Source organism: Chiloscyllium punctatum, chromosome 29 (assembly GCF_047496795.1).
Source record: "Chiloscyllium punctatum isolate Juve2018m chromosome 29, sChiPun1.3, whole genome shotgun sequence".
NCBI classification, from domain to species: Eukaryota; Metazoa; Chordata; class Chondrichthyes; order Orectolobiformes; family Hemiscylliidae; genus Chiloscyllium; species Chiloscyllium punctatum.
In genome coordinates, this window is record NC_092767.1 from 45,012,112 (window position 1) to 45,084,200 (window position 72,089).

The 72,089-nt window shown below is 45.9% G+C and overlaps 1 pseudogene; it reads right to left on the bottom strand.

Annotated features, from left to right (window-relative positions):
- Positions 1–27,706: 27,706 nt before the first annotated feature.
- LOC140454377 (beta-1,3-galactosyl-O-glycosyl-glycoprotein beta-1,6-N-acetylglucosaminyltransferase 3-like) lies at positions 27,707–37,979 on the bottom strand (annotated as a pseudogene).
- Positions 37,980–72,089: the final 34,110 nt, after the last annotated feature.

The window sequence follows — 72,089 nt, forward strand, 5'->3', positions numbered from 1 at the left end:
TGTCATATTGGAGACGACATCAGCGAGATCAACCCAGAGGCAAAAGATCGTGCCTGAGGTTTGGCAACTTTATTGTTGGTTGGGTCCAGCACTAGCACCAGTGCAGTGGTGGAAAGGCACGATGGCAACATTGACGAGGTGGGTCTTCCGGTGAGTTATACAGCTCTGACGTTGGTAGGTTTGGCACAGCCATTGGCTCGCAATGGTCAAGCAGTACATGTCTAAGGATCAGCAACTTCAATGTTGGTTGGGTCCACTGCAGATGATGGTGAAGTGGTGGTGGAAAAAGGATGATGGCATAGGCATTGATTACCGTGTTTAGCTGGCTCATCTTCAGCCATATCTTTCCATTTTTTCTTATTCTTAAATTATTCAAAATAGTGCTATGTCATGGTGACAAATGAAATGTTTTCACTGTATTTTATTGTATTTTTTACGTAAAATGCACATGACAATAAAATAATAATCAAAATCAAATCACACCAAAATTGGTGGTGTAGTGGACAGTACAGATGGTTATGTCAGAGTACAATGGAATCGTCATCATATGGGCCAATGTGCCAAGGAGTGGCAGATGGAGTTTAATTTAGATAAGTGTGTGGTGTTGCATTTTGGTATGGCAAATCAGGAAAGGACCAATACACGTAATGGGAAGTGTTGTCAAATAAAGAGACCTTGGGGTGCAGGTTCATTGTTCCTTGAAAGTGAAGTCGCAGGTAGACAGGGTAGTGAAGTAGGGTTTTGGTGTGCTTGCCTTTATTGTTCAGCGTGTTGAGTATGAGAGTTAGAAAGTCATGTTGCGGCTATACAGGACATTGGTTAGACCTTTTAGAACATAGAACATAGAAGAATACAGCGCAGTACAGGCCCTTCAGCCCTCGATGTTGCGCCGATCAAAGCCCACCTAACCTACACTAACCCACTATCCTCCATATACCTATCCAATGCCCGCTTAAATACCCATAAAGAGGGAGAGTCCACTACTGCTACTGGCAGGGCATTCCATGAACTTACGACTCGCTGAGTGAAGAACCTACCCCTAACATCAGTCCTATATCTACCCCCACTTAATTTAAAGCTATGCCCCCTTGTAATAGCTGACTCCATACGTGGAAAAAGGTTCTCACTGTCAACCCTATCTAACCCCCTAATCATCTTGTACACCTCTATCAAATCACCCCTAAACCTTCTTTTCTCCAATGAAAACAACCCCAAGTGCCTCAGCCTTTCCTCATAGGATTTTCCTACCATACCAGGCAACATCCTGGTAAACTTCCTCTGCACCCGTTCCAGTGCCTCCACATCCTTCCTATAGTATGGCGACCAAAACTGCACACAATATTCCAGATGCGGCCGCACCAGAGTCTTATACAACTGCAGCATGACCTCAGGACTCCGGAACTCAATTCCTCTACCAATAAAAGCCAGTACGCCATATGCCTTCTTCGCTGCACTATTTACCTGGGTGGCAACTTTCAGAGATCTGTGTACATGGACACCAAGATCCCTCTGCTCTTCCACACTACCAAGTAGTCTACCATTAGCCCAGTAATCCATCTTTTTATTACTCTTACCAAAGTGAATCACTTCACACTTAGCTACATTGAACTCCATTTGCCACCTTTCTGCCCAGCTCTGCAGCTTCTCTATATCCCGCTGTAACCTGCCATATCCTTCCTCACTGTCTACAACTCCTCCGACTTTCGTATCATCCGCAAACTTGCTCACCCAACCTTCTAACCCTTCCTCCAGGTCATTTATAAAAATGACAAACAGCAATGGTCCCAAAACAGATCCTTGCGGAACACCGCTAGTGACGGCACTCCAAGATGAACCTTTGCCATCAACTACTACCCTCTGTCTTCTTCCAGAGAGCCAATTCCTAATCCAAACCTCCAACTCACCCTCAATGCCATATCTCTGTATTTTCTGCAGTAGCCTACCATGGGGGACCTTATCAAATGCCTTACTAAAATCCATATATACCACATCTACCGCTTTCCCCTCATCTACCTCCTTAGTCACCTTCTCAAAGAATTCAATAAGGTTTGTGAGGCACGACCTGCCCTTCACAAAACCATGCTGACTATCCTTGATCACATCATTCTTATCCAGATGTGCATAAATCCTATACCTTACAATTCTCTCTAAGACTTTGCCCACAACAGAAGTGAGACTCACTGGCCTATAGTTACTAGGATTATCCCTACTCCCCTTCTTGAACAAGGGAACCACGTTTGCTAGCCTCCAGTCCTCTGGCACTACTCCTGTCGACAAAGAGGACACAAAAATCAAGGCCAATGGCTCTGCAATCTCCTCCCTTGCTTCCCAGAGAATCCTAGGATAAATGCCATCAGGCCCAGGGGACTTATCTATTTTCACCCTTGCCAGAATTTCCAACACCTCTAGGTGTTTTGGAATGCTGTGCGCAATTCTGGTCTCCCTATTGTAGGAAAGATGTTGTTAAACTTGAAAAGTTTCAGGAAAGATTTATGAGGATGTTGCCAGGGTTGGAAGGCTTGAGCGGTAGGTGGAAGTTGAATAGGATGAGGCTATTTTTCCTGGAGTATTGGAGGCTGAGGGGTGACCTTATAGAGGTTAATAAAATCATGAGGGGCATGGATTGGGTGAATCACCAAGGTTTTTTCCCCAGGGGAGAGGAATGCAAACCTAGAGGGTATAGGTTTAGGAGACAGAGTTGGATAATCAGAAGGACTTAGAGAGGAATCGAGAAGTTTGGGCAGCGCAGTGACACAGGATTGTTCCCAATTGTCAAACTTACTGTTGTTTCTGGCATTCTTACCTGCATTTCATTTCACTTAATTCTATGAAATCGGTCATTTCTTTCACAATCACACCAGCTGGTAACATTTACATCACAACAGAACAGCTAACACTTTCATAGAGATTTTACAAAATGTGATTCACACCTATCCAAGAAAGCAAATAAATTAATGATGAACATGGAAGATTTTGAATACAGGTAAACAGGTGAGAATTGGGTGGCACGGTGGCACAGTGGTTAGCACTGCTGCCTCATAGCGCCGGAGACCTGGGTTCAATTCCCGCCTCAGGCGCATGACTGTGTGGAGTTTGCACGTTCTCCCTGTGTCTGCGTGGGTTTCCTCCGGATGCTCTGGTTTCCTCCCACAGTCCAAAGATGTGCAGGTCAGGTGAATTGGCCATGCTAAATTGCCTGTAGTGTTTGGTAAGGGGTAAATGTAGGGGTATGGGTGGGTTGCGCTTCGGTGGGTCGGTGTGGACTTGTTGGGCCGAAGGGCCTGTTTCCACACTGTAATGTAATCTGACTTTGAGAATTTAGAGGACAACATGCTCCATTATAAAGATTAAATCACATACTTTTTTTAAAATCTGTGTCTTTTGATTGCAAATGTATTTTCATCAATACTTTACTTGGTCTGTTTCCATTCAGTTCATCCTGGCCTGATGCCGATGTCACCCACTTTTATCATGACAAATTAAATTAAGTTAATTTTGACCCATCAAGCATGCAGGTACAGCAGGCAGTGAAGAAAGCTAATAGCTTGCTGGCCTTCATAACAAGAGGAATTGAGTATAGAAGCAAAGAGGTTCTTCTGCAGCTGTGCAGGGCCCTGGTGAGACCGCAAATGGAATATTGTGTGCAGTTTTGGTCTCCAAATTTGAGGAAGGACATTCTGGCTATTGAGGGGGTGCAGCTTGGATTCACGAGGTCAATTCCCGGAATGGCGGGACTATCTTACTTGAAAGATTGGAGCGACTGGGCTTGTATACCCTTGAGTTTAGAAGGCTGAGAGGGGATCTGATTGAGCCGCATAAGATTATGAAAGGATTGGACACTCTGGAGGCAGGAAGCATGTTTCCGCTGATGGGTGAGTCCCAAACCAGAGGACACAGTTTGAAAATAAGGGGTTGGACATTTAGAAAAGAGTTGAGGAGAAACGTCTTCACCCTGAGAGTGGTGGGTGTGTGGAATGCTCTGCCCCAGAAGGCTATGGAGGCCAAGTCTCTGGATACTTTCAAGAAAGAGTTGGATAGAGCTCTTAAGGATAGTGAAATCAACGGTTTTGGGGATAAGGCAGGAACAGGATACCGATTGAGGATCATCAGCCATGATCATAATGAATGGTGGCGCTGGCTTGAAGGACAGAATGGCGTACTCCTGCACCTATTGTCTATATTATGTAAGATGACAATAACTCATTCAAGGACATGAATTTTAAGGGGTATCTTAAACAGGGGAAGGACCTGTTTACTCAGAATTATGAGGCTGGCCGAAGGAAAGTGCAGCCTCTCAATCTGCACCAGCCGTTACCTCATGGCTGTGGTGACAGCAGATCTATTTATTATAATCCCAGAGGTTATTCTGTGGCAGATTAAATGTATTAATTTCCCCTGTCTTTCCTGGATCTCACCACTGTGTAGTGTTCACAATGTTCTGATTCATTCAGCCAAAAATTGTTCTGTCTGGTTGACAGTTACCTCCTCCTTTGATCGATGTAATTGTCATCTGTTTCCAGAACGTGGATACACAGTAATGCACCAAGAAAAATGCAGCTGTCGTCCTCTGGATAACATGCATTCTGGTCTATTTTTAAAAACACCCCCTTCTACTATAAATATGAACCGACAGAGGTAATTGCCAATTGTTTCTGTTATCCAAAGCAGAATTATTTTTCTGTGCCGATTGGGTGGGATTTGACTGTTTTGGTTGGGTTTTAATGCCCTTGGTTCCATACACTTTAATTCTGTCGCTCAGTACTGAGAGTGAGACATATTTCTGTGACAAGTCGGGCCCATCAGAGACTGAAGGGCCAGAGCAAGGAGAGAATCCCAGTGACCCAGAGATGGAAAGCAGAAGAAAGTCTGTGATTTTACTTTTGTCGTTATCCGACACTTTCATCATTCTGTGGTCGGTGCAAGGGAATTATAGAATTCTTTTATTATAACATTCAGGGAACATACCTGAGATATTACAACATTTCAGAATTTATATTTGCAATGGTTGGCGTTTCACTGGTGAATTTAAATTGCTGCATAAACACTCAGTTCAAGTTCAGACTGCAAGTCAAAGAAATGATGAAGTATCCTGTCATATTAATTATCCAATTAATAAATAAACAACATATCTGAGAGTAGTCTCGAGAACCCAGTATATACATCGCATGAATGAAAAAAAAACTCACGAAGGCTATTGCGAATAACTGGAACCCAAGCATTGATCTTTATCCTACCCAGTGTCATTACCTTCCACTCCAAACAATACATATTCTGTTTGCTATGAATTCTCAGTTCAAGTCAGTATATTATCCTGATCCCATTTGCTTTGATGTTGCAAACTAACTTTTTATGTGGGACTTTGTCAAAAGATTTCTGAAAATCCAAATACCCACGTCCACTAGATCTCCCTTATCTGTTCTCTGAGATAATACCAACTTAATAGAATTATTTGAGGAAGTGACAAAGTTGATTGATGAGAGAAGGGCTGTAGATGTCATTTACTTGGACTTCAATAAGGCGTTTGATAAGGTTCCCCAAGGCAGGCTGATGGAGAAAGTGAAGTTGCATGGGATCCAGGCTGGACGAGCTAGATGACTAGAGAATTGGCTGGACAGCAGGAGACTGTGAGTAATAGTGGAACGGAGTTTCTCAAAATGAAGAACTGTGACCAGTGGTGGAGTAGCAGTTAGTGAAATGGACTGTCCGAGAATGCAGCAGAATATGGATAGATTGGAGAGTTGGGCAGAGAAATGGCAGATGGAGTTCAGTCTAGGCAAATGCGAGGTGATGCATTTTGGAAGACCCAGTTCTCAAGCAAACTATACAGTAAATTAGAATCCCAACAGTGTAGAAACAGGCCATTTGGCCCAACAAGTCCACATCAACCCAGTCCCCTACACCAATTAGTCTAGACTTCCCCTATCTAATGCACCTTGCTTACATATTCCCGAACGCAATGGATAATTTAGAAAGGTAAATTCACCTAATCTGTATATCTTTGGACTTAAGCCCTGGGGAAATTGACATACGGAGAGATCTGCGTGTTCAGGCTCATATTTCCCTGAAGGTGGCAATGCAGGTCAATAGAGTGGTCAAGAAGGCATATAACATGCTTTCCAACGTCGGACGGGGGATTGAGTACACGATTTGTCAGGTCATGTTACAGTTGTATAGGACTTTGGTTTGGCCACATTTGGAATACAGCAGACAGTTTTGGTTGCTACATTACCAGAAGGATGTAGATGCTTTGGAGAGGGTGCAGAGGAGATTCACCAGGATGTTGCCTGGTATGGAGGGTGCTAACCATTAAGAGAGGTTGAGTAGAATAAGATTATTTTCATTAAAAAGGTGGAGTTTGAGCGGGGTTTCCTGACTGAGGTCAAAACCATGAGAGGTATAGACAGGGTGGATAGCAAGAAGCTTTTTTTTTTACCAGGGTGGGGGACTTAATTACTAGGTGTCACAAGTTCAAGGTGAGATGGGAAAGGGTTAAGTGAAATATGCGTGGAAAGTTCTTTACACAGGGAGGAGGTAGAGATGGATATGATAGCGTTGCTTAAGATGTATCTAGACAGCTACATGAATGGCCAGGGGACAGAGGGATACAGATCATTGGAAAATAGGCAACGGGTTTTAATTGAGGATCCGGATCAACAGAGGCATGGAGGGCTGAAAGGCCTGTTCCTGTGCTGTAATTTTCTTTGTTCTTTTTTGTAAGCGTGGTTTTGTCAGAGGGACAAAATGCATCACAAGTGTGGTGAAATTTTTCGAGGAAGTGACCAGGTCTTTGAATGAGAGTAGGGCAATTGTTGTAGTTTATATAGATTTTAGCAAAGCCTTTGACAAGATTATATTCAATTCCCTACAGTATAGAAACAGGCCATGCAGGCCAACAAGTCCACACTCACCCTCCAAAGGTTAATCCATCCGGACCCATTCCCCTACCTTAACCCCTGCCGAATGCACCTATCTCTATGGGCAATTTAGCACGGCCAATTGACCTAACCTGCACACCTTCGGACTGTGGGAGTAAAACAAGCACCCAGAGGAAACCTGCACAGACACAGGGAGAATGTGTAAACTCCACACAGACAGTCACCCAAGTCTGGAATCGAACCCAGGGCCCTGGTGCTGTGAGGCAGCAGTGCTAAGCACTGAGTCACTGAACTGTCCCAAAGCCACATTGAGGAGATTAACAACAAATGTAAAAACACATGGAATTCTGAATAAATTAGCAAATTGACTCAGTCAGAGGAAGCAGAGGCAAAGCTGAAAGAAGGCTGTTAGTGTAATTGGAGACTGGTATCCAGTGGGATCAATTTTGGAGCGTTTATTGTTTGTGATATTCGTAAATGATAATAAAGAGTGTATATGTGTGGTGTATGTGAGTGAGTGTGTGTATGTCTGCATATGTGTGTTCATGTATGTGGGTGAATGTGTGTGTCGTTGGGGGGTGGGAGTGGGGGTGGTTGGGGATACTAAGTAAGTTAGTGATGACACAAATATTGACTGGGTGGTTGGCAAGTGCTGGAAAGTGGGACTGTTGTAGATTTAGTGTCATTTTGGTGGGATAAACATGATGGTCCAAAGGGTCTCTTCTGTTCGATGTGATTCTGTCATTTGAGAATTCCGAGGATAGGGATCTGAATTTGTTCCTGTTTTGCTTTGTATTTGTTTTCAGAAAGTATTACCTAGTGTGAGTTCAAGCAGTTGTTGTGGTCCGCATCAGCTTTTGGTTCTAAACCAGAGTGCTCATTCACAGATAGAATTTCCTAAATGGGTTGCAAAACTGAATTTAAAAATGTGTTGCTGGAAAAGCACAGTAGGTCAGGCAGCATCAAAGGAGAAGAAGATTCGACGTTTCGGGCATAAGCACTTCTTCAGGAATGAGGAGGGTGTGCCAAGCAGGCTAAGATAAAAGGTAGGGAGGAGGGAATTGGGGGAGGGAGCGTTTGGGAATGCGATAGGTGGAAGGAGGTTAAGGTGAGGGTGATAGGCTGGAGAGGGGGTGTGGGCGAAGAGGTTGGGAAGAAGATTGCAGGTCAAGAAGGCGGTGCTGAGTCTGAGGGTTGGGACTGAGAAAAGGTGGGGGGGAGGGGAAATGAGGAAGCTGGAGAAATCTGCATTCATCCCTGGTGGTTGGAGGGTTTCTCCAGCTTCCTCATTTCCCCTCCCCCTTTTCTCACCGTGGGGCGGCATGGTGGCACAGTGGTTAGCACTGCTGCCTCACAGCGCCAGAGACCCGGGTTCAATTCCAGCCTCGGGCGACTGACTGTGTGGAGATTGCACGTTCTCCCTGTGTCTGCGTGGGTTTCCTCCGGGTGCTCTGGTTTCCTCCCACAGTCCAAAGATGTGCAGGTCAGGTGAATTGGCTATGCTAAATTGCCCGTAGTGTTACGTAAGGGGCAAATGTATGGGTGGGTTGTGCTTCGGCGGGTCGGTGTGGACATGTTGGGCCGAAGGGCCTGTTTCCACACTGTAATCTAATCTTATGCCCGAAACGTCGATTCTCCTTCTCCTTTTGATGCTGCCTGACCTGCTGCGCTTTTCCAGCAACACGTTTTTAAGCTCTGATCTCCAGCACCTGCAGTCCTCACTTTCTCCTAGTGCAAAATTGAATTAACAAGAAAAGCAGTGGGATAACAGTACTTAGTAAAACAGCTTTCAGGATGTTCTACAACATGAGGTATTGATTGCCTGACTAGCCTCAGCAAAATGAAGGTCATTGCTGAAAAGAATATTGAAAGATATTTCAATATTGATGGGACTGAGAATGCGTGACATCTGCAACTCTTATTGTTTGAATACAAGTTGGAATTAGCATTTGAGACCTAATAGGATCAGATTAATCCAGTCTTTGGAGTATTGAAGTACAAACAAAAATCTCAATGATATCACATCATTGTGGGTTTCTCTATCCTGTACAGAATGTGTATACATTGAGGCTACATTGATGGAATTTGGCTGAGCACTGACCCGATCTGGTTCAGAAAGTGTTCAGCAAGACAGTCTTTCCTGTAGTAGTTTAAAGCCTGCTATTTCTCAGATGGGTTTTGTAATGACCCACTTCTCAGTGACACCTGGTGTTTCCCATTCCTTGATGGAAAGAGATGTTGTGAGTGGATCTTGCTCAGGCAGCTTGCTCCAAATGGGAGCCCAGCTACAATATTAGCAAAAGGTGAGTTGAGCAAGTCATTATGGAGTGATAACTGATGGTGAGCACGGATGGCATTGACTATCTGCATGTTTTCATCAATCAATGGATGTGTGGGGACATAATATTTGTGAGGACAGCTCACTGGGAGCGGTGTTAAGCACAGGTTTCTATTTATGATGTGTATTGTTGAATTATTTGTTTGTCAAAAGACATGTGAGTTATGCTATTTGTAGAAAGAGGCATAGTGCTGTGGTGCACAGTTTAACAGGACAAACACTGAGATCTGGAGTGTTGTGGTAGAAGCTGTCCCACAGAGGATCAAAAAACTTTGTCAAACAGGACGTTTCCCATCTTGCCCTTTGTTGCTGTTATCCTTTGATGTTCCCCAAACGATAATTGTCTATGTGAAGATACTCCCCATGTACATTTGCTTGGGATTGTTATTTCATTTTAGGCTATTAATTTGCATAAGTATTTATTATTGCTTTTATTATTTTGTTGGTACTGACATTTTAGAGATAAATGCCCGGATATATTTTTAGACCAATTCATTGTGAGGCCAAAGTGTTCCACCTTGATGCAGTACTCCATCAACTTTGTGAAATCTCAGTTATTGGACCTGGTCCAGAGGCCTCACCACTGTGGAAATTGGTTGGCCCAAAAGGATTTTTCACAGATGAAAGCCAAGTTGGTTTGTGGTGACTGACGTGTGATTTAGGATATTTGATATTTTTGTGCTGCTCCAAGGCTCCAATTAGGATCAAGAACATTTGGCCAGACAGAGTGAAAGTAGGTGCTACTATTGTGTATTCCTGATGAAGAGCTTATGCTCAAAATGTCGATTCTCCTGCTCCTCGGATGCTGCCTGATTTGCTGTGCTTTTCCAGCACCACACTCTCTTTCATTTTAATCTCCAGCATCTGCAGTGCTTTCTGTCTGTTGTGCCCTCCAGTTGAACTGAAATTCAACATTGAGAGACTCGTGGGTTGAAAACTGTAAATGAATCACCAGTTGATTCATAGTCCATCAGCAGCACACTGCTAAAAGAATATGAATCATCTGTCAACTGTGATTTACAAGATGCTCTTTGCATCATGGTGTGGGACATTGTTGCACCGATTGTCACATGGGATGTCTGTCCAAGCAGTGATGGTGATTCACACCACAGAGGCAGATTTATATAGATATATAAATTCCAACCGTATTAATTGCCGTATTACAAGTCAGTTCAAGATCTTGCTGGGCAATTTTAGCCAATCTGCTTCTTAGAATTTTTATTGCATCTTTCTTGCATTCTGGATGATTGGAAAGGAGGTGAGTGGGAATGACTACTCGCCTGTGTTCACTTTATGGGTAGTTGTACGTGAGGAGAACTTTTGCTGGTTGGGGATGGCTATTCAGGGAACTGACCTCACATAGGGCAGTTTAGTATGTTCAGCTCCTGTTTGGATGACAGTTCTGAGGTAGGGCCACGTAAATTGAAATATTACCTCTGATTTCTCTCTGCCAATGCTGCCAGACCTGCTGAGCTTCTCCAGCAACTTTTGTTTTTGTTTTTGATTTACAACATCCGCAGTTCTTCCAGTTTTTATTTGTCATTTTTTCATGTTGTTTGAATCATTGTGTGAAAGTGAGGTGATTTATTGAAGATCACATTTAGGTGCTGAATCACCCCAGACTGCTTTGTGGTTATTGATGGTTGGAAAGTATATCAGGGTGGGAGTAAGGTAATATTGAAGGGACTTGTTGTTGCCAGCTAACAATTGAAAGTTTATAAATGTTTGCAGTAACAACAACACTGAGCTGAACATTCCCCCAGTACATTGTATATGTCAGGGTAGCTGCTGGCACAGCATGTTTTACATCAAGGGAGTAATGCAGTGGATCAGACTTTTTGATGGAATAACAACCTGTTACTTCAATTCCAAAAAAGTTCACTTGAAGGAAATGCTGTTGATGCTTGTGCAGTGGCACGGGGTGTTCAGCAGAGGGGATCATTTTAAACACAAGAGAGAGAGGGAATTAACCCCCAAAACAAAAGACATTCCATTGGACAGAGACACAGACACCGAGATTACTCACAAATATACAACACACTGATACATTCCCAGGCTGAAGCAAACCCCATGGGAGAGAGGGAATATGAGACACCACCAAGAGAGCTGGGACTAACTGGAATATGAGTATCACCACTTCAGTCTGTCCATGTCTTAACTTCTGTTTGTCCCTGTCTGATCTTTTCTCTTCTCTCTCTGTCTGTCCTTTTGTCTGCCTCCCTCTTTCTATCTTTCTCTCTGTCTCCATCTTTCTCTTTCTCTCTCTCTTCCCTATCTCTCCCTCTGCCCTTCTCTCTCACCCTCTCTGAGATTCTCTAGCTCTCTCTGTCTCTGTTCTTCGCTTGCTTTCCTCCTCCTCGATCTCTCTGTTCTCTCTCTGTTCCTGTTTCTTCATCCCCACTCTTCCTCTCTTCTCTCTGTCACTTACTCCCTCTGTCTCTTTCTCTCATTTTCTCTTTCACCCTGTCTTTTTCTCTTCGATCTGAAAGTGCCCACACAATATTGCATCCCCCTATTCTGTTCCCATTTTACTCCCCTCCCAAATGTTTGCCCTTCCCCAATTATTTTGCCCTCACAAATATATTTCTAACCAAATGTGTACCCTCACAAATATTTTGCTGTCCCCCATATCATGCTGAGCCCCACTCCCTGGCGCAGAGATTAATGAGTTTGCCTGGACTAACTGGCCTGTAGCTGACTGCTTTCGTGCACAGCAAGATCCCAGTTCCAGAATTATGGGAGCTTCACATCACACAGATAATCCTTTCAGCCCATTATGCCTCCCTACCAACACAACCACCAACAACCCCCCATTCTCCTCCCACACCCCCCATTAAATGATCCTGGTGCTGTCCAGCTACTCAGGCATTGCCCCGAATGGCATTGTTACTCCCCTACGTGGGGAGACCACTCTTCCACCCTGTCTCATAATCTGCCTCTTTGTCCTCTCACCCCTCCATCTCTCTTTCTCCTAAAACAGCCCCTCCCCCCCCCCCCCCTCAAGCCCCATCAAACACTCCCCCTCTCCCTGGCTCTCTCCCACCACCTCCTTGCTTCCCATTCCTCCGCTAAAGAACTCAGGGGCATGGCTACTCCGCCTCCCCTCACAGACTCACAACCCCTGGGCTGAAGGACATGGTGAGTATGTTCAGAGACTAACTGGTCTTTTGACTGACTGACTGCTGTAATGCACAGCAAGATTCCAGTCTGCAGCCAACCGATCACACACTCAATGAGAAAGGTACTTTATGCCCCTTCCTCTCATCCTTCCACCCCCTGGCCCAGTTTGGACAGCTGTGAGGGTAAAACCAGGGAGAGACAGGGGAAATGTGTATCCTACTGCATTAACTGTACAGCAACTTTTGGCACTAAGTCCAAACCTTCCCAATCCCCCTTCCCCGCCGCTGGGACAGAGCAGAGGGCCCAGGGAGAAAGAGGGAGAGAAAATGCATTGAGAGAAAAAGAGAAGAACCAACAGACAGAGAATGAGATAGTGACAGTCAGAGGGAGGGAATGAGAGAAAGAGAGTTCAAGAGAGGAAGAGATCGCAAGTGAAAATCCCAAGGACAGAAACAAGATGTCAGGCTAATAAAAGCAAGTAATCTCCATTCTTTATCTACCTTCAGAGACTGGTGTACATTCCCCCCAAATCTCTCTAATTGCCAATGCTTCCCAGGGTCCTATTGTTCATCGTGTATTTCCTTGTCTTGTTTGTCCTGCACATGTGCATTACATCACCTCACCTCATTACTGCTCTTTCCTCGACATGAAGGATTACTTTCTGTATAGAGACTTATTGTTAAGTTTCACCATTTTATCATGAAATTCAGTGGCATTGCTATTACTGAGTCCCCTTTATCCATATTCTCTGGGGGTGAGGGACAACTGGGGGGGTGGGGGGGGTGGGGTGGGGTGGGGGGAGGGTATATGGGCCAAACACAGCCAAATGGGACTATTTAACAGTGAAAACTGAGTGGCATCGTCAAATTGGGCTGAAAAGCCTGTTTCCATGCTGTAGACCTCTAGGATTCTATAAAACCTTCACAATCACAGCTCCATGTCCCTCTGCTTGAGGCTGTCACCCACACCCCAACGCTTACCAGCTGCTACTGAAATTTTCCACTGAGTCTTGTTGAAACAAGGAAGACTCAACATCGCTCCCATTTTATTTCAGAATTCCAGGAGTTGCTTTTCTTGAGTCAATGTAATGTCTCATGTGTTTTGCTTTATCCTTTATAGAGGTGAGAGAAATGCACCACACTGTAATATAGAGTCCAAATAGTTGGCAACTTCTTGATCCTTTGATCACACAAATACTCAGATGCCAGCCCTGCATTATCTCAGTGATCTTTCCATCTGAAATGAACTGATTAATCCATAATCTAAGAATGAAATAAATGATTAATAACCAACCAATTAATAAAGTTAAAATTACAGAATCATTTGTATTTTTCCAACTGAAATGCACACATTTTGAAATCAAACTGTCGCAGCTACACAGTAATAAATGGGTGTAAGTGGTGGGGAAGAAGAATCAAATGAGCTGCTGCACAGACAGTGCTGTAGGAAACTAAGGTGTTGATATTTGGGGAATAATGTAAATTGTGATGTAGTTGGACTGGAGGAACCTCATTGGACTTGTGCTGCAGTGACCCAGGATATAAATACCAGCAATTGGCAGAATTTAATCTCAAATAATTAATCCATCTGGAATTGAAAGTTAGTTTCATAGTCCCATTGCAGAACCAAACACCAATTGCTGTAAATACACATCTACTTCACTCATGTCCTTCACCAAAGGGAATCTGGGAATCTTATCTGGTCTGGCCCAGAAGTGTTTTCATAAGACATTAAATAGTTCTGACTGATATATAATGTAGGGTTAAAGATGTATGTTTCAGACATGAGTGAGGAATGAAAACAGGAATACTATTCAGTTTCAGCTTCGACATTGAAATTGGCAACACAGTAAAGTACTTCTTCCTAACAACTGGTAGCAAGACAGACATGGTCTAGGTTGTTTTTGCTGATTATTACATCACTTCACTCCTAAATGTTGATTGCCCTTTAAACACCACCTCAAAGACGTGCTTCAAATGGCAAGGATGGAGAACAGATTCTGACTGGGGAGCATCAGATTTGCAGTAGCAGCACTAGGGACCAAATTCGTCACTTCGTGAAGGACATTGTCAACCAGATTAGACCTGAAACTCGCATGAAGGGAACCAGTAAGAGAGAACAACTTACTTGTGTCCAGTCCTCCAATAGATGGAGCCCAGAAAGAGAGAGAGAAGAGCAATCTGGCAGACAAAGGGATGAATAATTGTGAGGGAGGGAGAAAGACAAGCTGAAAATGGAGTTGGCTGTGCCTGAAGCAGCCCGTGTCATGACCAGGGCCTGGGTTGTGGAGGGTCGATGCAAACTCAATGGGACAAATGGTCTCTTTCTGCAGTGTAGGGATTCTATGATCTTCGACAAGTTGAGTGACGATCACAGATAAGTACCTAATGCAATTAATCATTAAAGCAAACATTAAAATTAGAGCTACACAAACCCTGTTAGTTGAGCTAAACGTTGAACTGGGAACTGAACTGAACTGAACTGCATTGCCAAAGAATTCATCAATTTTGGAGAGTTGGCACAGGAGGGTACCAGAGCTGGAGAACTTTATTTAAATTTGTTCACAAATGGGAACATAATTGGTTGGGCCGGCATTATTTTCCATCCCCAATTGCCTAGAAGGTAGTTAAAGGTCAAGCACATTGCTGTGGGTCTGGAGTCACATATACACCAGACCAGGTCAAATGGCAAATTTCCTTACCTAAAGCACGTTCATGTATCAGACGGGTTTTCACAACAATGTTTTAATGGGAGACTCTATCCTTTTCCCCTGAAATTGAATTCAATTCCCACCATCTGCCACGATAGGATTCAAACTCATGTCCCCAGAACATTGACTCGATTTTTTCTGCCCTTGCCCATTCCCTTCCCACTTCCATCTGTGATTCCTCTGATGCCTTACTTTGGTTCTGGATGCTGCCAGGTTTATAGTGTTGTCAATCACAGGGACCCTGTTTCCAAAACTCATTCACCTTCCACGACAGAATAATCATCTCAATCCTTGTGCTCCTCATGTTGTGGCTCAGACTGGGAACACTTCACAGTTCCCATCTTCATATCCCGCAGTTTGACCTACACTGCTGTCCCACAGGGACAAATCACCTTTGGGTGTAGAAGGATGGACTGGGCAAGGAATGGGAATTTTAATCAGTCACTAGGTTAGCTTGGAAATATCTGCTGCACATTATATTCCATCTGCTAATTCCTTCCTCACTCAATGAAGTTGCCCATATCTTTGGTCGTCCCCACAGATTTCTCTCCCACCCACTGTAAGTCTTTTCAGTGAACCTGGAAACATTGTTCCCTTCAGCTACTCATTGCTGTCAATTGAAAGTGTCTGTGTCTTTAGCAGTGACCCTTCAGGCAGCCCCACTGGGTACTAACTCGGAGAAAGTGAGGACTGCAGATGCTGGAGACCAGAGTTGAAAAGTGTGGTGTTGGAAAAGCGCAGCAGGCCAAGCAGCATCTGAGGAGCAGAAGAATCGACGTTTTGGTCATAAGCCCTTCTTCAGGAATGAGGCTAGTGTGCCAAGCGGGCTGAGATAAAAGGTGGGGGGGAATTTGGTGGAAGGGCGCTGGGAATACGACAGGTGGAAGGAGGTGAGGGTGAGGGTGATAGGCCGGAGAGGGGGTGGGGGCGGAGAGGTCGGGAAGAAGATTGCAGGTCAAGAGGGCGGTGCTGAATCCGGGGGTTGGGACTGAGATAAGGTGCGGGGAGGGAAATGAAGAAGCTGGAGAAATCTACATTCATCCCATGTGGTTGGAGGGTTCCTAGGTGGAAGATGAGGCGCTCTTCCTCCAGGCATCGTGTGGCCAAGGTCTGGCGATGGAGGAGGCCAAGAACCTGCATGAACTTCGTGGAGTGGGAGGGGGTGTCAAAGTGTTCAGTCACGGGGTGGTTGGGTTGGTTGGTGCGGGTGTCCCAGAGGTGTTCTCTGAAACGTTCCACAAGTAGGCGGCCTATCTCCCCAATGTAGAGGAGACCACATCGGGTGCAGCGGATACAGTAAATGATGTGTGTGGAGGTGCAGGTGAAATTGCAATGGATATGGAAGGATCCATTGAGGTCTTGGAGGGAAGTGAGGGGGCAGATATGGGCGCAAGTTTTGCACTTCTTGCGGTTGCAGGGGAAAGTGCCGGGAGTGGAGGTTGGGTTTGTGGGGGGTGTGGACCTGACGAGGGAGTTGTGGAGGGAGTGATCTCTCCAGAACGCTGATAGGGGTGGGAGGGAAATATATCCCTGGTGGTGGGGTCTGTTTGGAGGTGGCGGAAATGACGATGTATCCGGAGGTTGTTGGGGTGGAAGGTGAGGACCAGTGGGGTTCTGTCTTGGTGGCGATTGGAGGGACAGGGTTCAAGGGTGGAGGTGCGGGAAGTGGAGGAGATGCGATGTAGAGCATCGTCGACCACGTCGGAGGGGAAATTGCGGCCTTTGAAGAAGGAGGCCATTTGGGCTGTTCGGTAGTGGAATTGGTCCTCCTGGGAGCAGATGAAGCGGAGGCGAAGGAATTGGGAATATGGGATGGCGTTTTTACAGGGGGCAGGGTGGGAGGAGGTGTAGTCTAGGTAGCTGTGGGAGTCAGTCGGTTTGTAGTAAATGTCTGTGTTGAGTCGGTCCCCCGAGATAGAAATGGAGAGGTCGAGGAAGGGGAGGAAGGATTCTGAGACGGTCCAGGTAAATTTGAGGCTGGGGTGGTACTAGCTCACCAAGCTGGAAATGACCTTGTTTACTGCCCACCAGCTAGTCCTCCACCCTCCAGGGCACAGCAAACACTGTGACATTCATAGTACAGTCTCTCTTAACATCGCAATGGTGTCACGAACCCACTGAAAAACCACAGAAAGCAGAGATGAGGGAGGGAGGCAGAGAAGTGAGAGGCAAAGAGAGAGAGAGACACACACAGGGAGAGAAATAGGGAGACAGAAGAGGAGAGACAGACACACTGTCTATGCCTATGAGGGAGAGGGAGCTGTGAGGGCTCACCTGGCTGAATAAATCTTAAATGATGAAACAAAATTCAGAGACAGATCTATAGTCATTGACAGTGTGGGGATGGCATTTCAAACCCATAGCCAAAGGAACAATGATGGGAACAATGTCATGGTGAGTTCTTCCTCTGTACCTAACACCATTCTGTCCCTGTCCTGGGAGTGTTTGATGAGGATGGAGTGGAGGGAGATTTACTCTTATCAATCCCAGGATTGTTCCTGCCCTGGATGTATACAGATGGCATTACATGTGGCATTACAGAGACAACATTTCTCTTTGTATAGCTTCTGCTGTCATTGCCCTGTCAATTTTGGTGGGAGACGGATAAAATGGAGATGTCTGAGTCCTTGAAGTATGAAGCAAGCTCCATTAAACAATCCCTGGATGTTCGACTAACTCAGGACATTCACACACATAGGTCAGCTTCCATCATTTGTACAGAAACCACCCTGAACCCCTCGATTAGATTCCAGTCTGAAACGCACTCCTCCATATCTGATATTCTTTATACAATCCACCCCGAGACCCTCAATTAAATGTGGACATCATTGCAGTGTTCTGATTTCTGTTCATTAAACAGCCATAATCATTCTCACTCAGTCCCATTTAGTTCCCATTTCTCCAAGTAGATTCTATCTCATTTGTTTTCTTTTTGACTGTTTTCCTTTTTTATCTGCATCCAAATGATATCCAGTGTCACTATTTCCAGTGTTAGTGTCTATAGTTAAAACATCTGACATCGCAATGTCCAGCATTACACTGTCCAATGTCACAGTCTGATCTCAAAGTATCCAGTGATAGTGTCCAGAGTGACAGTGTTGTAACCAGAGTGACAGTGTCCAGAGTTATTGTGCCTGGAGGTATGGTGTCCGGAGTGATACAGAAAAATGAAGCTGAACCAAAACCAACCTCCCGATCACTGCATTTGCAACACAGTGACATTCAACCATTCAATGACCCACAAAATCGTTCAATTGTTCCTAACCAGAATTTACAAATAACAGATCTTGGATGTCAAGTTTATAACTTAATAAATTGTTAATTTCTATTTATGTCACTATGCAGAACACAGATGATCATAAACCCATGCACCCCCCCCCCCCCAATTCGCACACCAGCAGACAGTTAAGAGATAAACTTGTTTAAAATTTTAATTTGCCAGTTGATAACAGTTTCAATGAGAAATAATAGGCCATCATGAAATCCTTTGATGCTGGGTTGTATTACAGGCACAAGAACTGTACACCATGTTTGAACTTAAAGTCACCAGTCAATGCGAACAAATTCTGCAGACCTGTGGAGACTAATACTCATTCCCAAAGACTCACATTCTCATCTCAGATCTTTTAACAAGTTAACAACTGGGGAAATAACTAGACAAAGTCAAACCAAAAAGAAGACCAGACCAGTCCAGCAACTTCCAAAGAAGCACTTCCTCGAAGCCCAAAATCCAGTCAGAGCGAGGTCACTCATGGTTTTTTCTTTCTTTCTCACCATTCTCTGTGATTACCTGCCTGGCAGCATTCCTCTTACTGACTGACCCATTCAATATCCATCCAGCTGTCAGTCCCTGAGCAGAACTACATCTCGGTGCTGAAGCGTCTGCTGTGTTCAGAGAGCAGTAATTCACCTGCATTATCTTTCCTGGCCAGATCCTCACAGCAAACATCAGTCTTTTGTCTGTCCAGTTTTTTTTTAAAGAAGAACTAGTCACTGTTCAAATTTCAATTCTCAATTTGGACTCAGTTCCAAACCAAAATGAGAAAAATAAAAAAAATAGTGATGGTCACAACACTGGTCTTGCAGTGTCCAGCTGTACAGTGCCCACTCGTGCAGTGTTCCAGTAATGCAGTGTCCACTCGTGCAGTGTTCCAGTAATGCAGTGCCCACTAGTACAGTGTTCCAGTAATGCAGTGTCCACTCGTGCAGTGTTCCAGTAATGCAGTGTCCACTCGTGCAGTGTTGAGTATTATTGGTGGATGTGTCCCTGTGAGACTGGGCACAACTAACCCCATCGACCTGTGGCCAACCACTTCAACTCCCCCTCCCACTCCACAATGACACTTCCTGCACCACCAAATCCAAGTTATCTGACGACTGGAGGAAGAACACCTCATCTTCTGCCTTGGGACCCTCAACCACATGGCATCAACATTGACATCACTAGTTTACAAATCTCTCCTCTCCCCCAACCTCATCCCAGATCCAACCCTCCAAGTCGGCTCTCCCCTTTTGACCTGTCCATCTTCCTTCCAAACTATATGTTCGCCCTCCCCCACCGACCAATCACAATCACCCCCCCCAGCTGGATTTACTGAGCACCTTCCCAGCTAGCTTCCCCAAAAGCCACACCCTCACTCTATTTATCTCTCAACCCCCTTACTCCCCCACATTCCTGATGAAGGGCTTATACCTGAAATATCGGTTCTCCTGCTCCTCGGATGCTGCCTAACCTGCCGTGCTTTTCCAGCACCACACATTTTGACTCTTACAGTGACTAATGTTACAGTGCTAAGTCTCACAGCACCCAGTGTTACAGTGGATAGTATTAAGGTATCCAATCTCCACAGTGCCCAACACTATCGTGCCCAGCCTCACACTGTCTCGTGTTCCAGTGGCCATGTTATAGCATGCAGTCTCACTGTGCCTGGCCTCCACAGCAGCCAGTGTTATACTATACAGTCTCAGAGTGCCCAGTTTCACAGTGCCCAGTCTCTCAGTGTTTCCAATGTCTCACCCACCACCCCTACCACCATCACCGAGGTTTACTCTGTCCCAACCTCTAACCCAGCCCCAGTTTTACCAAGTGTCCTGTTTCGGAGATATTCCTCCATGCACTGTACTGCCGTGTTGTCCATGTTGGGGTCAAACTTATTTGCAAAGAAACATCTCTGACGGACCACCCAATGTAGATCTCCTGCCCCATACACACAGACTAAGTGGCGATACCTTCCCGTGCAGGGAGGGTATAGGGCACCCCTCGTAACGTCACCAGCCTCAAAGGACCACTTTACTGCCCGGCCAAGTGTCCTGGTGGCTGCTTGGGTGTACGGGATAGAGCCTGGTACATTGGGCATTCTGTGCAGGGTAGCCCACACATGCTCGTCCGGGCTGTAGGTATCCTCCGACCACTTGAGGAAGGCCTGGATCTCGGCACTGTCAAACACATGGCCAACAAACTCTCTGGAGGCCATGAAGTAGGCACTGCCCATGAAGATGGAGGGGCTGATGTTCGGCTGGTCTTTCAGTTGCGCCGTCAAGATGACTTGGTCGAGGGTATCGTGGTGGTATTGTCAACGTTTCTAAAAGGCAAGCGCAAGAGGGAGTGAGAGAGATGAGAAAGCAGAAATGATAGCTTTTCAACTTCACCTATGGCTTTTTCCCTCCCCGACCCCTCTGCACTCTCCTCGCCCCCAGCTCCAGCAAGATCCATGCACACTCCTTCTCTCAGTTACTCACCTTACAGTGGAGAACAAGGCCATTCAGCCCCTCAGGCCTTTCTCACTCCTATTGCCTAGTGCCAGTCACCTGCCTATTTCCCCATATCCCTGCCTCCCAAACCATCTCCCAATGCTCATTCGCTGAGCAAACATAAAACTCATCCTCAAGCTCTCCCACTGGATCTGGCTTCAAGCTGTGCCCTCTGGTTATAAAGGTTGAGAGCACCAGAAAAATAGATCCTTCAGCCCACCGTGTCTGCGCTGGCAAAACAGGCTCCTTGCTACTCCAGTCTCATTTTCCAGCACTGGGAACATTGCCTTTCATGCCTCACCAGTGCAATGGAGACACTTTCCTGTGGTCATCAACTCCTGGAGTGGGACTTGAACACAGAGCTTTTGCCTTAGAGAGAAGGACATGGTGTGCAGGGATATAGTTCTTTGAAAGTTGCATTGCAGATAGACAGGGTGGTGAAGTAGGTGTTTGATACCTTTACCTTCATTGGTCAGGGCATTGAGTATAGGAGTTGGGATGTAATGTTGCAGCTGTAACAGAGATGGATAGAGCTCTGAAAGATAGTGGAATCAAGGGTTATTGGGATAAGGCAGGAACAGGATACTGATTGTGGATGATTAGCCATGATCATAATAAATGGTGATACTGGCTCGAAGGGCTGAATGGCCTACTCCTGCACCTATTGTCTATAAGTAGGAGTATCTTTGATTATCTCTGATATGCCTTTGCCATTACCAAGTGTGATCTATTGTCTGTAGAGGACATTGGTGAGGCCACTTTTAAAATACTGCATACAATTCTGGTCGCCCTTCGAAAGAAAGGATGTTGTTAAACATGAGAGGGTGCTGAAAAGATTTACCAGGATGTTGCCGAGATTGGAGGGCTTGAGCTACAGTAAGAGGTTGAATAGGCTAGGGCTATTTTCCCTGGAGGGTCAGACGCTGAGGGGTATCCTTACAGAAGTTCATAAAATCAGGAGAAGCATGGATAGATGTTGAAATAATCAGCCAGATTAAGCCACACTTCACACAGCTTCCTTTATCACATATATGCAAGAAGACTCAACCAGCCGGGTCAAAGCCCACCCTTGCCTGGAGAATCTGAATCAGGCAGTTGCAATCATACTTTTACACACAAATCAGCGTTCCCCTTTCACGAATTACATTTTGATTTCAAGCCTTAGCAACACAACTGATCAATCAGATCCTGATCTAGGTCCGTGACGTTTAGCATTAGATCATTGACCTTAAACTTCTACAACACCTGTTGAGTGTTGTTTCAGTCTTCCTGCCTTCTCACTTAATGGGAGCCAGTTTCAGTAAGCTAGCTAGCTTGCTTACGTGCTGGCTGCACTTTTCTGTTGCTGCTCAGAATTGTTTAGCTGACCTCCTTTTCTGTTCTTGCCCCATTTTGATTCCTTCCAGGTCGGCTGTATAGCCAAAGGTCTTTTCCCAACGGTGGGGGAGTCCAAAACTAGAAGCATAGGTTTAAGTTGAGAGGGGAAAGACCTGAGGGATTACTTTTTCATGCAGTGGATGATGTGTGCCTGGAATGAGCTACCAAGAGGTGGTGGAGGTGGCTGGTACAATGACTATATTTAAAAGGCATCTAGATGTGGACATGAATAGGAAGAGGTGAGAGAGATATGTGCTAAAGGCTGGCAAATGGGACTAGGTCAGATTAGGATGACTGGTCAGCGCAGACTGGTTGAACTGAAGGGTCTGTTCCATACTGTATGATGCTGTGACTCCATGCTCTCTGGTTATTGAGGTTTAGAGCACCAAAATAATAAGTTGCCCTTCAGCCCATCGTGTCTGCACTGGTCAAAAAGACCAGCTTCGAACTATTCTCATCCCAGTTTGTAGCACTTGGCCCATACCCTTGAGTGTCTCACAAAAGCAATGAAGACACCTTCCTATGGCCATCAGCTCCTGGAGTAGGACTTGAATCCAAAGCTCCTCCCTCAGAGTGAAGGACACCACACATTAGGTTCTCTACAGTATGAAAACAGGCCATTTGGCTCAACAAGTCCACACCAATCCTCTGAAGAGCAACCCATCCACACCCGTTATCCTACCCAATATTTACCCTTGACTAATGTACCCGAACACTATGGGCAATTTAGCATGACAAATCTACCTGGCCTGCACATCTTTGTGGATTGTGGCAGGAAACCAGAGCACCCGGAGGAAACCCACGCAGACATGGGGAGAATGTGCAAACTCCACACAGACAGTCGCCCAAGGCTGGAATCGAACCCAGGTCTTTGGCGCTGTGAGGCAACAGTGCTAACCACTGAGCCACCGTGCCACCCCTTCCGCAAGACACAAGGCACTTTATTTACATTGTGTCAAAAGATATCTTTTATCCTCGGTCCTTGTGGCATCATGCATAGTAGATATGGATCCTTGGTTACCAAGGGGATGATAGATGGTATGCAGGAATGTGGATGGTGGAACAGGATCAAAAGGGCCAATGGCCTACTCTTGTTCCTTGTATATATGGGAGCAGATTTTCTTTTTCCAACTTACATCGGAACTTGCCATCATCTCATACAAATGTAGTTTAGGCTTCATTTGCATTTCAATTCCTCAGATCTCCCCACCATGCCTCGAACCCAAAATCTTACATTTGCATTCCATTGCACTTGTACAATCGGTGAACAGTGAAGTATATTTCCTTGTCTTCATTACCGAGTGCTCACCCTGTACCCATTGAATAAACCTCACCCCAATCTCCTTTGTTCCAATGGGAGCATCGTTGACCTTTCCAACTGTGCCATCCAACTTAAATCCTGGCACCATTCTGCGAAATCTCCTCCCTGTCCTGAGGGCCCTCACATCGTTTTATAGTCACCGGAAATGACCACAACAATCCAACTGGGGCTAAACCAATTCGACATGCAGCATAACTCAACCATTTATTGGCATCAATGCCTCTATTTATGAAGCCTTCTGCTTTTCTACGCTCTTATGGCCTCCCCCATCTTCTAATGTCGATGAATGTTTATTGCCAGATCCCTCTAATCCTGCGCACTCTTTACGATTGTGCCATTACATTTCTATTACCTCTCCACATCCTTCTCCCAAAACACATCCTTCTCTTCTGTATTCACCTCTGACTGGATGCTGTCTGTTCACTGTGGTGACTCTGGACAATTCACATCATCCTCACCATTTGCCAATCCTCCAGGTTTATCATTGCCCCGAATATGGGTATTTTGCCACATACTCCAAGATTGATATCACTGACATATTGAATAAAAGCAGTCGTCTATTTAGGGCTGAGAAACGGAAACATTTAACTTACAGGATAGTGAAGTTATGGAATTCTGTACCACAGAAAGCTGTAGAGTTTGAGTCATTGAATATTTCCAAGAATGCGATTCACAAATATTTAGGTTTCAAAAGCATCAAAGGCATGGGGAGAAAGCGGTAGTATGGCATTGAGATAGAGGATTAGCCACGATCATATAGTATGGTGGGCCTCATGGAGGGCCAAATCATCTTCTCCTGCTCCGGGTCTTGATGTTTATATGTCCCAGCTGTGTGGATCATTCCCACCTACCAACCTACCAACCTCTCGTCCAAAACAAGATCCATGAATCAGGGCTTGTGTTGTCAATTTTGTTGTTCAGCTGTTTTTATCTAGTGCCTAGTGAAACACTTCATTGAATCCAGTTCAGACAACATTCTCTGCATTCAAATTCTCAGCTACTTCATCAATGCATGATGCGAGGTTGGAGACTTACCTTTTGAAAACCTGCACTGGCTTTGCTTCATTAATTTGATCTAAAGCAGGTTGGTGCGAATTGCAGCCGTAACTACCAGCATGAATGTCAAGTGCATGATATAAAGTAAACTAGGATCCATGCGGTGTGAGCCTCGGAGACCCAGGTTCAAGTCGCTTCTGTTCCAGAGTTGTGCGATAACATCTTTGAACAGGTTCATCAGTAAATGTAAGACCATTAACAAGTCGGGACAGGAGTTGGCCATTTGGTGCCTCAAGCCAGCTTCACTCGGATCGTGGCTGATTCAACATTCCTCAAGTCCATGTTCTTACCCTATCCCCGTAACATTTAATTCCCCAACTGAGCAAGAATCTATTCATCTAAACCTTAAATATATACAAGGACAGCTCTCTGTGGCAAGGAATTCCAAAGATTCACAACCTTCTCAGAGAGGAAATTCCACCTCATCTCAGTCTCAAACTGGTGCCCCTTTATTCTGAGACAATACCCCCCCCCGCTCCCCCCAGCATTTACCCAGTCAAGCCCCTTAATCCTGTCCATTTCAATGGGGTCACCTCTCATTCTTCTAAACTCCAGTGAGTAGAATCCTGTTTAGCCTTTTGTTTTTAAGACAATCCCTCCATAATGGGGCCATCCCACTGAACATTCTCTTAACTTCCTCCTGACTTTTATCCTCCAAACCCCCTTTAAATAAGGGCAAACATTCCACTTCAGTTCTAAAGAAAGGTCACCAGACTCGAAACATTGACTCTGTTTTCTCTCTATGAATGCTACCCGACCTGCTGAGTCTCTCCAGAAATTTCTGTTTTCGTCCAACATTCCATTAGTCTTCCCAATTACCTGCTGCCCCCGTGTGCAAGCTTTCCATGTTTCATTCACTAGTTCCCCCAAGTCCCTTTGTGTTGCAGCTTTCTGAAGCTTTCTCCATTTAAATAATATTCTATTCTTTTGATTTCCCTTCCAAATGAACAACTTCACATTTTCCCACATTGCACTCCATTTGCCAACATTTTTGCCAACTTAACCTATCAATATCTGACTGTAAAGCACATAAGACAACATTTTTTACTGTAACTCGATTATACATGACAGTAATATATCAGCAAGTTTTGAGAAGGTTTGTAGTTCAGGTTGAGGTTCTAGATGTAGGTTTGCTCGCTGAGTTGGAAGGTTCACTGAAGATGTTGCCTAGTATGGTGACAAAACATCTGAAAATGAACCTTCCAGCTCAACGAGCAAACCTACATCCAGAGTAATATTTCAAGTCAACCTCAGAGTACAACGGGATCTTGATCAGATGGGATAATAGGCCGAGGAGTGCCAGATGTAGTTTAATGTCGATAAATGTGAGGTGCTCCATTTTGGAAAGGCAAATCAGGGCAGGAATAATACACTTCATGGAAAAGTCTGGGGAGTGATAATGAAACAATGGATCGTGGAATGCAGATTCATAGTTTCTTGAAAAAGGAGTCGCAGATAGACAGGTTAGTGAAGATGTCGTTTGCTACGCTTGCCATTATTGGTCAGTGCGTTGTGTGTAGGATTTGGGAGGTCATGCCGTGTCTGAACAGGACATTGGTTTGGCAAGTTCTGGACTACAGCATGTAATTCTGGTCTCCCTGCTATAGGAAGGATGTTGTGAAACTTGAAAAGGTTCAGAAAAGATTTATCAGATGTTGCCAGAGCTGAATGTGCAAATGCAGAAGATTGGTACTAGATGTGGAATAATTACAGACATGATGGGCTGAATGGCATCCTTCCGCAAGAATTCTTTAATTCTGTGACTGGCGCAGAGGGAGATTAACTTCAAGGTTCATGTTATCAGGAGGGACACCAAAGCCCTTAGCTGAGTGGTCAGAAAACTCCCTACTCTTTACTTGAACGAAGGCATAACTTGTCTCCACCAATATCAAAGCATAAGTCAGCCATTCGTCCCTTCAAGTCTGCTCCACCATTCAAGAAGATCACTGCTCTTCTGGTTGCAATTTCAATTCCACATTTCTATCGTTTGCCCCGGGGTCCTTATCTTGTTTTAAAAAAAAGGTCACCTTGCTCACCCTTTCATAACTTCATCAAGTCAGCCTTCACAACTTCGTACAGAAGAGATTTACACAGTGCAACAGCCCTCTCAGGGGAAAATAATTCTGCAAGGCATTGGTGAGGCCACTTTTGGAGTATTGGATAAATTTGTGATCTCCCTGCTGTTGGAAGGGTGTTGTTCAACTGCAAAGGATGCAGAATAGATTTACAAAGATGTTGCCAGGACTGCAGTTATAAGGAGAGGTTAGATATGCTAGGACTTTTCTCACTGGAGTATTGGAGGGTGAAGGGTGACCATATAGAGGTTTATAAAATTGTGGGGGAAATCAATAAAAGTGAATAGCCCCAGGATGGGGGAGTCCAAACCCAGAGGGCATAGGTTTAAGGTGAGACCTGAGGGTGGTGCAAATACGGAGCAAGTTGCCAAAAAGAATTGTTATAGTGGGTACAATCACAAGATTTAACAGACGACATAAAGAGGACAAGTTTAGAGGGATATGGACCAAACACAGGATAATGGGACTAGTTCCAATTAGGATACCTGGTTGGCATGGATGAGTTGGACGAAAGGGTATGTTTCGGTGCTGTAGGACTCTGACGATATCTTATTCTCCAGAACATCATATCAAACCTACAAGAGAAAGCAATGTCCCATCAACCATCTTATCATATCCCCTCAGAGAAATTTATACATTTCAAAAAGATCTCTCAGATTTCCAAACTTAAATGTGTAAAAGCCAATTTGTTCAACCTTCATCCCTGGGAAAAAGGCAGGTGAAACTTGCTGTCAATGTAATTATTTTATGTTTTAAATGAGAGAAAAATGTACAGACTGATTCTGATGTGGTCTCATCAAGGCCTTGTGTGGCATTCTCTCCACCCCTCAGGTCTGGAAATGGACTCTACATTTTGAAGAAAAATGTCTGTGTTAATAGACTCTGGACTAGAACGGACTCTGTTTGTTGGTAATTAGCTATCATATGGTTTGTTGGGCTTATCACCTGCACTGTCTTGCATGTCCCTGGGTCTGGCAGGTCTTAGCCGGAGGGTGGGTGGGCCACCCTGTGAACCTGAAGGTTGGTAGGCTGTCCCAAAAGCCGGAGGGTGGGTAGCCACCCTGATGACAGTCTCCCCGAGAGCTAGATGGTGGGTAGACCGTTCTGAGCACCGTCGTCCTGAAAAGGGGTAATCGCCGACGGGCTGTCCTAGAGGTGGTCGAAAGCTGTATCAGAGCAGCCGAGAGCCAGAAAGCGTGTGGGGGCGGGCTGAGATCCAGAAGGCTTGTGGGCTGCCCTGCACCCTGTTATCCCAGGGAAGGGAACGGGCTGTCCTAGAGGTGGCCGAAAGATGTGCCAGGATAGCCATTGGCCAGATGGCCCATCGGGGTGGGTGAGAGCCCAATGGTACGTAGGGGCAGACCGAGAGCGAGAAGGTGGGTAGCCGTCCTCAGCGCTGTCACCCCAGGTGGGTAGTGGGGCGGGCAGTCTTAGAGGTGGTCGAAAGGTGTGTCAGGGCGGACCGAGAGCCGGAAGGCGCGTGGGGGGGCTGCTATAGAGTGGTCGGAAGGTGGGAGGGACGGGGGCTTGCTGGGTCTGCATTATCTGCACTTTTTAACGTAACAGGATTGTCTTATGCATAAATGTCATTGTTGCTGTCTTTTCATATTTGAAACTGGGATTTGTGGTTTGTCCTCAATTCCCTGTAAACTGGTTGAACGGTAGGGTTTGGGGCCGAGCTTTGCTGCTCCTCTCCCTTGTAAAATTGCTGTTGTATACAGCTGTAAATGTTAACTGTTGTGCTGTAACCTCTTTTTTTTGTACTTGTTTAATAAAATAAAAAAAACAGGGGAATGCTCCTCTCCCTTGTAAAATTTCTATCTCTTGTATACAGTTGTAAATGTTAACTGTTTTTGTAAACTGTTTAATAAAATTTATAAACAGGAGATTCAGCGGTCTTCTTGATTTAGGTGACTGACTCTGTGCTGGCTGGGTCACAGTCAGTGTGTTACTGTTGGTTTCTGCTTGTTTTTTGTGTGGGGGAAACCTGATTCCTGAACTGGCTGAATTATTTAGCCAGTTTGTTAACTGGCATTCCTTTACTGAGGACTGATTGTTAAACTCCTGATGCACAGACTGTGTTTCAGGTGTAACTCAGTTCTCATTAGGGGACTGTTGTTTCACTGACTGGTTATAGTCTGTGTGTTACTCTTCTTCACTTTTGAGAAAAGGACAATGTTAATTTTGTGGTAGGGCTTAGCCCTTGGACTCTAGTTTTCTTTGTTTTTTGTATGTGTCCTCACTGTTTGGACTGAGCCCTTGTAGAAGACATACATTTTACCAGAGGAGCTGTTCCTGTGGGGAGGTCTAGCTCTGAGACTGGGCCTCTGAAGATTGAACACCTGTGTGTGTGCTGGGAGGTGAGCATTTGCTGTATCCTAGAGTTTGGGAGAAGACCTTCCTTTCAGGAGTGGACCAAAACCCCTGTGAGTTAACCACCTTTACAATGTACTGTGTTCCTGTGAGTTGGCCTGGCTCTCCAAGGATGTGCCAGGACTCCATGGAGACTGAACACCTGTGTGCTGTGGGGTGTGCATTTGCTGCCTTTGGGAGTGGACTCTTACCTTGGTTGTAGACCTTGTTTTTAGCAGTGGACTCTATTTCTGACAACACATGTAAACTGGAGTGGACTCTGTTCCTGAGAACTCTATTTTTTTTGAAGACTCACTATTTGGACTCTGTGTACCAGAAAGGACTCCATTTTTTCACAATTAACTATTGTGTTTCTTGTTGGGCTTATCACCTGCACTGTCTTGTGTGTCCCTGGGTCTGGCAGGGCTTACTGTGAGCTGGGACATTCATGGCTCGTCCTGAAAGCTGTCACCCCGAGAACCAGAGGGTGGGTAGGCCACCCTGATGCCAGTTGCCCCTAGAGCCAGTAGGTGGGTAGGCCATTCTGAGCGCAGTCGTCCTTAGAAGGGGTAATCTGGATGGGCTGTCCTACAGGTGGTCGAAAGGTGTGTCAGGCCGGACTGAGAGTCGGAAGGCGCGTAGGGGCGGGCTGCCTTAGAGCGGCCAGAAGGTGGGAGGGATTTAGGTGGGTGGTGGGGGGTGGAGGCTTGCTGGTTTTTTGGGGGTCTGTATTGTATGCTCTGTTTCTTACACAGTTGGACTGTCTTATATGTACGGAATGTCATTGTTACTGTTCGTAATGATTGAAACTGGGATTTGAGGTTTGTCCTCCTTTCCCTGAAAACCGGTTGAATGTCAGGGTTTGGGGCTTGGCTTTGTCATTCCCCTCCCTTGTAAAATTGCTGTTTCTCTGTATACAGCTGTAAATGTAATTGTTTGTATAAACTGTGAATTGTTTAATAAAATATAAATAAACAGGACTGTCTGTTTCCTTTCTTCCTGGTGATGGAATATAAATTGTGAGGAGCAATTATTAATGTTGTCTGCGAAAATCACAAAGCTGAATCATGAAAGAGGAAGGGGAGTGTAGGTTAAGCTAGATATACTTGTACAAACAGTTATAAGCATCTGTTTCCCACTTCTGCAAAAACAAAAACCACAATCAAGAGGTCATAAGGCTCCGTGTGGACGAAGAATGAGAGGAAATGTTGCTTTCGCAAGCAAGGAAGCAGATGGCAGTGAAAGTAGATATACGCTAACAATAGACCACAGAGGGATGTGGTGAAATGGCCAAGCAAAATCTGTACTGTTACGCACAAGGCCAGATAAGGCAAGAGATAAACAAGAGGAATGGGCGCTGGGTTTAGAGCAGTGGGAGGAGGGAAAGAGAAATGAATTGTATTAAGGTTTTGTACTGTGTGCCTACGTTGTAGATACCACTCTTGCAAGAGTATATCAGATGATACTGCTGCTGCAGATCTTGTCTTGCACTGAAATTATTGAAGTGAGTGAGTTCTATTTCCCATATAAATTAAGATTTACGCACTTGTTGTTTTTCACTGCATCTGACACCTACACACATGACATGGGTACAAGGGAAAAATAAGCATGACTGCTGTCGGGTGGTAGTGGAAGAAAAATAAACAGGCATGTCAAGGGATCTGCTCACTGAGAGCTGGCTCTAGGGGAGCTGGATCAGCATATGAAGGACTCTTCAATCCTCTCGAGGAGAGGAGACTGACTTCGAAACATCTTCAGTGTGTCTTATGTGCTGCTGTGTGTCCTCCTACTGAAGAGTAGTTTTAAATTTTTTTTCATGGTTTGTTGTGATTGTTTTCTGGGGTTTCTTTCTGCTTATTTCTGTTAATTTGAAGCTGTGCTCAGCTGCACAGGCAGCTACTACCACCACTGCTGCTACAGTCTGGGCCTGCTCCTCCGACTGAAGCCTGGACCTCGCCTGCACCCCTGCTGCTGCTGCCTGGGCCTACCTACACCTGGAGACGACTTTGACTGCTACTCCTGAGGCTGGTTCCGAAAAAAAATAAACAGGATGATCAGATGTTCTGTTCACTCTGAGCTGGCTCTGAGGAAGCTGGATCCGTGTCAAGGACTCCATGTGTAAACAAAATGGTGAGTTGGTGACTGGATAATGGCCTCTGTGAAGTTATTCCTGATGTAGGGGTTTCCTGCTCCTCTGATGCTGCCTGACCTGCTGTGCTTTTTCAACACTGCTCTAATCTTGACTGTAATCTCCAGCATCTGCAGTACCCACTTACAGTCACAGAGATGTACAGCATGGAAACAGATCACCGGTCCAAATTGTCCAGGCTGACCAGATATCCCGACCCAATCTAGTTCCACCTGCCAGCACCCGGCCTATATCCCTCCAAACCCTTCCTATTCATATACCCATCCAAATGCCTCTTAAATGTTGCAATTGTACCAGTCTCCACCACATCCTCTGGCAGCTCATTCCATACACGTACCACATTCTCCATGAAAATGTTGCCCCTCAGGTCTCTTTTATATCTTTTCCCTCTCAACCGAAACCTATGCCCTCTAGTTCTCGACTCCCCGACCCCAGGGAAAAGACTTTGTCTATTTATCCTATCCATGCCCCTCATAATTTTGTTAACCTCCTATAAGGTCACCCCTCAGCCTCTGATGCTCCAGGGAAAACAGCCTCAGCCTGTTCAGCGTCTCCCTTTAGCTCCAATCTCCAACCCTGTCAACATCCTTGTAAATCATTTTGGAATCCTTTCAACATCTTTCCAATAGGAAGGAGACCAGAATTGCATGCAATATTACAACAGGGCCTAACCAATGTCCTGTACAGCCACAAATGACCTACCAACCCCTGTACTCCATACTCTGATCAATAAAGGAGCATATACCAAACGCTGCCTTCACTATCCTATCTACCTGCAACTCTGCTTCAAGGAGCTAGGAACCTGCACTCCAAGGTTTCTTTGTTCAGAAACACTCCCAAGGACCATTAAATGTTTAAGTCCTGCTAAGATTTGCTTTCCCAAAATGCAGCACCGCACATTTATCTGAATTAAACTCCATCTGCCATGTCTCAGCCCATTCGCCCATCTGGTCCAGATCTTGTTGTAATCTGAGGTAACCCTCTTCACTGTCCACTACACCTTCAATTTTGGTGTCATCTGCAAACTTACTAACTGTACCTCTTATGCTCGCATCCAAATCATTTATGTAAATGACAAAAAAATAGAGGGCCCAGCACCGATCCTTGTGGCACTCCACTGGTCACAGGCCTCCAGTCTGAAAAGCAACCCTCCACCACCACCGTCTGTCTTCTACCTTTTGAGCCAGTTCTGTATCCAAATGGCTAGTTCTCCCTGTATTCCATGAGATCTAACCTTGCTAATCAGTCTCCCATGGGGAACCTTGTTGAATACCTTACTGAAGTCCATATAGATGACATCTACTACTCTGCCCTCATTAATCCTCTTTGTTACTTCTTCAAAATTCACCCAGACAATCTCTCACACCTTTCCCCTTCCTGGACCTCTCCATCTCTGGCAACCGACTAACCGCGGACATCTACTACAAACCCACCAACTCCCACAGCTACCTGAAATACACCTCCTCCCACCCTACCCCTGTAAAAACATTATCCCTTATTCTCTGCCTCTGCTGCATCTGTTCCCAGGAGGACCACTTCCATCACAGAACATCTCAGATGGTGTCCTACCTCCAAAAACTACAACTTCCTCTCCCACATGGTTGACAATGCTCTCCAGTGCATCTGCTCCATTTCCTGTACCTTCATCCTTAAACCACACCCCTCCCAACACAACAGAGACAGTACCCCTTGGTCCTCACCTTCTACCCCACCAACATCCGGATACATTGCATTATCCTTCACCACTTCTGCCACTTACAAACAGACCGCACCATTAGGGACATATTTTCCTCTGCACTCCATCTGCATTTCAGAGACCATTCCCTCTGCAACTACCTTGTCAGATTCACACCCCCTACCAACCCACCCTCCCCTCCTGGCACCTTCCCTGGCCTCTGGAAGAAGTGCAAAACCTGTACCCACACCTTCCCCCTCACCTCAGTCCAAGGCTCCAAAGGATCCTTCCACATCTGACAGAAGTGTACTTGTACCTCCACCAATGTTATCTACTGCATCCATTGCACCTTATGTGGTCTCCTCTACATCGGGGAGACAGAACTCTGACTTGTGGATTGTTTCAGAGAACATCTCTGGGACACCCACACTCACCAACCAACCCCACCGCCTCTGGCTGAATACTTTAACTTTCCCCTTCTGGATTGATGGTGCTGGAAGAGCACAGCAGTTCAGGCAGCATCCAAGGAGCTTCGAAATCGACGTTTCGGGCAAAATTCCACTAATCCAGAATCTGGTTTCCAGCGTCTGCAGTCATTGTTTTTACCACTTTAACTCTCCCTCCCACCAAGGGCATGCAGTTTCTGGGCCTCCTCCATCACCAAACTCTTACCAGCTGACGCCTGGATATTCCACCTTGGAACCCTGCAACCAGGCAGATCATTGTTGATTTCACTAGTTTCCTCATTTCCCCACCCCAACTTATCACAGTCCCAAGCCTCCAACACAGCACCACCCTCCTGACCGGTCCACCTTCCTTCCCACCTGTCCACTACACCTTCCACAACCCCCCCCCCCCGCCACATACCTTCATCTGTCTATCACTTTTCCAGCTTCCTTCCACCCCCAGCCCCACACCCTTCCCACTTATCTCTCAGCCTCCTGGCCCACAAGCCTCATTCCTGATGAAGGGCTTATATCCGAAACATTGATTCTTCTGCTCTTCAGATACTGCCTGAGCTGCTGTGCTTTTCCAGTGCCACATTCTTGTCCCTGATCTCCAGCATCTGTAGTCCTCACTTTCTCCTCCACTCTTAACCTACCTACATTCCTGTATACTCTCGTAATCAGTCTATATCCCTCCTTATCCCAGGCCCAGCCCTCTCTTTTTACGCCATCCCTTTCACCTGACTGTCTTCCTTTCCACCCATCTGCTCCCCCCCCCACCCACTGTCCAATCACAGCCACCTCCTCCCTGCATCCACCAATCGCCATCCCACCCACCTTTCCCCAGCCCCACACCCCCATTTTGTCTGCAGCCCCTTCCTCTCCCTGGGTTCTGATGAAAGTTTCCGACCTGAAACATCAATTGCCCTTCTACTCTGTTTGCAGCTGAACTCTCTAACTCCTCTCTATTCCTTTGTACATTCTGAACCTCCCTCCATGCAGTTGAACAATTTTAACAACCTTGTCTCTCTTTGTACAGTCGGGAGTGAAGGACTGGAAGAGAGAGAGAGGGATGATGGAGGGAGGGAGGATGGAAAACACTTGGATGGAGAGAGGCCCAGCAGACAGGAATGCGGTTACCTTTTTGAACCCTGGTGCAGGATCCGACTCAATCACGTTGAAGCCGTTCAGAGCTCTGAGGCTGCGGACTACCTCCCGGTTGGTCTTCAGGGGGAAGTCTTGGCCACACACGTTGATGAAGTACCTCCAGGGGACAGGGCTCTCCAGCAGCTCCTTCATGCAGTTGAGATCTGTCTGAACTCTGCTCCAGCCAGATTAGGTGACCCACTCCAGCTTGGCTGCGACAAAGACATTGTGGAAACACGAAGCGATGGCCCGAACGGCCGCATGAAATTGACTCAGGGATTTGCGGTCCACGTGGATACAGTAGACATTCTGTGGGGCGTAAATGCTCCGTAGAAGCCTCTCGAACATCTCAATGCTCTGGTGGATGGCCATGGTGTAAGCCAAGGGGAAGTGTTCCTCCTCAGGGCTCAGGGGGACAGTGATATACTTGCGGGCCCTCACAAACGATCTGCAATTTCGGGTCTTGTTCAGATAATCTCCCTCAGTGACGGCCTGGTGCTTGAGGGAGATAGTAATGGAGTTGAGGAGGGCCCTTTCCACCTCCTGCCTGTCCCCCTGGATGATCTGCCAGCAGGTGGAGTTCTCCTCGACCAGCAGGAGGTGTTCCTGCATTGGACTGGCGCCTGGTTTCACCAGCCTGAGGGTCAGCCGGCTCCCTCCTCTCTGGACCAGCAGCCATTGGCACAACAAGACCACACTGAGCACACACAGCGCTGATCTGAGGCACGACCAGTGGGCACAACGCTGGCTCAGCTTGGGCACAGCGCTTTCCAGAGGGCAGTGTCCCCAGCCTACAGGCGATAGGCAAACGCAGAATGGATGCTCTCTGTGCTGGGCAGTACTGCCTTCACTAGACCGTGCGGAAGGAGTGACTGCAATTTGCTGGAGAGGTCGCCCCAGCCAGTCCCCTCTCCTTGTTAGACTCTTGTCTTTCCTTTTCCTCAAGATTCAACGAAAAACTCCGACTTTCACTCCCTCTCCCCCCGGAACTGCTCTCCCTCTGGAATTCCTCTCCCACTTTAACACCTCTCCCTCTATCTGTGACCCCTTTGTAACCCCTCTCCCTCTATAATCCTTCTCCCTTTGTAATCCCTCTCCTCCACTAACTCATCCCTCTCCCTCAGTAACTCCTCTCTCGTTCCTCCTCTCTTTCTGTCCCTCTGTAACTCCTCGTTCTCTCTCTCTGTCTCACTAACTCCTCTCCCTCTCCCTGTCTCTCTCAGTAACTCCTCCCGCCCTCCTCTGGATGAAACCTAGCCAATGTTCCGTTGTTTCTCTCTCGGAGTCCGGGCTCCCCTCGCTCCTGTCTGCCTGCTTGGCTACAGGCGTTTCTTTTCCCGGTCTCTGCTTCTCTCCAGCCGTTCCTGGACCGGTGTTGCCCGGGTGAAGTAAAGGAAAGGATCGCGATCGGAGAACCTACTACCAGAGAGAACACAGAGCCAGTCAAGTCCAATAACCCACGCCCCAGCCTGGGCTGAGATGCTCTTTCAGGAAGGAACCTTCCATCGAGCCCACAACAATGTGGGAGGGGTAACCCTTGGATGAAGAGAGGACCAGGAGACGGGAAGGTGGTTACCTGTTTGTACTGTGACTCTTAACTGCCCTCTGGGCTATTAGGGATGGGCAATAAACACTGGCCTGGCCAATGGTGCCCCCATCCCATGAATTTATTTGTAAAAAAGTAACAATAGTAAGTCAAATAAAATCAAACTTCACCACCCGTCATCTCTCTCTCTCTCTGATGCGAAATTGGAGTTATGGTGATTTGACCGTTCATAATAAAGCTGTGAATCTGAGCACAGCAAGTTGATATGGATCCAAAAAAAAATCCCCTGGCCAAGAGTGGCTCAGAGGTTAGCATTGTTGGAGCACAGTACCTGGGACCAGAGTTTGATTCCAGCCTTGGGTGGCTTTGTGGAGTTTTGCATGTTGTCTGCTTGGGTACCCTTCGGGTGCTCTAATTTCAAAGATGTTCAAGTTAGATGGATTGGCCATGCTGAATTGCCCATAATGTCCAGGGATGTGCAGGCTAGGTGGGTTACCACAGCCACACACACACACACACACACACACACTCTGCCGGTTTAGGCAATGCTCAATCTAATGCAACATCCTGGTGGTTCTCCTTTGCACCCCCTCCAGTACAATCACATCCTTCCTATAATGCGGTGACCAGAACTGCACACAGTATTCCAGCTGTGGTCTCACCAAAATCCTGTAAAGCTCCAACATGACACCTCCCTGCTCATGTATTCAGTGGCTTTGACCCTTCTTAATTCCCTTACCTGCCTATCCTGCTGCCTTCACGGATGGCTGGAACACACAAACCAGGATCCGTCTAATCTTCTGTGCTTGCCAGGGTCCTCCTATTTAACGTGTACTCCCTTGCCATGTTAGTCCTCCGGAAATGCATGTCACAGAAATTTGGGCATTCAGTAGCACAGAATGGAGAAAAAAAACGACTGGCATCAAGAGATGGCATCTTTTAAACATTGTAACTGTGCCCACATACATTACTTCATCTGGAAGTTCATTCCATCACAAACCACTCTGGGAAAAAAGAGTTGCTCCTCAATCTTTAAATCTTTTTCCTCTGACCTTACAAACATGGCCCTGAGTCTGAACTCCCCCCACGCTAGGGAAAAGATCCTTGTCATTTATCTTATCAATCACTGTCATGATTTTATAAACCTCAGCAAGGTCACCCCTCAATTTCCTATGCTGCAGTGAAAAACACATACAGTTCTGATGTGGATCCTTCAGAGAGGGGACAAAAAATGTTTACCAGGATGTTGTCTGGAATGGGGGATCTTACCTGTGAAGAAAGATTGGATAGACTGGGTTTGTGTTCACTGGAATGCAGGAGGTTGAGGGGCGACCTTATAGAAGTTTATAAGATTGTGAATGGCATGGATCGGGTGGAAAGTATGAGGCCTTTTCTCAGGGTGGAAGAGTCAGTTACTTGGGGACACAGGTTCAAGGTGGAGGGGTCAGGGGGGTGTTTAAAAGAGATATGTGAGGCATGTTTATCATGGATAGGGTGGTGAGTTCATGGAACACACTGCCAGAACAGACAATGGAAGCAGACACAACTGGAGTTTTCAAGAAGCATCCAGCAGCAGGCATGAATAGGAAGGAAACAGGGGAATACGGATCCTGTAAGTGAAGACAGTTTTAATATGGAAGGCAAAATGTGTCAGTGCAGGCTTGGAGGGTTGAAGGGCCTGTTCCTGTGCTGTAATGTTCTTTGTAAAATGTCCCCAGCCTCTCCAGTCTATTTTTATATCTCAAACCCTGTACTCCTGGCATCATCCTGGTCAATCTTTTCTGAACCGTCTCCATTTTAATAATATCCTTCCTACAGCAGCGTGAGCAGAACAGGACACAGTCTTCCAGAACTGGTCTTACCAACTTCCTGTCCAACCTCAGCACACCATCCCAACTCCAGTCTTCAGAGAGCTGAACAATGAAGGTCATCACACTCCAGCAGGTATTGTTTCACCCTGACTCACCTAGTAACTGTCCACATCTCGCTGGGACACTGATGTGAAACATCTTGGCTCTTTGACTGATTCGACCAAGTCTCATTTCCTACTGTTCCTGTGTATCCCTCAGAACAGGAATGTAATGTGCATTCCCATGGCAACATCACAATGACATACTTGTTTGTGGATTCACATGAGGTGGGCATCACTGACTGGGACAGCCTTGTTACCCATCCCCCGAATCTCTCCGGCATAAATGATAAGGAACTCTCCTCTTTAACTCCACAGTCCTTGTGTTTTAAGAATCCTGACTACAAATGCAAAGTCACATGGGAGAGAGTTCCAGGATTCTGTCCCAGAAAAACTGAAGGAAGGATGATTATTTTCAAAGTTGGGATTAAGGGTGAAGTGGAGAGTAACTGCAGAAGGAGTAGTGTTGCATCATATTGCTGGCCTTGTCTTCAAGATGATATTGATGTTGGGTTTACAAGGTGCTGTTGAGGGACCCTTCCTGAATTACTCTAGTAAATCCACAACAGGTATAACATTGTTTCCTGGAAAAAATGGACAGGATTCATCAGAGAAGGGAAAGGCAAATTGCTCAAAGTCTCATGAGATGATAACATGGAGGGCCCAAGCAGCTGAAGGCCGGTGGAGTGATGGAATCAGGGGATGGTCAAGAGGCTGGAATCGCAGGAGGGCTGACATCATGGAGTGATAATGAGCATTGATGTGACAGCTAAGAGAGGGTTATTGGGACTGGCGAAGGTTTCAGAGATAGGGTGGGGTGTAGGGGGCGGAGGAGGTTCAGGAGATAGAGAAGGTGTCAGGGCTGGATGAGGTTACAGAGATAGGGAGGAGTGTACTGGGTGGAGGGGGTGACAGAGTCATAGAGATGTACAATGCAGAAACAGTCCCATCAATCCAACACGTCCATGCCAACCAGTTCTCCTCACCTAATCTTAACTCAATTGAGGAGAAAGTGAGGACTGCAGATGCTGGAGATCAGAGCTGAAAATGTGTTGCTGGAAAAGCGCAGCAGGTCAGGCAGCATCCAAGGAGCAGGAGAATCGACGATCAGGCATGAGCCCTTCTTCAGGAATGAGGAAAGTGTGTCCAGCAGGCTAAGATAAAAGGTAGGGAGGAGGGACTTGGGGGAGGGGTGTTGGAAATGCGATAGGTGGAAGGAGGTCAAAGTGAGGGTGATAGGCTGGAGTGGGAGTGGGGGTGGGGGCGGAGAGGTCAGGAAGAAGATTGCAGGTTAGGAAGGCGGTGCTGAGTTCGAGGGATTTGACTGAGACAAGGTGGGGGAAGGGGAAATGAGGAAACTGGAGAAATCTGAGTTCATCCCTTCTGGTTGGAGGGTCCAAGGCGGAAGATAAGGTGTTCTTCCTCCAACCGTCATGTTGCTATGGTCTGGCGATGGAGGAGTCCAAGGACCTGCATGTCCTTGGTGGAGTGGGAGGGGGAGTTGAAGCGTTGAGCCACGGGGTGGTTGGTTTGGTTGGTCCGGGTGTCCCAGAGGTGTTCTCTGAAATGTTCCGCAAGTAGGCAGCCTGTCTCTCCAATATAGAGGAGGCCACATCGGGTGCAGCGGACGCAATAAATGATGTGTGTGGGGGTGCAGGTGAATTTGTGGCAGATATGGAAGGATCCCTTGAGGCCTTAGAGGGAAGTAAGGGGGGAGGTGTGGGCGCAAGTTTGCATTTCTTGCAGTTGCAGGGGAAGGTGCCGGGAGTCGAGGTTGGGTTGGTGGGGGGTGTGGACCTGACGAAGGAGTCACGGAGGGAGTGGTCTTTTCGGAACGCTGATAGGGGAGGGGAGGGAAATATATCCCTGGTGGTGGGGTCCGTTTGGAGGTGGCGGAAATGACGGCGGATGATATGGAGGTTGGTGGAGTGATAGGTGAGGACCAGTGGGGTTCTGTCCTGGTGGCGATTGGAGGAGCGGGGCTCAAGGGCGGAGGAGCGGGAAGTGGAGGAGATGCGGTGGAGGGCATCGTCGATCATGTTCGGGTGGAAAATTGCAGTCTTTGAAGAAGGAGGCCATCTGGGTTGAACGTTATTGGAACTGGTCCTCCTAGGAGCAGATGCGCCGGAGACGAAGGAATTGGGAATATGAAATGGCGTTTTTATAGGGGGCAGGGTGGGAGGAGATGTAGTCTAGGAAGCTGTGGGAGTCGGTTGGTTCATAGTAAATGTCCGTGTTGATTCGGTCGCCCGAGATAGAAATGAAATGGTCTAGGAAGGGGAGGGAGGAGTCTCAGACAGTCCAGGTGAATTTGAGCTTGGGGTGGAAGGTGTTGGTAAAGTGGATGAATTGTTCAACCTCCTCGTGGGAGCACGAGCCAGTGCCGATACAGTCATCGATGTAACGGAGGAAAAGGTGGGGGGTGGTGCCAGTGTAGCTGCGGAAGATGGACTGTTCCACATATCCTACGAAGAGGCAGGCATAGCTGGGGCCCATGGGCACCCACATGGGCACCCAAGTAGCCACCAATGTCAGGCTTACCGGTCTATAGCTTCTCTCAGCTTTAAAGCATCACCTTTTCATTCTGAGGCTATGTCCTCTGGTTCTAGTCTCTCCTACTCGTGGAAACACCTTTCCATATCCAGTCTACCATGGGGTCTCAGTATTCTGTAAGTTTCAATCAGATCTCCCTCACTCTTTTGAACTTCATTGAGTCCAGACCCAGAGTCCTCAGCCACTCCTCATGTGACAAGCCTTTCATTCCTGGGATCATTCTTATAAAATGCTTCAGGAATGCTCTTAACTTACTATTGTGAGAGATGACATTACACTGAATTACATATTTTGACTACAGGCTATAAAACTACCGAACTTTAGCAGCAAGCTATGTTAGTGTCCCTTTCTCACTGACTGCTGCTGCTATCTTCTCAACAGTTTGAAGGGTCTATGATGTGTAGATACTAAACAGTCCAAACTGAGTATACACATCTCTCTGTAATGAGAACAACCCATGGTCTACTCAGACTATGTGGACTTTACCTTTACCTTCACCAAGCATACATTAATATGATTAAGAAAACATTTACTCAACAACAGGAATGTTGGATGATTACAAAAATAACTTGGTCCACATATATTTTGCCTGAACCATGGTTGTTACCATATAACCAAAAACAATTATACATGAGGAAGTCTAAACCTAGTTTATTCATCCTAGACGTGTGTTGCAATTCGGTTCTTTCTGTTTTCTGGTCTTTGACACTGCATTACCCGATAATGTAGGTATGCCTGCGCTCATGTATGTTCACCCTGTTCTATGTCCTTGTCTTTATCTTCATCTTCACTCTCAGAAGATTACTGCTGATCCCCTATTTCCTCTGCCTACAGTCCACACCCTGTTTGTCGACTACACTTGAGAAAGGCATAGTGCCCCATTTCTGATCGATACTGCAATGCCCCACTGGAGCTTCCAACTCATCTTGAAGTGGTTGAGTTATGATTGTTCAACTATGGCCCTGGTGGAAGCATGGGCAGTGTTGTATTTTAATTTTGCCATTGCCTCAGGGACGCACTAGCATCTTGATAACATTCAGAGACCCTTATTTCAAGGAGATTGGAGTGTAAGAGTAGGGAATACTTACAGGTGAGACCACATAGAGCCATACAACATGGAAACAGACCGTCCGGTCCAACAAAGCCTTGCCGAACATTATCCCAAACTCAACATGTTCCACCTGCCCGCTCCTGGCCCATAGCCCTCCAACCCTTTCCCACGCATGTACTTATCCAAATGTCTTTTAAACCTTATAATTGTACCCACATCCTCCCTTTTCTCAGGAAATTCATTCCACGTGCGAACCACCCTATGCATAAAGAAAGTTCCTCATCTTTTTAAAATCTCTTTCCTCTCACTTTAAAAATGTGCCCCCTCGTCTTGAAATGCCCACCCTTGGGAAAAGACAACTAGCATTAACTCTATCCATACCCATCATTCTTTTATAAACTTCTATCAGTCTCGAGTAATGTGGGCAGTTTTGGTCTCTTTGTTTGGGGAAATTTCATTGGAGGCAGTTGAGAGAAGGTCTACTAGGCTAATCCCCAGAGAGCAGGGATTGTCTAAATAGCAAATGCTAAACAGGTTGGGAGTCTACTCACTGGAACTTAGAAGAATGATCTAATTGAAAAATATGGAATTCTTGAGGGGTTTTACAGGGAAAATGCTGGGAGGAGGTTTCTCATCATGGGGGAGTCGAGGACCAGAAAGCATGGTCTCAGAATCAAGGGGTGCCAGTTTAAGACTGAAACGAGGAAGAATTTCTTCTCTTTGTGTCTTTGGAAGTCCTTGTCACAGTGCCCCCTGTGGGGGCAGAGTCCTTGTGTATATTTAAGGCTGAGATGGATAGATTCTTAATCAGTCAGGGAATCAAGGCTTCCAGGGAAAGCACAGGAAGGTGAAAGTGAGGAATGTTGGATCAGTCACGATCCTATTAAATGGTGGAGCAGGATCAAGAGCTTAAGGGCCTACTCCTGTTCCTGTTTCTTATGGCATTATTGTCATGTGGTCATCCTGAGCACTAACCCACTGTTCTGGAAATCATGGTGTCGAATACTACCACAGCTGATGGTGAAATATGAAATCAATAAAATCTGGATTTAAAAACTAGCCGATGATGACCATATAATCACGGTTGATTCTCAGATTACAGGTTTATTCGTGAAACTCCAGATCCATGGCAATTATGTTGGCTCTTAACTGACATCTGAAATAGTCAAGTAAGATACTCAGTTCAAAGGTAATAATGGATGGAAAACAAATGGCAGCCTTACCAAAAAAGCCACATCCCTGGAGAGAATAATTAGAAAAGAAAAACATGTTATGAACCAAATTGAGAGAATTTTTCATTTAATTCCCTGCAGCACTTCTTCTGTGGCCCAAGGTCTTTGGAAGGAGGCAGGATCTCAGGACTTGTCTTCTACATCAACATCATGGCAGCTCCAAGACAGTCTGAAACAATCCTCCAAACTCTGGCATCGATGGTTCCATATAAGTTAAACATTGTTGAAGTGACAAAACCTTTCCACTCTCCAGCTCTGCAGGTTGGTGATAGGGCAGTCTGAAAGCAACATGGGTACAAGCTATGGCACCCTACAGCTGGGGGAAGGTAGTGATGGCAGAGAATCCCACTGCCCGGGTTGCTTGGCTCTCCTTGTTATGGGTGAATGATGTAAACAAGTGTAATCTGGAGAAAGAGGCATCAGTGACAGCTTGGATGTATTTGCAGGTTGCCTCAACTGGGAGATGCTACAAAAGACCCGATGTAAAATATATGTGTGTGTAAAATGTATGGGATTTCGAACTAATGACAAATATGTTTTGTCCTAATTATTTGAAAGCACTTAATAATTATCCAGGTATGTCTTTCTGGAACCTTGACTTAAAGGTGGAATGTGCCTCCTGGAATATTAATGGTTATTTGTTATATTGTGCTCGTTTGTAAGAAAAATCATTGACAGATTTTGTTCTGAGCAAGGATCACTGGACCCAAAACATTAACTCCTGATTTCTCTCCACAGATGCTGCCAGACCTGCTGAGTTTTTTTTTTGTTTTTGGAATGACTGCAGTTTTCGAATAGGAAATGGGACTTTATTTTGTGTTTTGAAATATTTTATAATATATTGCAAATAGAAAGGAAAACAAAGAACTGCAGATGGAACTGGAGATCTGAAAGAACCAAATTCAAAACATGCCTGAGAAATTCAGAGGCTCTGGTAACATCTGTGCCAAGAGAAACACAGTTAACACTGAGTCTCGTGCGACTGTTCCTCAGAACTCTGTTTCTCTTTCCACGAATGCTGTCAGACCTGCTGAGTTTCTCCAGCATTTTCGATGTTCGTTTTGATTTCCAACATCCACAGTTTTTGCCTTTAGTCAGATCTGAAGGTAAAGCCATTCATATCTGTGTCTTAGGGCACACTGTTCACAAGTAATCCATGGCTGATACATTAAACAATAAAGACATTTGAGAGTGCAGGTGGGAGACAATTTAAAACAAGGAAAAAGAGTAAGTGCTGAGGGAATGCAGCAAGTTTGCAGCGTCTGTGGAAAGAGAGACAGACAGACAGACAGAGTTAACATTTTGAGTTCAATGTTCAGTTTTCATGACAATTTAAGGTCTCCTCTGAATGACAGAACCTCCCCCTAGTTCTGTTCTGGAAGCTCAGGACTGATGTTCATGTTCAAGTTTTGTACAAGGGCCAGATCCTACTCAAATGGCTACAGTTTAAGCAGTTAAAGCCTGTGTAAATTTGGGGAATGAATATGAGGGTTTTGCAATTAAAGCCCAGCTACCAAGCCAAATCAAGCTACAATTGAAAAGAATACATTTCCATAGGCTCAGAACAAGGCAAACAAACAAAATAAATTGATTGCAAGAATGTTTCATTATTGAGTTTAGTCTGCCCTTCCCTCTGAACATAATAAACTGCAATGAACAATGCACCTGCTTCTAGAATTGGTTTTATTTCACTTTGGTAAGAGTAATAAAAAGATGGATTACTGGGCTAATGGTAGACTACTTGGGAGTGTGGAAGAGCAGAGGGATCTTGGTGTCCATGTACACAGATCTCTGAAAGTTGCCACCCAGGTAAATAGTGCAGTGAAGAAGGCATATGGCGTACTGGCTTTTATTGGTAGAGGAATTGAGTTCCGGAGTCCTGAGGTCATGCTGCAGTTGTATAAGACTCTGGTGCGGCCACATCTGGAATATTGTGTGCAGTTTTGGTCGCCATACTATAGGAAGGATGTGGAGGCACTGGAATGGGTGCAGAGGAAGTTTACCAGGATGTTGCCTGGTATGGTAGGAAAATCCTATGAGGAAAGGCTGAGGCACTTGGGGTTGTTTTCATTGGAGAAAAGAAGGTTTAGGGGTGATTTGATAGAGGTGTACAAGATGATTAGGGGGTTAGATAGGGTTGACAGTGAGAACCTTTTTCCACGTATGGAGTCAGCTATTACAAGGGGGCATAGCTTTAAATTAAGTGGGGGTAGATATAGGACTGATGTTAGGGGTAGGTTCTTCACTCAGCGAGTCGTAAGTTCATGGAATGCCCTGCCAGTAGCAGTAGTGGACTCTCCCTCTTTATGGGTATTTAAGCGGGCATTGGATAGGTATATGGAGGATAGTGGGTTAGTGTAGGTTAGGTGGGCTTTGATCGGCGCAACATCGAGGGCTGAAGGGCCTGTACTGCGCTGTATTCTTCTATGTTCTATGTTCTATGTTCTAATAAATACTTTGTACAGTGAGCAATAAAATCTTGCTGAGGACACAGGACAGTGAATATTTTCTCTGTGCTGACATTTGAAACACAGATGGAAGTGATATGGGATATTTTGGAACTATCATGGTCCTTGGATCACTAAAGATTAGATATGTAAGTAAGATACATATGGAAATCCTGATGATATGACTTGCACGTTTCAAATTTCCATGACCCTCTGTCGACCTTCTCCCTGACCATCAAGAACACCCAAGGCTTAACTCCCAGCTCCCTGTGTGCCAGCTCCCCAGCCTGTGATATCTTACCTTGGTTTATTTAAACATTCCCATCTATCAGTCTGTTCCTTTGCCCATGTGATTACTATCCAAACCCACACATTACCTTCTGAATACTCAGTGACCAAGTGAGTAAGCTAACCTCCAGATCCAGCCCCACAAACCTCCAGACCCTCCGAAACCTGTCAGTTGAAATTACAAACATACATCATGGATCATTCGATTTCAGCTCCACCCCTTACCCTCCCCTTATCTGACCTGTCAAACACCTTGACTGTTAGAACCATCCTCCAAACCAGAACTGACCAGAAAATACCACCACCCACACATTCTAATTACTCCCACGAACTGGATTCTGCAATTCAACCTCAACCATCCAGCTTTTGCCCCCAAACAGACACAATTACCCCCATTGAAATGCATTGACACAATAGACTCAGGCCTGATTATACTGCTCCTTTTCCCAACGACCCGGATACACTCAAGGCAGAATGACCAGCTCATCCTTGTACCAGCTCAGCAATCTGCATTATCCAATCTTCATTTATTTATCAAAGCCATCCTCCGAAATGTGAAGGAAGGATGTGACTCAGGAAACACATAGATTTGGCAAAGATCTTCTGTGAAGATTGCAGCTCTGTACCAGCTGAGCGACAGAATTCCATGATTATGTGCGATGAATCTGTCACAGTCACATTCCATCAAGTTGCTCTGGAGAGTTTCAGAGATCGGAACTCTGGGTCGGGGACAGAATTGTCACATTTCATGGATTTCCAACCAGAATTCTTGAGATCAAAGTTTGGTTTCAGATCACTGGATTCAAAATGTTAACTGTGATTTCTCTTCACAGATGCTGCCAGACCTGCTGAGCTTTTCCAACAATTTCTGTTTTTGTTTCTGATTTACATATCTGCAGTTCCTTCCATTTTATTTGATTATCAAGGACCTGAATGCTCAGCATTTGTCCAATATAAAATGTTCAAATAGCCAATTACTACGAGACAGAGACAAACAGTTAATAAGTCTGTTGTCCACCTGTAAACTTGTGAAATACTGACTCTCTTTGTCCCTGTGCTGCGTAACTGACTTACTCAAGGGCAAATGCAACAGGCCAGACAGACAGTAAGTCAGGTGGCATGTGAGACAGTATTAAATGCCCATTGAATGCTCATTGGCATTTGGTGCTAAAGGTTTGGATTATGACGCAGTCTGGATAAATTAGATATTGTAAACAGGAGATAATCAAATGGACAGTCACTATTTTCAATAATATAAAAGAAAGAACTGTGGATGTTGGAAATCTGAAACACAAATAGAAATTGCTGGATATTTCTCTTTGCATCCTCTCTACCGATGCTGCTAGACCCGTGGAGTTAACATTTTGACCCTTTTGCAGAATTGGACTTGAAATGTTAACTGTACTTTCTCTCCACTGGCTTCAATAAGCAGCTCTGCCACCCCCATTTTGGAGCAGATATTTTAATCTTCATTTGCTGAGTAACATCAACTCAGACAGCTCAGTTTCCAGACATGAAAGTTTGTGTTTTGGAAATGTGCATGCAATTTAAATCCCTCTCATTTGCCCTGTTGAAAAGGCTTTGGCTTCTTTTGATGGACAACATAAAGACAGACCGTTTTCCCAAGATACAAATATAAATGTTTTCTGTTTATATGTGCCTGTCCAATATGTTTATATTTAAACAAATCAAAATAATAGCTCTGTATCTGAACGTGGGCAGCGTTTGTGCCAACTTAAATAAATCCATAGCACACATTGATGTAAATAAATACAGCAGGGCGACAGTTAGGGGATAGCAGCCACTCAAGGGGCTGATCGATAGGCCCCCTGATGTTAAAAACAATAACTGCAGATGCTGGAAACGTAATTCTCAATTAGTGGTGCTGGAAGAGCACAGCAGTTCAGGTAGCATCCAACGAACAGCAAAATCGATGTTTCAGGCAAGAGCCCTTCATCAGGAATAAAGGCAGTGAGCCTGAAGCGTGGAGAGATAAGCTAGAGGAGGGTGGGGGTGGGGAGAGAGAATCATAGAGTACAATGGGTGAGTGGGGGAGGGGATGACGCTGATAGGTCAGGGAGGGGAGGGTGGAGTGGATAGGTGGAAACGGAGCTAGGCAGGTAGGACAGGTCTGGACAAGTCATGGGGACAGTGCTGAACTGGAAGTTTGAAACTAGGATGAGGTGGGGGAAGAGGAAATGAGGAAGCTGTTGAAGTCCACATTGATGCCCTGGGATTGAAGTGTTCCGAGGTGGAAGATGAGGCGCTCTTCCTCCAGGCGTCTGGTGGTGAGGGAGCGGCGGTTAAGGAGGCCCAGGACCTCCATGTCCTCGGCAGAGTGGGAGGGGGAGTTGAAATGTTGGGCCACGGGGCGGTTTGGTTGATTGGTGCGGGTGTCTCGGAGATGTTCCCTAAAGCGCTCTGCTAGGAGGCGCCCAGTCTCCCCAATGCAGAGGAGACCACATCGGGAGCAACGGATACAATAAATGATATTAGTGGATGTGCAGGTAAAACTTTGATGGATGGAGAAGTCTCCTTTAGGGCCTTGGATAGAGGTGAGGGAGGAGGTGTGGGCACAGGTTTTACAGTTCCTGCAGTGGCAAGGGAAAGTGCCAGAATGGGAGGGTGGGTCATAGGGGGGTGTGGACCTGACCAGGTAGTCACGGAGGGAACGGTCTTTGCGGAAGGCGGAAAGGGGTGGGGAAGGAAATATATTCCTGGTGGTGGGGTCTTTTTGGAGGTGGCGGAAATGTCGGCGGATGATTTGATTTATGCGAAGGTTGGTAGGGTGGAAGGTGAGCACCAGGGGCGTTCTTTCCTTGTTATGGTTGGGGGGTTGTGGTCTGAGGGCAGAGGTGCGGGATGTGGACGAGATGCGTTGGAGGGCATCTTTAACCAGGTGGGAAGGGAAATTGCGGTCTCTAAAGAAGGAGGCCATCTGGTGTGTTCTGTGGTGGAACTGGTCCACCTGTGAGCAGATACGGCAGAGGCAGAGGAATTGGGAATATGGGATGGCATTTTTGCAAGAGGTAGGGTGGGAAGAGGTGTAATCCAGGTAGCTGTGGGAGTCGGTGGGTTTGTAAAAAATGTCAGTGTCAAGTCGGTCGTCATTAATGGAGATGGAGAGGTCCAGGAAGGGGAGGGAGATGTTTTTGGAGGATCTTGAAGGAGAACTGTTGCTGGTGTTTTTGAATCTGTAGTCTGTCCTGTTTGTCCTGTTCGGGTCTGAACTCTGCTAATTTAAAGGTGGTCTGGAGTCCGTGTGGAATGAGTTGGTGTTCAGCCACATGGAGAAGATCTTCTTGAAAGATTGAAAAGAATCAAGCATTTTAATTGCAGATTTTTGTCTTACACCGAACCTAAAGCAGGATGTAAAAATAAAGGGTCAGACACTTAAATTGATTTTTCGTAACGTTCAGCAATGATTGTTTCTGTTCAAAAAGAAGGACTCAATAAGAAGATGAACAACCCACAGTTTAAAGACTCTGTCAAAGAGAGTATTCAATCCCAAACTAGAAAATTCAAACTGGCAAGAACTAGTGTAGGCCCGATTCGGAATGCTTATTTTCGGAATAAGAGGCGGATTATATCAAATGAAAAACAAGAAAAATGTGATGAAAATAAATTGGCATGAAATCTCACAACAAGTAGCAAGCATTTCTCCGTGTATCCAAGAAGATAGTTCAAGATGGGTGTGTGATCCTTGGAAGAAAGAAAGTCAGGCAAGTCCACATCTCCATTTTGCCAGAGTGGTGAGGAGAGAAGGAGTGGGGAAGCGAGGGCTGCTGGGAAGGGTGAGTTTTCCCACATTAAAAGGGACTTATCTCGGGAGTTGGGCCTCCATTTGCTGAGAGGTGCGAGGGAGGAGCGAAGGACTTCTGGGAAGTCATATATTTGTGTGGTTGCGTTACCCAAAACACTACTCGGGGAATGTCTCCCACCCATCCTCCTCCTCTAACCAAAAAAAAGATTCTGTGCACCAGATTGGAAAGGTCACAAGTTTATTTTTTATACTTATTTTTCAACAGTCTCTTTGGGAGTTTAGATTCATGGGAATGGAGATTAGGGCAGTTGAATGTTCCTCCTGCAGAATGTGGGAGCTAAGGGTCACCACTAGTGTCCCGGCTGACTACAGCTGTGGGAAGTGCACCCAACTCCAGCTCCTCGAAAACCACGTTAGGGAACTGGAGCTGGAGCGGGATGAACTTCAGATCATTCAGGAGGCAGAGGGGGTTATTGAGATGAGTTACAGGGAGGTAGTTGCACCTCAGGTACAAGAAAAAGGCAGATGGGTTACAGTCAGGGCATGGAAAGGGAACCAGCAGGCAGTTCAGGGATCCCCTGTGGCTATTCCCCTCAACAATAAGAATACCGTTTTGGATACTGTTGGAGGGGACGACTTACCAGGGGAAAGCAGAGGGGCATTGGGCTCTGGCACAGACTCTGTCCCTGCTGCTCAGAAGGGAAGGGGGAAGAAGAGCAGAGCAGTAGGTCATTGGGGACTCTATAGTTAGGGGGACAGACAGGAGGTTCTGTGGGGGTGAGAGAGACTCACGGTTGGTGTGTTGCCTCCCAGATGCCAGGGTTCGTGATGTCTCTGATTGTGTTTTTGGGATCCTTAAGGGGGAGGGGGAGCAGCCCCAAGTCGTGGTCCACATAGGAAGCAACAACATAGGTAGGAAGAGAGATGGGGACTGAAGGCAGAAATTCAGGGAGCTAGGATGGAGGCTTAGAGCTTGGACGAACAGAGTTGTTGTCCCTGGTTTGTTTCCCGTGCCACGTGCTAGTGAGGCAAGGAATAGGGAGAGAAAGGAGTTGAACACGTGGCTACAGGGATGGTGCAGGGGGGAGGGTTTTGGATCCTTGGATAATTGGTGCTCTTTCTGGGGTAGGTGTGACCTCTACAAGCAGGCTGGTCTTCACCTCAATCAAAGGTGTACCAATATCCTGCGGGCGTGGAAATTCGCTAAGGCTATTGGGGTGGGTTTAAACTAATCCAGCAGGGGGATGGGAACCATAATTGTAGTTCAAGTATAGAAAAGGTTAAGAGTAGGGACGTCCAAAATCAAGTTTCAGGGACACAAGATGGCACTGGCAAGCAAGAAGTTGGTTTGAAGTGTGTCTACTTCAATGCCAGGAGCATCCGGAATAAGATGGGTGACTTTGCAGCATGGGTTGGTACCTGGGACTTTGATGTTGTGGCCATTTTGGAGACATGGATAGAGCAGGGACAGGAATGGTTTTTGCAGGTTCCAGGATTTAGATGTTTCAATAAGAACAGGAAAGTTGGTAAAAGAGGGGGGGGTGTGGCATTGTTGGTCAAGGACAGTATTACAGTTGTAGAAAGGATGTTTGGGGACTCGTCAAATGAGGTAGTTGGGCTGAGGTTAGAAACAGGAAAGGAGAGGTCACCCTGTTGGGAGTTTTCTACAGGCCTCCGAATAGTCCCAGAGATGTAGAGGAAAGGATAGCAAAGATGACTCTCGATAGTAGTGAGAGAGACAGGGTAGTTGTCATGGGAGACTTCAACTTTCCAAATATTGACTGGGAACAGTATAGTACGCGACTATAGATGGGTCAGGTTTTGTCCAATGTGTGCAGGAGGGCTTCCTGACACAGTATGTAGACTGGCCAACAAGGGGTGAAGCCACATTAGATTTGGTACTGGGTAATGAGCCTGGCCAGGTGTTAGACTTGGAAGTAGGTGAGCACTTTGATGATAACGACCATAATTCTGTTATGTTTACTTTAGTGATAGAAAGGGATAGGTGTATACCACTGGGCAAGAGTTACAGCTGGGGGAAAGACAATTACGATGCGATTAGGCAAGATTTAGGAAGCATAGGATGGGGAAGGAAACTGCAGGGATGGGCACATTAGAAATGTGGAGCTTATTCAAGGAAAAGCTCCTGTGTGCCCTAGATAAGTATGTACCTGTCAGGCAGGGAGGAAGCTGTAGAGCGCAGGAACCGTGGTTTACAAAGGAAGTGGAATCTCTGGTCCAGAGGAAGAAGAAGGCTTATGTTAGGATGAGATGTGAAGGGTCAGTTAGGGTGCTTGAGGGTTACAAGGTAGTCAGGAAAGACCTAAAGAGAGAGCTCAGAAGAGCCAGTGGGAGACATGAGAAGTTGTTGGCGGATAGGATCAGGGTAAACCCTAAGGCATTCTATAGGTATTTAAGGAATAAAAGAATGATGAGAGTAAGATTAGGGCCAATCAAGGATAGGAGTGGGAAGTTGTGTGAGGAGTCAGAGGAAGATAGGGGAAGCACGAAATGAATATTATTCGACAGCATTCACTCTAGAAAACAACAATGTTGACGAGGAGATTACTGAGATACAGGCTACTAGACTCGGTGGGATTGAGGTTCACAAGGAGGAGGTATTAGAAATCCTGCAGAGTGTGAAAATAGATAAGTCCCCTGGGCCAGATGGGATTTATCCTAGGATACTCTGGGAAGCAAGGGAGGAGATTGCTGAGCCTTTGGCATTGATCTTTAAATCATCATTGTCTACAGGAATAGTGCCAGAGGACTGGAGGATAGCAAATGTGGTTCCTCTGTTCAAGAAGGGGAGTAGAGACAATCTTGGTAATTGTAGACCAGTGAGCCTTACTTCAGTTGTTGGTAAAGTGTTGGAAAAGGTAATAAGAGATAGGATTTATAATCATCTAGAAAAGAATAATGTGATTAGGGATAGTCAGCACGGTTTTGTGATGGGTAGGTCATGCCCCACAAACCTTATTGAGTTCTTTGAGAAGGTGACCAAACAGGTAAATGAGAGTAAACCAGTTGATGTGTTGTATATGGATTTCAGCAAGGCGTTCGATAAGGTTCCCCACAGTAGGCTATTGTATAAAATGCAGAGGAATGGGATTGTGGGAGATATAGCAGTTTGGATCAGTAATTGGCTAGCTGAAAGAAGACAGAGGGTGGTGGTTGATGGAACATGTTCATCCTGGAGTCCATTTACTCGTGGTGTACCGCAAGGGTCAGTGTTGGGTCCACTGCTGTTCATCATTTTTATAAACGACCTGGATGAGTGTGTAGAAGGGTGGGTTAGCAAATTTGCAGATGACACTAAGGTCAGTGGAGTTGTGGATAGTGACGAAGGATGTTGTAGATTCCAGTGGGACATAGATAAGCTGCAGAGCTGTGCCGAGAGGTGGCAAATGGAGTTTAATGCGGACAAATGTGAGGTGATTCACTTTGGTCGGTGTAACCAGAATGCAAAGTACTGGGTTAAGTGAAAGATTCTTGGTAGTGTAGATGAGCAGAGAGATCTCAGTGTCCAGGTACACAGATCCTTGAAAGTTGCCACCTACGTTGACAGGGTTGTTAAGAAGGCATACAGTGTTTTAGCTTTTATTAATAGAGGGATCCAGTTCCGGAACCATGAGGTTATGCTACAGCTGTACAAAACTCTAGTGCGGCCGCAATATAAGAAGGATGTGGAAGATTTGGAAAGGTTCTGCTTGCCTGGTATGGAGGGAAGGTCTTACGAGGAAAGGCTGAGGGACTTGAGGCTGTTTTTGTTGGAGAGAAGAAGGTTGAGAGGTGACTTAATAGAGACATACAAGATGATCAGAGGGTTAGATAGGGTGGACAGGGAGAGTTTTTTCCAAGTATGGTGATGGCGAGCACAAGGCGGCATCGCTTTAAATTGAGGGGTGATAGATATAGGACAGATGTCAGAGGGAGTTTCGTTACTTAGAGAGTAGTAAGTGTATGGAATGCTTTGCCTGCAACAGTAGTAGATTCGCCAACTTTAAGTACATTTAAGTTGTCATTGGACAAGCATATGGACGGACATGGAATAGTGTAGGTTAGATGGGCTTCAGATTGGTATAACAGGTTGGCGCAACATCGAGGGCTGAAGGGCCTGTACTGCACTGTAATGTTCTGTGTTGTATAAATTGTGGAGTAATTTTTGGATTGGGTGCCGATTTGTTCGACACCCGTCTTGCAAGAACGTTTCAATAAAATTCGCTGCTTCAGAATTTGACTCGGACTGAAATTTATTGGTACATGAGCTCTGTTTCTCACAATTTGGGTGCTCATCTGGGATGGCCATCATCCCCAGCAGGGTAGGCACCATCGATGGCTGGGAAGACATGTCCCGTTCCTTTGAGAACAGTCCTGTGTTCCTCGGCGGTGGGTTCCCCCTTCTGGTTGACTGATAGAGATCTGATAAGAATCTATCTGAAGGGCATGGATAGGATAAATAGTCAAAGTCTTTTCCCTGGGGTTGGAGAGTCCAGAACTAGAGAGCATAGGCTTAGGGTGATACGGGAAAGATATAAAAGAGACCTAAGGGACAACTTTTTCACACAGAGTGTGGTACATGTATGGAATGAGCTGCTAGAGGTTGTGGTCGAGGCTGGTACAATTGTAACATATAAGAGGCATTTGGATGGGTATATGAATAGGAAGGGTTTGGAGGGATATGGGCCGGGTGTTGGCAGGTGGGACTAGATTGGGTTGGGATATCTGGTTGGCATGGACAGGTTGGACCGAAGGGTCTGTTTCCATGCTGTACATCTCTATGAATCTATGAGTGCTTATGAATTGGTCCCAAAAGCGTACAGACAGCAATTCAGAAACATAAAGAAGGAACCACATCAAACTTAAGTTGAGTTTGAAAGAATGAAATATAATCATTTTGATAGATGGATGTGAGCCTTAAAAATAGATAAGACCTATGAGGCTCTGAGAGATTACTCTGCTGGAGGAGTTTAAAAACTCACTTCCAGAGATGGTAAGAATTCGTGTGGAAGAACAGAAAGTTCAGGAAGTGAGATGTGCAGCAGGATTAGCAGATGAATACATATTGGTGTAGAAGAGAAGCTTCCGGGCAGAATTTCGCCCTGTGTGGGATAGAAGTTGGGAGAAGGGGAGATTCTGCATGAGGAAACAAAAAGTAGAGAACATGTAAATATTTACCACAGGTTCGAAAACAAGCCCAAGATGGTGGAAAGGAGGTGAAAGGCCTCAGGTGTTCCCACTGTGGGAAAGTGACACATGTAAAGACACAGTGCTGGTTGTTGAAGAAAGGCATTGTGGGAAAAGATGTGGTAAAAGGAGCTGAGCCAGTGGCCTTAGTGAAGGTAGTAAAGGAGACCCCAAGAAGAGCCGAGGAGCTGAAGGAGAGTGCACAGCCGAGGCAGGGGCTGGGTATGGGGTTAGTATCTGATCTCTACAAAGAATTCATCTTTGTGGGTAAAGGTTACTCTGAGAGAACAGTGGGAGAAGAACAAGAAATTATAATTTTGAGAAATACACAATCTAACCAGTCTCAAATGTTAAGAGATGAGCGAATTTGTACACTTCCTGATCTGTTACCCGAGAGTTTGGTAATCTGTGGGATAGACAGACAAAAATGTAACATTGCTTTATGTAAGATCAGGTTGCAGTGCCAACTCAAGGCTGGGAGAGTAACAGTCCTGCTCCTCGGACGCTGCCTGACCTGCTGTGCTTTTCCAGCACCACTGTCTAATCGAGAATCTGGTTTCCGGTATCTGCAGTTCTTGGTTTTACCTGGGAGAATAACAGTCAGAGTTTGACAGAGTGTTGGTTCCAGGAATTCAGTTTGTTCTTCTGAATGATTTGGCAGGATCCAAGGTGGGAGTGACATCCCTTCTTGTGGTGAAGCCCAAGGAAGATCAAGAAACTGAGGAGTTAAAAGAAAAATATCCTGATATTTTCCCAGATTGTGTAGTAACAAGATCCCACTAACATAAGTCACAGCAAAAAGCAAAAACTGAAGAGAAAGATGAAGGAGTTGAGGTTCAGTTGGTGGATACCCTGTTTGATGTAATGGTGCAGAAAAACCTGAACAGGCAGAGGGTCAGACAGAAGCGTTTAGTCCTGAAAGGCTAAGGGACTTGCAACAGCAAGACAAGGCAATAAAAGATATATGTGTGGATGGTTACTCCGAAAAGGAGGCAGAGTGTATTCCTAAGGGTTATTATCTGAAAGATAGAATTCTCAGATAGAAATGGAGACCACAGCAGGTTAGTGCAGAGGAGAAATGGGCCAAAGTGCACCAGGTTGTGTTGCCGGTCGCATACAGACAGGAAGTGTTACGGTGAGCACATGAACTTCCTGTAGGAGGTCACCGAGGAGTATGAAAGATTCAGGCTAAGGTACAAAAACATTTTTATTAACCTAGAATGCACAATGATGTGGTTAACTTTTGCTGTATGTGTCATACATGCCAAATGGTAGGTAAGCCCCAGGCCGTAACAAAACCAGCCCCTCTGTTGCCAATTCCCTTTTGTGTGGGTTGTAATTGATTGTGTAGGTCCCCTCCCGAAAACTAAAAGTGGGAACCAGTACATGTTAACCATAATGGATGTGTCTACCAGATTTCCGGAGGCAATTCCATTACAGAGTATCAAGGCAAAAAAGGTGGGAGAAGAGTTAGTAGCTTTGTTCACACGGTATGGGCTACCCAGAGAGATTCAGTTGGATCAAGGGTCACATTTTACTGCTTAGCTGTTTAAGGAGGTTACAGATAGCTTCAGCATACAGCATTTTAATCCCAGTGTATATCATCCTGAATCCCTGGGAGCTTCAGAAAGGTGGTATCAGACCTTGAAGACCATGTTGACAACATACTGTCAGGATTACCCGAATGACTGGGGTAAAGGTATCCCATTCATATTGTTTGCCCCAAATAAATCTACATATATTACTCCCTTCGAGTTTAAATTCAATGTGAAGTGAGAGACTGTTTGAAATTAATCAAGGAGAAATTGACAGGACCAAAGTCGGAGATCTCACACTTAGATTACGTATCAGAGGTGATGGAGACACTAAATCGAGTCGATGCTTTCGCTAAACAGCACGTAAAGAGGGCACAGTGTAGAATGAAGCAGGTGACAGATTAAAAACTCTGAGACTCAGACGTTTTCCTGAGGGGAGGATGTGTTAGTATTGTCATAAGCAATAGGCGATCCCTTCAAAACCAGGTTTAGGGGACCTATCAGATTGAGAAAAAGTTAAGTCAGGTGATCTATCTCGTTAAGATGGCAGATAGGAGAAAAACTGTACTGGGGATGTCATGTGAACATGTTGGAACCTCATTATGGTAGAGAGAAAGAACAGGAGAAATGGGTGTTAGTTACTGCCCCACAGAGCGAGGAATCAAATCCAGATATTGTGAATTTTGATATGCCTCAAAATATGTTAAAAAATGAAGAAATCCTTGAGGAGTTGGACAGGTTAGTGAGCTGTCGGTCGAGGGGCTCAGTTGAAAGGTTTGCTACTGCAGTTTGAAGACATATGTGAGAATCAGATGGAGAGGACTAATACTGTTGTCCATGAACTGGACATAGGGAATACTGTTCTGATAAAACAACTTAATCGATGTTTTGGGCGATAAAACCAGACATTTTGAACAGTTAGGGGGAGCACTGTCACGAACCCCAACAAGAATAGACTGCTCATCGAATCGTTCTTTGACAGGTACCTGTCCATAAAAAAAGCTGAGCAGGAGAAGACCGAGGAACAGCCAACCTCGAAAAATCTACAGAGGAAAATCTACAAAGGAGAATCGACAAAGCTGACTGGATTTGAAATGTAACTTTTTTTTTAAAACTTCATCGAGGTTTTTTTTAATCAGCCCAGTATTGTGGAGTGGGCGGTAAAAGACAGGTTTAAGAAAAAGGAGTTGTAAATAGTTGTCTAACATTCTCTGTTGAACTTAAAGAATAAAATTGTTCATTTTTATTTGAAGTAGTGAAAACTGGGATGGTCCTTTGCCTCTTGCAATTTAACAGGTTACAGCAAGAGGTGAACATCTCTGTGTGTTAGGTTTAAATTAACAGAGGGGTTTATCCCATGTCATAACACCCTGCTGACTCCATCTGTGGGAAGTGCACCCAACTGCAGCTCCTTGAAGTTAGAAACAGGAAAGGAGAGGTCACCCTGTTGGGTGTTGTCCATGGGCCTCCGAATGGTTCCAGAGATGTCAAGGAAAGGAAAGGAAAGATGTCGAGGAAAGAAAGCATACGGTGTGTAAGGTTTTATTGGTAGAGGGATTGGGTTTTGGAGCCACGAGGTCATGTTGCAGCTGTCCAAAACTCTGGTGCAACTGTACTTGGAATGCTGTACAGTTCTGGTCGTCGTATTATAGGAAGGATGTGAAACCTTTGGAAAGGATTCAGAGAAGATTTCCTAGGAGTGCCTGCTATGGAGGGAAGGTCTTATGAGGAAAGGCTGGGGGACTTGAGGCTGTTTTCATTAGAGACAAGAAGGTTGAGAGGCGACCTAATTGAGACGTATAACATAATCAGAGGGTTAGATAAGGTTGACAGCGAATGCCTTTTGCCTCAGATGGCATTGGCTCATATGAGGGGACATAGCTCTAAATTGAGGAGTGATAGATAGAGGGCAAATATCCAAGCTAGTTTCTTCACTCAGAGAGTAGGAGGGCCATGGAAAACCCTGTCTGCAACAGTAGTGTACTCACCACCATCGAGGGCTAAAGGACCTGTCCTGTGCTGTGTTGTTCTGTGTTCTATGTTTAGTGTGAGGAATTGAATGGAAACAAAGTATGTTATTGTTTAAAATAAAGGTGCAATCAAAACACAGAGTCCTGACACAATGTTATTTCCTCTTTTAAACTTCTCATGTATTTTGTTAGTTTGCCCAGATGTGTGGCTCAGAGAATTCAGTGAGGACAGGGGCCTGTCGTTGCATTTCCCTCTCTGGCCTGCAGTGAACGATTACATTCCAGCCTCAGGTAACTGTCTGTCTGGGGTTTGCACATTCTCCCTGTGTCTGCGTGGGCTCCATCAGGGTGCTTCAGTTTCCTCCCACAATCCAAAGATGTGCGGGTCAGGTGAATTGGTAATGCGAAATTGCCAATAGTGTAAGGTGCATTAGTCAGTGGTAAATATAGGGGAATGGGTCTGGGTGGGTTACTCTTCAGGGGGTCAGTGTGGATTTGTTGGGCCAAATGGCCTGCTTCCATACTCTGAGCAATCTAATCTAATCTCATCTAATACTCACCTTCCTCCATATCATTTATTTTTCTCCCCACTTCACTCACTGTGAACAGATTACTTGACATGAATGTCGCTTTTGTGCATTGCTAATCCCTCTTTTGGTTTTGCTTTTGTTGTCCCACTTCCTACTAATTGTTGCTGATTACTAACAGCCCTTTACACTGGCTTTACCCCTCCAGTCTCTGTCATTTTGCCCCTCAGATGGAGTCAGTCCTTGCCCATGAGGAAAGGAGTGTTATCATGTTGCTGCTCCTCCTTCTCCTTTCGGTCCATTCCTCACGTGGACTCCTCGTTCCGTTATCTGCTGCACCTAATGTTGGCTCTGAGTTACTTGGATTGATTCACCAATTGAATTATTGTTCTAACTGGATATGTCACGGCATACTTTAACTGGTCTCTGAAATGTTTCTGTGTCACCACATAAATAAGGGCATTTGTGTAGCAACTTAAGTTCCTCAGCATATATCCAATCTGAGCAAAGAGACGAAAAGAAACATAATCCAAGGAATAACCAGCATTAAAGAAATATAAAATATGCAACAACCAGAGAAGTATGAAGCTGGCAGATATGGCAAAGAGTAAAATCACAGAATTCTTCCTGCTCTCTACCTCTGGATCATTCTCTGTTTTTCTCTGACCTCTCAGTTCCTTCCGCACCTTAATGGCTTCGAAGATATGTCTGACAGTCAGAATGTTGATAAAGAGAATAAAAGTGAATGGGAACATTGGTGTTAAAAAAGTCTCAAAATATTTAAAACCTATCCACCGAGGGTCATTATAATAACTAGACCTGATATAACAGTACCATGGAACATTGTTGATCATCTTTCCAGGGTAATACACAAAGTAGTTGGGAATATTCTTTAAACAAAAGAAGATGCAGATTTTTGCTAGAACCCTGGTTGCAGTTTTCCCTGTGCAATACTTAGTTTTCATCTCATGTAAACAAATGGCAACAAATCGATCAAAGGAAAAAGCAATGGTGAACCACGCAAAACAATCAATGGTCAAGCGGTTGAGGACATAGAGAATACTACAGATAGGAGTGATTTGCAGGAAACATAGTGGATAATAATAATGTTGAAATCGGTGAAGGACGTTCCAAATACAATGAACAGTAGATCCGAAATTGTCATGGCCACCAGATAGCGAGTGCTGCATGTAGAAAGGCCACAGTTTCTCTGAGCTAGGATTACAATTACCACAAGACTAACTGGAAGAGAATGGAAAAAGAGACTTGAGGTTATTGATCAAACATTCTCTGTGCCTGAGCCCAGACTGTAAGTAATGATACAAAGATAATTGTTGTTCCATGTTATATAAAGTTTAAAGAATCTGAACCACAGCAGCAAACTCTCTCTAAAAGGAACATTTGCATTTTAAACATGAGCAGCAGATTACTCACAGAAACACAGTCATATATTCAAGGGTTTTTTTTGGGTCAGCAGCAGGCGATTTCACCTGCTTTCCAGATTACTCTGACCGACTGACATTTCCTATAAGCCCACAGCGTTCACACAAAGACACCTGGGATCAGGAAAACAAAGAATAGGAGACACCGAACATGGACATTGATTGCAAAATTATTGTATTTGGTTTTGGAGTCTCCACTGTTCAGTTTGCCTCCAGAATTCTATATCCCCACTGTATGATCTACAGGACAGGGCATTGAACCACCCCACAGTGTCCCAGAATGGATGGCCTTCACAATGATAGGATGAACAAATGAGAGGGCATTGAGTCCCTCCCTCAAGCACAGGATTGAACGTCCTGATGATCTGAACCATGAAGGTGTTCAGCAGTGAATCCAATCACATTGTGGTGAGTATTCAACCTGGTGCAATCAGAAAAACTTCAATATTTGTCCTAACTCCCCCTTCCCCCCACCTGTCCACGATGGTACAGCACAGCCTTCAGCAAATAAAACCTGAATCCATGCAACATTGGTCACTGTAACTGTCCTGAAGAAGGGTCCTGCTTGAAACCTCTACTCTCTTCCTCCTGAGATGCTGCCTGACCTGCTGTGCCTTTTCCAGCACCATGTTCTATCTGCAGCCCCCATTGTCTCCACATTCCTAATGACCTGCTGAACCCACCCATTCCCCTGTTGTATCTGGGCTCCCATTTGGAGCGAGCTGCCTGAACAAGATCCACCAACACAATCCCTTTCCATCAAGGAATGGGAAACACCAGGTGTCACTGAGAGGTGGGTTGTTACAAACCCATCTGACCGATAGCAGGCTGTGAACTACCACAGAGAGAGGGTGGTCTTCCGAAACCCTTTCTAGACCAGCCAGGACCGGTGCTCAGCCAAACTCCATCAATGTGGCCTCAGTGTAAACCCATTCTGCACAGTATAGGGAAACACACAATGCTGCACATTACTGAGGAGCCCCCAAACTGACAAACTATTCACTTTAAACTCAGTCAGTGAGGACACTATTGTCTGACAGTGGGATTTGCCTTGCGAAGTGGAAATATATTATTATCAGTTGTTGTCGAAATAAGGATGATTCAGTGCAGAGTTTTGTGTGAGCTAAGTTGTTCCAAGACTTACCAGGAACACCAACGACAGCGAGGATGGTGTTGTACACTCTATCGATCCTTTCCCTGAGAAGATTCATTTCGTTGTTTGTGACACAACCTTTCCCTTCCTGCTGCTGGCAATCTGTCGGAATTGGAGAATTCTCTTGGAGATGGAGCTGACACATTTCCAGAGACTTTGTTTTATATTGTGTGGTATCTCCACTGGGAAACCGTGATTATATCTTTTTATATCATTTTGAACAATTAACGACAACAGGTTTATTTTAATGAACTTCCACTTGGTCACATTTTTTCAAAACAAAGACAAAACAAAAATCAGAACCTTACATTCAAATTAATAGCATGATGGCATCATACAGGGTAAATGTCCCCTTTGATCCATCGAGTTTGTACCTCCAAAATTACTCTAAAGCAACACAAGTCACAGTCCCCAGCACTTAGTCCATGGTCTTGAATGTTATGACCTTTCAGTGCTTATCCAAGTACTTTGTGACGGTTTTGAGGATTTCTACCTCAACTCCCCTCTTGGACGATGCAGCACAGGCCCCTACCATCCTCTGGGTGGCATGTCCCCTCTAAACCATTTGCCATTCAGCTTAAAATTACACCACTTTGTTAATTGCCCTCTGATTAAGGGGGAAAACTGCTTTAACATTCACCCTGTCCACATCCCCCTTAGTCCTATATACCCCTATCTCTGCTCCAAAGAAAGCAGCCTGAGCTTATCCAGCCTCCCCCTTCACAGCGAAACTGCTGCAGCCCAACCCATGTTCTGGTGAATGTCCTTTACCCTCCCTCCAGTGCAATCACATCCATCCCATGGTGCAGTGACCAGAACTGTACACAATACTCCAACTGTGGCCTATCCAAATGGCTGTAGAGCTCCAACAGGACCCTCCCTGCTCTGATCATCTCTGCCTCAATGGGTAAAGGCATGTTTCCTACCTGCCTTCTTAACTGCTCACTTAACTCACGGGCCTCTGCACTGGGACTCGATTCCCCTCACTGGCCTCCGCACTGGGATTCGATTCCCCACACTGACCTCCGCACTGGGACCCAATTCCCCTCACTGGCCTCCGCACTGGGACTCGATTCCCCACACTGGCCTCCGCACTGGGACCCAATTCCCCTCACTGGCCTCCGCACTGGGACTCGATTCCCCTCACTGACCTCTGCACTGGGACTCGATTCCCCTCACTGGCCTCCGCACTGGGACTCGATTCCCCTCAATGGCCTTCACACTGGGACTCAATTCCCCTCACTGGCCTCTGCACTGGGACTCGATTCCCCTCACTGGCCTCTGCACTGGGACTCGATTCCCCTCACTGGCCTCTGCACTGGGACTCGATTCCCCTCAATGGCCTTCACACTGGGACTCGATTCCCCTCAATGGCCTTCACACTGGGACTCGATTCCCCTCACTGGCCTCTGCACTGGGACTCGATTCCCCTCAATGGCCTTCACACTGGGACTCGATTCCCCTCACTGGCCTCTGCAATGGGACTCGATTCCCCTCAATGGCCTTCACACTGGGACTCGATTCCCCTCACTGACCTCCGCACTGGGACTCGATTCCCCTCACTGACCTCCGCAGTGGGACCCAATTCCCCTCACTGGCCTCCGCACTGGGACTCGATTCCCCTCACTGACCTCCGCAGTGGGACCCAATTCCCCTCACTGGCCTCCGCACTGGGACTCGATTCCCCTCACTGACCTCCGCACTGGGACTCGATTCCCCTCACTGGCCTCCGCACTGGGACTCGATTCCCCTCACTGGCTTCTGCACTGGGACTCGATTCCCCTCACTGGCCTCCGCACTTGGACTCGATTCCCCTCACTGACCTCCGCACTGGGACTCGATTCCCCTCACTGCCCTCTACACTGGGGCTCGATGCCTGTCCTGCTGCCTTCAGGGATATGTTAACAATCGCCTCAAGATCTTTCTTCTTCCATTAGCTTCCTCGTATCCTCCCCTTCATTGAGTCCTGTCTTGTCGTGTAACTTCTGCTAGAGCCATCACCTCTCGTTTATCAGAGTTACATTTCATCCGTCATTGATCTGCCCATCGGACCAATCTCTCCATTTCTACCAATAACCTGAGACTTTCTTACTCACTGTCAATGACTTGATCAGTATTTGTGAATCTATCAAATCATCATTCCCAAGTGTCTCCTGCCCTACCCCTCTCCCACAACAAACACACACAAACACACAGACACACACACACACACACACACACACACTTACACAGACACACACACAGACACATACACACAGACATAGACAGACAGACACACACTCACAGACATTCACACACATAGACGCACAGACACACACACGCAGACACACATAGACACACCCACACAGACACACATATTATCACAACCACACCGACTCACGCACACAGACACACATACGTAGACACACACACACACTCACACAGACAGACAGACACACACACAGACATTCACACATACAGACACACACATAGACACACTCACACATACAGACATACCCACACAGACACACATGCACACACACGTATTCACACACACACACACACCCTTACACACACATAGTCTCACACAGACAGACAGACAGACAGACACACACACACACACACACATAAACACACACTCAATTATCTGGAGTCTTTGACTTCTCGTTTCCCTTCCTTGACATCTCTGTTTCTATTTCATGGGATAGACTGGCCACCAATGTCCACCATAAACACCAAGTCTATACATCCACATCCTGTATCCTGCAAAGACTCTATTCCATTCTCCAACTTCCTCTATCTCCATCACATCTGTTCTAATGATGCCAACTTTGCCACGTTCCCCCTTAACAAAGAATTCCGCAGCTCCATTGTTGACAGGGCCCTCAGCGGGTCCAACCTATCTCCTGTACTTCAGTCCTCACCTCTTCTCTTCCCTCTCCAAAAGAGATAGGGTTCCCATTGTCCTTACCTACCATCCCACCAGCAACCATATCCAGAGGATCATTAACCACCATCTCCAGCGAGATGCCACCACCAGACATGCTCCAGGTAAGTTGAAAAAAAATCAGGAAAAAGGGGAAAAGGAGAAAAAAAAGAAGAAAGTAATGGAAAAAAGAACAGGTGGAGCAGAGGAGTTCTGGCTGGAGCATCTTACTCTGCTGCCATTTTGGATCTGCACAAAAAGCTGACATGTTTCCAACTACCATCAGGTCTGAGGAAAGGCCACTCACCCCCAAACATTAACTCTGATTTCTCTCCACAGATGCTGCAGACCTGCTGAGCTTTTCCAGCAATTTCTGTTTTAATTGCTAATTTACAGCATCTGCAGTTCGTTCAGTTTTTATTTCATGATCAAACCTTGCCTCTCAGAATGGAGATTAATTCTTTGTTTCAGAATTTTCTCTCATAGTTGCCCTGACACTGATGAATACTCACTACTCTGTTATTCCTGGTCAATCCCTACCACTGTTCTTGAAAGGTGGAAACACATCAAAAGCCCTCAAATCTCCTGGCACCCTCCCTGTGACCGGAGAGGAACGAAAGATTTGGGTTAGAGTCTCTCTCGTCTCCTTGGATACAACTCCTCTAGACCTTGGGGTCTGTCTACTTTTAAGCTCCCCAAACTGAGGATATCTGCTCACATCATATATAAATCCCCTGAAGAGAAGCTGAGAGCGATGTTTATTTTGGAGTTTTCCTTCCCAATGCTATTCTCATCCTAGATGGGGGCAAAATGTGTTCAAAGAGTAATAGAGACATTGAGATGTGCAGCATGGAAACAAACCCTTTGGTCCAACCCGTCCATGCCAACCAGATATCTCAACCCAATCTAGCCTCACCTGCCCAACATCCGGCCCATATCCCTCCAAACCCTTCATAATCATATACTCATCCAGATGCCTTTTAAGTGTTACAATCATACGAGCCTCCACCACTTCGTCTGGCAGCTCATTCCATACAGGTACCACCCTCTGTGTGAAAATGTTGCTCCTTAGGTATCTTTTATATCTTTCCCCTCTCATCCTAATCCTATGTCCTCTTAGTTCTGGACTCCCCGACCCCAGGGAAGAGACTTTGTGTATTTATACTATCCATACCCCTCGTGATTTTATAAACCTCTATAAGGTCACCCCGCAGCCTCCGACGCTCCAGGGAAAACAGCTCCAGCCTTTTCAACCTCTCCCTTTAGCTCAAATTCTCCAACCCTGGCAACATTCTTATTATTTTTTTTCTGAACACTTTCAAGTTTCACAACATCCTTCTGATAGGAAGGAGACTAGAATTGCATGCAATATTCCAAAAGTGGCCTAACCAATGTCCTGTACAGCCGCAATATGACCTCCCCAATCCTGTTCTCAATACTCTGACCAATAGAGGAAAGCATACCAAAGCCCTTCTTCACTATCCTATCAGCCTACAATTCTGCCTTCAAGGAGCCTGCACTCCAAGGTCTCTTTGTTCAGCAACACTTACTGGACCTTACCATTGAGTGTCTAAGTCCTGCTAAGATTTGCTTTCCCAAAATGCAGCATCTTGCATTTATCTCAATTAAAGGCCATCTGCTACTTCTCAGCCCATTGGCCCATCTGATCAAGATCCCATTTTACTCTGAGGTAACCCTCTTCATGGTCCACTACACCTCCGATTTTGGTGTCATGTGCAAATGTACTAACTATACCTCACATCCACATCAGTTATATAAATGATGAAAAGGAGTGGACCTAGCTGTGGCACTCCACTGGTCACAGGCCTCTGCAAAACAACCCTCCACCATCACCCTCTGCCTTGGTTTTGAATTCCAATTCTTCAAATAAACACATTCCAAAATCGTTTCAGGCGAAGTGAAAGATAGTGTTGTTAATAAAATAACATAATGCAGAAGAATGTCAGGTATTTTACACACATTGTGGTCTCCATCCTACAGAAAGGATATTATGAAACTTGAAAGGGTTCAGAAAAGATTTACAGGAATGTTGCCAGAGTTGGAGGTTTTGAGCTGTAGGGAGAGGACGAATAGGCTGGGCTGTTTTCCTTGGAGTGTTGGAGGCTGAGGGGTGACGTTACAGAAATTTATAAAGACATGAAGGGCATCGATCGGATAAATAGACAAGATCATTTCCCTGGGTTGGGGGAATAATGAGCTAGGGGGCATAGATTTAGGATGAGAGGGGAAAGATTTAAAAGGGACTTAAGGGGCAACATTTTCAAGCAAAGGTTGGTGTGGGTATGGAATGAGCTGCCAGAGGAAGTGGTGAAGGCTGATACCATTACAACATTTAAAAGCCATCTGGATGGGTGTATGAATGTCCAGATTACAGAGGAGGAAGTGCTGGATGTCTTGAAATGGTTAAAGGTGGATAAATCCCCAGGACTTGATCAGGTGTACCCGAGAACTCTGTGGGAAGCTAGAGAAGTGATTGCTGGGCCTCTTGCTGAGATATTTGTATCATCGATAGTCACAGCTGAGGTGGCAGAAGACTGGAGGTTGGCAAACGTGGTGCCACTGTTTAAGAAGGGTGGTAAAGACAAGCCAGGGAACTATAGACCGGTGAGCCTGACCTCAGTGGTGGGCAAGTTGTTGGATGGAATCCTGAGGGACAGGATGTACATGTATTTGGAAAGGCAAGGACTGATTAGGGATAGTCAACATGGCTTTGTGCATGGGAAATCATGTCTCACAAACTTGATTGAGACTTTTGAAGAAGTAACAAAGAAGATTGATGAGGGCAGAGCAGTAGACGTGATCCATATAGACTTCAGTAAGGCGTTCACCAAGTTTCCCCATGGGAGACTGATTAGCAAGGTTAGATCTCATGGAATACAGGGAGAACTAGCCATTTGGGTACAGAACTGGCTCAAAGGTAGAAGACAGAGAGTGGTGGTGGAGGGTTGTTTTTCAGACTGGAGGCCTGTGACCAGTGGAGTGCCACAAGGATCGGTGCTGGGTCCTTTACTTTTTGTCATTTACATAAGTGATTTGGATGCGAGCATAAGTGGTTAGTAAGTTAGTAAGTTAGCAGGTGACACCAAAATTGGAGGTGTAGTGGATAATGAAGAGGGTTACCTCAGATTACAACAGGATCTGGACCAGATGGGCCAATGGCTGAGAAATGGCAGATGGAGTTTAATTCGGATAACTGCGAGGTGCTGCATTTTGGGAAAGCAAATCTTAGCAGGACTTATAGACGTAATGGCAAGGTCCGAGGGAGTGTTGCTGCACAAAGGGACCTTGGAGTGCAGGTTCATAGCTCCTTGAAAGAGGTGTCGCAGTTAGATAGGAAAGTGAAGAAGGCATTTGGTATGCTTTCCTTTAATGGTCAGAATATTGAGTACAGGAGTTGGGAGGTTATGTTGTAGCTGTACAGGACATTAGATAGGCTACTGTTGGAATATTGTGTGCAATTCTGATCTCCTTCCTATCGCAAAGATGTATTGAAACCTGAAAGGGTTCAGAAAAGATTTACAAGGATGTTGCCAAGGTTGGAGGATCTGAGCTACAGGGAGAGACTGAACAGGCTGGGGCAGTTTTCCCTGGAGCGCCGGAGGCTGAGGGGTGGACCTTATAGAGGTTTACAAAATTATGAGGGGCATGGATAGGATAAATAGACAAAGTCTTTTCCCTGGGGTCGGGGAGTCCAGAACTAGAGAGCATAGGTTAAGGGTGAGAGGGGAAAGATATAAAAGAGACCTCAGAGGTAACTTTTTCACACAGAGGGTGGTACGTGTATTGAATGATCTGCCAGAGGAAGTGGTGGAGGCTGGTACAATTGCAACATTTCAGAGGCATTTGGATGGGTATATGAATAGGAAGGGTTTGGAGGGATATGGGCCGGGTGCTGTCAGGTGGGACTAGATTGGGTTGGGATATCTGGTCGGCATGGACAGGTTGGACCGAAGGGTCTGTTTCCATGCTGTACATCTCTATGACTCTATGAATAGGAAGGGCTTAGAGGGATATGGGACTAGTGCTGGCCAATGGGACTAGATTAGTTTGTGATATTTGGTCAGCCTGGATGAGTTGGACACACACATACACACACACACACACACACACACACACACACACGTAAATAATGTTCCTGCCTTTCTACATAACACCTTCCTTTCCATGGGAAAACCATTCACTCTGCTCATCGACAGTTCCTTCAAACTTCGAACTGAGTGAATGTGCGCGGCACGGTGGCACAGTGGTGAGCACTGCTGCCTCACAGCACCAGAGACCTGGGTTCAATTCCCGCCTCAGGTGACTGACTGTGTGGAGTTTGCACATTCTCCCTGTGTCTCTGTGGGTTTCCTCCGGGTGCTTCGGTTTCCTCCCACAGTCCAAAAATGTGCAGGTTAGGTGAATTGGCCATGCTAAATTGACCGTAGTGTTCGGTGTAGGGGAATGGGTGTGCTTCGGCAGGTCGGTGTGGATTGTTGAGCCTGTTTCCATGTTGTAAGTAATCTAATCTATCAGAATCAGATTGGGTGATCTCATACTTGTTCAGATAGGATTCTGATTCATGTAGTTAGCAGCCCTCACTAAGTCTGTCTGTATTTCTGTTTTCTAGGTACCAAGTAATGATAAATTAATATGACACTCAATGATGAATAATAAAACTTAAACCTTTATTTTGTAATTGGGATAGAAATGTCAAGTTGGATTCTAAATGAGCAAGGAGGCCAGCCATCGCATTAACTCATCTTCAGATACTTCCCAACTATTATCATGGACCCGGGTCAAATCCTATCAATGACAGATGGCAGGACTTCAATTGAAACACATGGAATTATGACTCTAATCTGACTATGAAACCCTTGTCAATTGTTGTTAAAACCCATCTGGTTCTCTAATGCCCTTCAGGGATTAGGGCTGTCCTTGTCTTGTTTGGGCTCCATGTGACTCCATACCCACAGCAATTGGTGCGGTGGGTGGAGGTCAGCCATCTAAGCTCCAGGCGCTCACAACAGGAGGTCCTCAAGATTGTGTCCTAGCCCTAACTATCTTTAGTGACTGTATAACTGACCTTCCCTCAGGCAGAATGTCATGAGTCCGAGGGTTCACTAATCCTCACACAATGTTCAGCAGCATTCTTCCCTCCTCGGATACTGAAGCACTCCATGTGGCTCTGCAGCAAGATCCTGGCAACTTCCAGGCCTGGGCTGACAAATAACAATGAATATTCGGCCACACAAGTGCAAAACAATTACTACCTTCAGTCATCTAAATAATGCCATTCAATGGCTTTGCTGTTACTGAATCCCCTAAGATTGGGAGTTACATTGAGCTGAAAATGAAATGGATTTACAATGTGGCTATAAGAGCAGGTCAGGGGGCAAGGTCAGTGCAGTGAGGGATGTACCTCATGGCTCCAAAAGCCTCTCCCCCATCTCCAAGGCACACGTCAGGGGTGTGATGGAATACTCCCCACTTGCCTGGATGGAAATAGTTTCAAGATCCCTCATGAAATGGGATCCCAGCATGACCAAGCAGCCATATAAAAGCACAATGTTGCAGACACTCAAAATCCGAAATGAAATCAGAACGTGCTGGAGAAATTCAGCAAACCTGGCAACACCTGTGGAGAGAAATATAGAGTTAACCTTTGGAGTCCACATCTAACTCTTCTTCAGAAGGACTCCCAGATCGAGGAGGTGAGTGGTATTCCCTGTGAAGTACCGGAGCTCATCTGAAGGGTGTCCATCTGTCACGGTCCGACCAAACGGTCCAAGCACCTTGCTCCAGGTGATCCTTACAGAGGACATTGCTGAGTGGACCTCCTTGCATTTTTCCTTCCTCCGCAGCTGTGTGAACATGAGGAGCGAGTCATCGGAGTACACCGAGAGAACTCAGCTCGAGACCCAGCCCATGCAGAGCCATACCTGAAAGCAGCTTAATGCAAAATATACAGGAGTGGGACCATGCAGAGAGAGGAAAACCGGCCCATACAGGGACAGGCCTGACCCACTGCTCTCCCAAAGCACAAGGCTACCTTCGGGGACCTGTTAACCTTTACAGGACACCCTGCGGCAGTGTACAGAGTCAGGTCTGAGTGACCTGCACATTCTGAATACAAAAGCTCACAGTGTCCTGAGCACATACTCTCGATTCACTCTGTTGAGAATTGTTCCCTGATCAAAGGAGAGAAAGGTACACAACTGGCCAATCCTTTGGGAATAATCGATCACATTCCATCCGAAGTGGATGTTGTTGTGGATGATCCAGATCTTTAACAAACAGAGATCCCCTTCTTAGATAACACACTGGTGATGACCCTGCCCCAAGAAAGGACCATACATCCAGGACTCACACATAGTCACCCCCACCCGACCCCCCAGGACATCTCAGAATGCCCTGAGGAACTCCACAGGCAGCCCCTGGGTCCTGCTGCTGGGAAAATGGTGGAGGGCACCAGTTAGTTCCTCCAAGCTCTGAGGGGCATCGAGCTTCTTGGCACCGTTACAGCTGACCTGCGGCAGGTTGTCCCACAGAACCTTGTCAGCTTCCTCGCTGGACAGATCCAGAGAGAACAGAGCAGGAATAGACCCTGACTTGGGCCCTTAATCTGAAACAAGGGATCATCATCAGTTAGCAGCACAAGGAGCTGCTGGTGGAGCCCGTGCCTTTTTTCCAGCGAGTAGAAGAAATGGGAGCCACGGTCAAGATCCCAATGGAACTGGACTCACAAACTCATGTCCACACTCCAGGACCCAAAGGGATCCAGACCCTGGGGTACAGCCTTCTGCTCTTCATGTACCATCCCATAGGGCCAGGTCCATGTCAGGCTGACCACAACATAACTCTGGATCAAGCACCTCCTTCTCCAATTCTCTGATCCTGGATTTACTCCTTTTCATCGACGCCCATGTGTATCCCTGACAGAAGACATTGATGTGAGTCTTGCTGACATCCTCAAGGAGAAAGTGAGGACTGTAGATACTGGAGATCAGAGCTGAAAATGTGTTGCTGGAAAAGCGCAGCAGGTCAGGCAGCATCCAAGGAGCAGGAGAATCGACGTTTCGGGCATGAGCCCTTCTTCAGGAATCATCCTGAAGCCCTTCGTGAAGAAGGGCTCATGCCCGAAACATCGATTCTCCTGCTCCTTGGATGCTGCATTACCTGCTGCGCTTTTCTAGCAACACATTTTCAGCTCTTTCTGACATCCCCCAAAGCGGGGAAGCTCCCCCTGTTTCCCTCTCCAGCAAGACCTGAAGTAACGAAACAAGTCCCAGAACAGCTTGTCTTCCAACAGCAGGGTGTTGAAGTGTCAATACCCCAACCTTGCTCTGGCACGGAACAGACCGAGCTCCACTCACACCAGGTTGTCATCGGAGATCAACACCTGATACATGGAGGCCTTCAGAACACAGAAAGTGTCCACCCTGAAAATGTAGAGACGGTCAGTCCTAGACACTCCAACCCCAGGCCTCACAAAGTTGATGGCAATGGAATCAGGGTGGACATTTCACCAGGCATCTACCAAGCCTCTCAACCTGCCCACCGATGCTGAGCTCTTCTGGGTATCTCCACGGCCCCTCCTCCTGAGAGTGCAATTTAAATGTCCCCTGAGAAGGATGGGCTCCCCCTCACTGATGGAGGGAAGAAGACTAGATGCTTCCTTGTCCTAGATGCTCATGCACCGTCTAAGTTGCAGAAACCTTCATGAAGTGAATCATTGAGCCTCTGAAATGAACCATGAGTTGGAGCAGATGGCTGGGTCACCTTGACTCTCAAGATCTCCAGCTGGGAAAAGAGGCAACAAGATAGCCACCCCTCCAGAATTGGAGGCCAGTGACTCAGGAAGTCACTGCCACTCCAGGAGCCATGGACCTTTGTCTCCTGATACAGTCGGGATTTCTTGCAGGAGGCTCACTGTGTAGATTCATTCCCTGAGGAGCGAAGGATAAGATATCTGCACTCGGCCTTCCTGCTGCCTTTGACGTTGAGGCTAGCTATGAATGTGTCATCGGCAACAACAAAAAAATGAGAACTAACTTACTGAGTGTGGGAGGGACTCTCTTCCCCCTCCACACACAGAGGGCACAGCAAATGGAGGCACCATCTGCTCACTCACTGCTTCTTGATTGGTGGCTTGGGTGTTGGCAGCGGTCTGCAAGGCAGGCCAGTTCC